Source organism: Quercus suber, unplaced genomic scaffold (assembly GCF_002906115.3).
Source record: "Quercus suber isolate HL8 unplaced genomic scaffold, Cork oak 2.0 scaffold_40, whole genome shotgun sequence".
NCBI classification, from domain to species: Eukaryota; Viridiplantae; Streptophyta; class Magnoliopsida; order Fagales; family Fagaceae; genus Quercus; species Quercus suber.
The window spans coordinates 2,021,421-2,082,112 of record NW_027069505.1 but is presented as its reverse complement, the minus strand read 5'-3'; the positions used below and the strand labels follow the sequence as shown (position 1 = coordinate 2,082,112).

General features: G+C 33.1%; 3 long non-coding RNA genes and 1 pseudogene across 5 annotated transcripts; 3 read left to right on the top strand and 1 right to left on the bottom strand.

The window, feature by feature from the left end:
• Nucleotides 1-3,869: 3,869 nt before the first annotated feature.
• Nucleotides 3,870-9,752, bottom strand: LOC111987229 (RNA exonuclease 4-like; annotated as a pseudogene).
• A 6,460-nt stretch (nt 9,753-16,212) lies between these two features.
• On the top strand, nt 16,213-44,482 carry LOC136066602 (uncharacterized). The gene is made up of 4 exons (XR_010628126.1): nt 16,213-19,298; nt 19,961-20,066; nt 21,175-21,247; nt 44,276-44,482. It is a non-coding gene; the product is annotated as an uncharacterized LOC136066602 (long non-coding RNA).
• On the top strand, nt 28,801-32,153 carry LOC136066609 (uncharacterized). Its single transcript, XR_010628131.1, has 3 exons — nt 28,801-28,985; nt 29,245-30,262; nt 31,013-32,153. It is a non-coding gene; the product is annotated as an uncharacterized LOC136066609 (long non-coding RNA).
• A 2,838-nt stretch (nt 44,483-47,320) lies between the features above and the next one.
• LOC136066601 (uncharacterized) lies at nt 47,321-58,467 on the top strand. 3 transcript variants are annotated; one of them, XR_010628123.1, is made up of 10 exons: nt 47,321-47,907; nt 49,013-49,222; nt 54,527-54,580; nt 54,730-54,925; nt 55,567-55,625; nt 55,770-56,248; nt 56,318-56,534; nt 56,648-56,756; nt 57,772-57,838; nt 58,370-58,467. It is a non-coding gene; the product is annotated as an uncharacterized LOC136066601 (long non-coding RNA). The 3 variants fall into 3 exon arrangements; XR_010628124.1 differs by having other exon boundaries at nt 58,365-58,467; XR_010628125.1 differs by lacking the exons at nt 47,321-47,907; nt 49,013-49,222 and adding an exon at nt 49,251-53,566 and having other exon boundaries at nt 54,527-54,925.
• Nucleotides 58,468-60,692: the final 2,225 nt, after the last annotated feature.

Here is a 60,692-nt window from a genome sequence, read left to right as displayed (position 1 = left end):
GAGGTTTTTCCCATTCGTAACAAATCACGTGTTATTTAATTTCTGCTGCATATTTAGTTTTTGGTGATTTGTTTGTGCTTCCACGTAATTGCATGATTAATTGATTAATTAAAACTTGGATAATTAATTAATTGTATAATCACAAGGAGTACGAGGTTTTTCCCCATTCGTAAACAAATCACCGTGTTATTTAATTTCTGCTGCATATTTATTTTTTGGTAATTTGTTTGTGCTTCCACGTAATTGCATGATTAATTGATTAATTAATAACTTGACTAATTAATTAATTGGTATAATCACAAGGGGTCAGTCAGTTTGTAACCTATCATAGAGTAACGTTCGTGTATCTAAGAATTTGGAAGCCCATTTTGAAGAATGCTAGCACTCTAGCAGAGAAGTTCTCCATGGAAGTGACACAAGATCTATGTCTATCTGTACTCCCTCAAATAGCAGCATAATTAGGTAGGATTTCTTACGATTTGTGTTATCATTGTTACTAGGTTAAAAGTATTCAATGATATATGCAGATAGCTAATTGCTGATTAGTAAGCCTACAAGTTGCATGAGAACTTATTTGGAAATACGTGGTAATTGTGGAAGCATCTTTTAGATAGAAATTATGGGAAAATTTTGCTAATAATAATAGATAATTTTCTTGGCAATTATTGTTTAATGCAAATTGTTGGGATGGGTTTTAGGGCGAAGAAAGTTGTGAGTTATGGACACAAACATGAGTTATGCAAGGTTACATGTATTGATAGAATTGGTTGCATGTTTAAGTTTGGAATAGGCGTGTATCATAGTGTTTACTAATTCAATTTGAGACATTAACATTAACTTGGCATTTGTTTAGAGAAATTAAACAACTACATGGAAGATTACATGTTTTGTGTGTTTGCTTTTGTTTACTGTGTGTCTTAATATGGATACAAGTGGGATAATAAATTTGTGCTATCCTACTAGGCAAGAAGCAAAGGCAACCATGAGATTTCAAAGGATGATTGGAGATGATAATTTAAATGGAAGTTTTAGCTATATGACATGACGATCAATTCCTATTAAGAAGAGTATTTAGTAGTTCGATTGGTTTTATTATAGTCACTATTTTTAATGATTTTTTTTTGGTTAAATAATGCAACAAGTAAACCATATATCAACGATATGTTATCAATGACTAAGTTTGGTTATATATATAGCAAAAAATTGTAAAAGAGTCATGAAGGTTGGTACAAAAGACATATTGAAACAAAGGAAAATTGAAAACCTACATACTGATGCAGGTTGGTACTAAAGACATATAGAAACAAAGGAAAATTGGAAATCTACATACTAATGCTTTTGAAATTACTCATTTGAAATTCAAACCAGTTTCAAAAATATAGTTTATGGTTTAGAGCATTTTCTGTTTTCACTAATTGTGTTTTGTTTCCATGTACCTGTTTTTAAAATACATGTAAATTTGGTCAAATATTAATTTTTATGCCTTACAGGGCTTTGAGGAGTACATAAATTTGATTTTGGAAGATGTTGGAAAAGTCAATATTAAGTAGGGGTGTGCATGGGTTGGGTTGAGTCGGGTTGAAGGAATTTTTTGACCCAACCCACCATGGTGGGTAAAAAAAAAATTTAACCCAACCCAACCCATCACATAAGTCCAACCCAACCCAACCCACATGGGTTGGGTTGGGTCGGGTTGAACCCATGGGTTTGACAAATTTTTATTATTATTATTAAATTTATTAAATATATTATTATTATTATATATTATATATGTATATAAAATATATTATATATAAGCACTAATAGTATATAATATTATTATTAGTATATATTAAATTTACAGCTGATTTTTTAAATATATATTAATATGGGTGGGTCGGGTCGGGTTTGGCGGGCTTGTAATTTTATGACCCACACCCAACCCGACCTGCTATAAAAAAAAATTTTGTGACCCAACCTAACCCACCAAGCCTTAAAAACCGACCCAACCCGGCAGGTCGAGTTGGGTTTGGCGGGTCGGTGGGTTTTCTGCACACCCCTAATATCAAGGGGAGAGCAAAAAACTTTAGGTGGGTTCATTTTCTTATTTTCCTTTACTTTTAATCTTAGAAATGTGCATACTCTAAATGTGGTACATCTATTTTGTTATTTGTTGATTACATATCCAAAAAAAAAAAGTATAGGGTAGATTCTTATTAAGAGATGCAACACAATAGCCACCCCTCTCTCTCTCTCTCTCAGTAGTGGAAATAATTATTTCAGAAATTGTGTAAATTGGCATTATGTTGCATTTTAAATTCCATTGAGGTCTAGCATCTTTGTTTACTGGCAATGTTAGAATTTAGATACATCTTGGACATCAAGAACGATTAATGTAATTTATGAAAAATATTTGATTGAATGAGTATGGAATTAACTATATTCGTGTAATTAATTGTATTGGATTGTACTTATATCAGTTATATATTTTCTAAATATGATCTCATGATATCTCATTGCATGTGATAGATTTTATTACTTTGTAAGTGATAGATTTTATTGGTTTGGTATATAATTTATACCATGATATATATATTTTTTCATATTAAGTTGTTAATAGCTTTCTCATGCATCGCACGGGTTAGTGACTAGTGTGAATCTAAAAACCAAAATTGATAATTAAAAATTAAACCTCAAATAAATCAATGTGAAAATTTATTATGAGCTACACCGTCCACAGTAGCCGGTTCCTCTCTTGCGCTACCTTCATTAGCTCCAACACACCATCCCATAGCGGTGGCGTGCCTGCACTCGCCTTTCCGGTAACCGCCATTCAGATTCTTCTTAGTTCTTCCTTTTTCTTTTTCTTTTTTTAAAGAAGAAATGAGAAGGAGAAGGTTTTTTGAGAAAGAAAAGAAAGGAAAGGGAACTGATTATGGCGCATATTTAGGATTTTCAGTTTGTTGACTAAATATATAATTAGAATAAGACTTTTTTGTCTTTTTTTTTTTTTTTTTTTCAAGCAGGCTCATAATGCGTGCATGAGTCTAGTTTTCAACTTGGTTTTCGACATATTATAATACCACCACTACAAAAAGGTTGATTTTTTTTTTTTAGAAGGGTCCAAACCCTTGAAAAAAGTATGAAAAAATCGTGAAAAATATTATTTCAAGGGTCCTGATGACCCTTGATGACTCTTGAAACAAACACCACTGAAAAAAAAAATTTTGACAGCTTCATGACCCTTAAAACAAGTGTTTTATCATAATACTATATATTTACATATATAATGAGTTCTTGTTAACTTAATTGATAAAGTCTCTTATCGTTGAATAAGAAATCAATATAAGAAAAGATTTGTCATAAATTTGAAGAATTTGCTTCTACTTCTTTTCTTTTTTTCTTTTTTGGAGGAAAATTTGCTTGAAACAAAAACTTTCAAGAACTAATATTGAACTATATTGAATTCAATTATCATAAAAAAGAAATGCATCTAAATTCCAGTTTAGGATTGTTGTAAAAATGTATGGTTTTATTATAAAAATTTTAGTTGTAAAGAACTTTAACTGAAAAACAGTTAAACGTTTCGTGTTTTGAAATTGTTACATTCATATGATAATCAAATTGATTAATAGCTTTTAAACATGAAAGTAACACAACAGAACATTCTAAAACTGTCTGTTATTATATTTTATTTTATAAATATTTAGTTTTCAACTCTAAGTTGTCTTACATACATTTTACAGTTTCTATAAAAAACATAAATATATCTTATAAGAACTTCAGGGTAATTAAAATCTTCAAACATCCAGTTTTTCAAATCCAGCAATAAGATTCTCAAAAAATCTAGCAATAAAAACTTGTAAAATAAATTATTACTAGCTGTGATCTTAGGAAGTAAGAAGTGACTACTGAATTTATTAGGACATCCATCCATCTTATTGACAACTTCTGCAAGGGCAAAACTGCAGCTAAGTTCTGCACCTTCTGCAAATAACCCCAGAAAATTGTTCCAATTACTATTGAGAATTCTGGTGACCACTCCAAGGTACATTTGATGACTAACATAAACCTTTCTATAGAGAGGCCACACAGATTGTATAAATTAAATCACATAAAAATGAGAAAGATTAAGGACATCATCTTGGTTTTCTTTCCCCCGCATTTGCAGATGTTGGAATTCTGCCCTGTACAAGGAGCATTTCAGTGGAAAACAGAAATCTGTCAAGTGTTTACGACACCCTGTTGGGAAAAAAAATGTTAATTTACACAGCAAGTTCTTCATTTTTATTTTTCTTGTGGAAAGTATCAAACAATATTAACACCCTAGTAAGATCCCTCCGAATATGTAGAACTCCTACTATAGCTCCAACACCAATCTATTTCTAAGAATGGGCTACTTTGAAACTATATTACTCTCCAACCTCAATAAAATGTAATTAAAAAAATGATAGCCTTCCTTGCTCCGAGAAGATCAACAAGTCTGATAGATGAAAGTAATCAATTGCTATGGTTGAATTGCTTGGCTTGATTCCAGACACCAACACTTATAGTTTGGTCTTGAAATTTCATAAAGCTCATCTGGGCTCATCTACTCAAGTTCCTTAGCTCTTAAAGAATCAAATTTGCTGGTAACGTTTTGGGATTTGTAGGCATCAGTTGATATCTCACTAGCATCATTCGGATGATCTTGGGCACGCATTCTCTTGTACAATCTCATTGCAGACACACTATCTACATATGGATCATGAAAACTTTGTCTGGATATTGTACCTGAAAAATCAAAACATTGTGACCCTAAATATTAACTAAAACACTCACAAAGTTCTACTTTTTCAAACAAATAATAGTATCAATTCTATGTAAAGTGCATCATGGAGATCCCTAAACCAAATCATGGTTTCCTTATGAAGATTGCTATCATTCACATATAAATCAACTGTGCTCGATGAAGATTAAGTTGAATGAGTCAAGATTGATGTTTACCACAAGAAACATATTTCAAAGAGATAAAGAGACTCTTTCTTCATCCTTTCTTGAAGTCCCTTATAATCTTCCAGATAAGATTATTTTTGTTCTTTCTACTTTGTATGGGGACAAATATGTTTAGAATTTAAAAAAAAAAAAAAAATTCCCAACAACAACATCAGCATTATGATAGCAACATCAAGTGTTCCATGGGGCAAATATGCCAAAATTGTGGTTCCATTATATAACTAATATGAACATGTTTTAAGATATCAAGAAAGCAATACAAGCACAACACTAGTACAAGAAGTACAAAATTAAGTGTTATGACCAAGCTTCTTCAGATAAAAACCATTGAAAACCAAAGAGATTATTTAGAAAACCAAGGAAAACTCAAGATCATTATCAATAAAACAACCAAGAAGAACTTGCCCTAGATATTTATGGGTGAGGTACTTGAGTGAGTGGCAAACCAGATTTGTTTTCGTCAATGGAGGGTACTTTGCCGTATCCCTGCATTAAAAGAAACAAAATGGTAACCATCAAAAACTAACTTTAATCTCCAATAAAAATCTGCTGAGTGAAAGTATAGCGTAATGTGTTCCAACTTTCCAAAACTTGGAAGTTTGATTCAGAAACTTTGATCTTCATGCAAAGCTTTTAAGTCTAAATTGATTATATGCTAGTAAAACTACTTAGCTTCTCCAAAAATTTACAATGATCGAGGCCCAGCACTTCTAATTTTGGCTGAACTAAGAAAAAAGAAGTGGACTATCTGGCCCCTATGATATTGACCAAAAAGGAGTGATACCATTAATTTCAGAGAAACTTTGGGGCAAGCTAGAAATTATGGATGATATTTAAAAGGGAAGGGGGTAGAAGTATAATATTTATATGCTCGTATCAATCTTTAATCTTATATAGAGCTAAGATGTGTTGAAAGCAAATGAAGATTTTTTTTTTAAAGGATAATTTCCTATGTTTTCCATTACAATTGAAGAAAAATCCAGTCTTTGCTGCAAAACTTCAGTTCCATAAAGATAATGCAAATGTTGTTAATATTTTGAAATCCTATGACAAATTGATAATACTGTGATAACAAAAAAGAGACTCATTAAAGGTTATAAGAAAAAAAAAATAGACTCAATCGGAATACACTTTAAAGAAATAAAATGATTTTTTTTTTTAAAACAGACAATTAAATTGTTGGAGTAAAGGATCGTCAACAAGGGTGTTCTAGTTCCGCGGAGGCTGAGAGCACAGGGTGATTTGGGACTACGAGTGAGTGAGTTTCAAATTTTCGAGTGAGAGAGTGGAGTCTGAGAGAGTGGAGTCCGAGAGAGTTTGAAATTTTAGAGCGAGAGACTGGAGAGTGAGTCTGAGAGAGTGAGTGCCGTTTTAAGAAATTAAAAAGTTTGTAAATTTTAAACAGAAAGCGAGTTTTAAAAACTCGAGAGCTATAAAGCGAGTTTTTAAAACTCGCTTTCACGTGCTATGCACGTGGAAACATTTTAAACAGAAAGCGAGTTTTAAAAACTCGAGAGCTATAAAGCAAGTTTTTAACACTCGCTAAAAATTTTAAACAGAAAGCGAGTTTTAAAAACTCGGGAGCCATAAAGCGAGTTTTTGAAACTCGCTATCCACGTGCTATCCACGTGGAAAACTTTGTCCAGTCAGTAATTGAAAAATAAAAAAAACGAGTTTTCAAAACTCGAGATCTAAATAAAATCTCGAGTTTTATAAACTCGAGATGCTAATATTACATATTGTTTCGTAAGTGTATGGCTAACTCAATAACGTAATTCCCGTATTAACTAGTTCATATGGTGTAGCAGATAAGTAGTCCACTAAGTTGCCAGTTGCATATGCTGATCCTGGAGCAGAATATATGATATGACATAATAGTTTCATTCAATTATAACTGCAATCTTGTACATTTCTCAAGATGAAATTTTAAGATGCACTTGCTTCATAAACTAAGTCTGGCATCTAGAAAGAGTTTCTAATACCTCAAAAGGTTATCAGGATAATTCATTCTTAAGCAATCCAAATCATGCTCCAATGCATGCCCCACAAGAAGCCTAGCCTTTCCACCCTGCATCCTTGCCCTCACAATGGATTCTCCATTGTACAGAATTTGCAAAAAAATTTCTTGAAATAACTTTAGTGGCATGGCATCTCTTAGATGCTCTTCAGTTAACCCAGTTATTTCGTATCTGAAAATATTTATGGTGACATCTGAATTATAAGTGGGCCAATTCGTGATAATTCCTCCAAAGAAATCAAGGACGATATAGAGCATACAACTACCTGTAATTAGTAACAGGAATTTGAGGACGCACACGTGTGGAAAATCACATTCACATCTTCATCAATTAGACACACCAAAGCACAAAGGTCCAATGTTCCATCATCTCCACCTCCAACCATTTCACATCTAGGGCAATTGCTCCAGGACCTCTGCCATTATGGCTTACAACAATTAGGTCTGAATATGGCAATTTCATGGTTCCTTGAAACAGTTCAACACAAAGTATATGACCATTTGAGTTTGCATGTCTAGATACAATTGCTGTGATGAGTGTCTTTGATTGATCAATTGATCAAAGGAAAAGAGCATTCAGAAGTACCAGAAGATAATAAACTTTTAAATTTTGTAGGGGTGCTTGAAGTTCACACTCATCAACTTACTATAGGACTAGGTGCAAGTAGTCGGCAACTTCTCTTATGCTCACTGAGAGAAATGGGGCTATCAAAAACTTTCAAGCAAAGATTACAGCCTTGTTCAGAGAAGACCCTTGAACAATCTTCTTTTGGCAACGGACCTAAATGATACAGAACATATGAGATAAGCAACTTATGAGATAAACCCATACAAACATCTAATACTCTGGATCAGAATGCATATGAAATAATATCTCACCGATAACATGCTCCCTCAGTGATTCAAAAGATTTACAGTGCTTCAGACACACCCCGCATCTAGGCTGATGACTGAGTGGTATGAGACCTTCATGTGCTCAACAAGATGCTCCTTTTTGTTATACTGCTTGAAACAAGCAGAACATTTGTGCCTGTAAACAAGTGTGTCAAAAATCCTTCAATCATATGGAGCCAAGTCAATATATTACATAAGCAACAGACAAAATCAATCTCACAGCTATATCCTTCACTTGTTAACATCAATTTGTACAGTTTGTTAAGACATGTTCAAATTTGAGACATTATAACACAAGACATTAGAAGACAGAAGACTGAATAGTATCCACGCGGGGGAGTACTGCAATGCAAGAAAAAAGAATCAAAGGGTCTAGCCTCCAATAAGCCATTTTTCCTCAAAATACGATCAAACAACAGGAACCTCATTTTCCATCTTCAACTGGTGTTAAAGTGCCTCTTCAAAATTTGGGGTAGGTCTCCTACCAACCCGCCTCCCAGAAAGACATACGTCCCCGTGCATTGAGTATGACTTTCTTACAACCATTTTAACAAGTTTGGAAGTGCTAGTTGGATAACCCCTCAAAAACATGTGCACAGAAATACGAAATGTGAAATCTGAAATCAGCCACCATCAAATTGGCAGATAAATGAAAATTTTAAAACAACTAAAAACTCCTGATAGTTGTAAAGCCCTCACAATCTCAGTTTTCCTATTTATATGCAAGAACTATGGAATTTCATGATATTTGAATAAGAGGATGTTTGGTCCAAATAGGGGCTAACTTAATTATAGCAACATATGATATTGTTAGGGGGAGAGTTCCATTGAGATCTGGTTTACTTTAAAACATTACATCATGTAAATTTATTTTTACTTTTTCAAATAAAGCAATGAATAACAATATAAAATAAATAGATTAGATGTAGACTTGTAGTGATTTAATGAGATTCTCTAAGCAAGTTGAAAATATTTCGAGTTCTAAAATACTACTCTACCTCGGTGTGCTAAATACAGCAAGGACAGGCTCTAAGGCAGCAGCAACAATAGGAAAAAGGAAAACAAACCAAGCACAAAAGGGAGGGCCAATAGAATTGTAAAATTCTAAGATTAGCTCACTTCTATGTTCCTCACCTTTGATAAAGATTCTAAAACCTACAATTGACTATAATCTCAAATCTTTAAAATAAAATCTCTTGGACAGTGAAACATCATGAACAATTGGCAGTCTAAACGAAGAGGTAAAGAAAAATAAAAAATAAAAAGCAAACCAACTAGACAGTGGTGAGGCCGGAAGTGGTAGCTTAAGAAATCAGAGAAAGAGAGAGATAGAGAGATATAAAAGAGTGGAGGTGAGGGTGCCAAAAGCATGTACGGTCTGTGTTGCCTCTTTGGTGTCTCTGCCTAGATGCTGGTTTGGGAAGCTTGAGGGGGGCCAAAAGTATGTATGTTCTTTAAAAAGTTCAAATTTTTCAAGTCACCCGTGAAAGAATACCTCTACTATATATTTTTTTTTTTCAAAGATTTTTTTTTGGGGGGGGGGGAGGTCACCCTCGGCCCCAATGTGGCTCTACCACTACTCTCTCGCCACCACTACTGTTTGCAGCAAGTTAGCAACTTTTACAAACATGATTGTAACAAATCCTTGTCCACATATATAATGAAGGTCGAAGAGTGAGACTTTACACAACATCAACAACCAAGATAATCGTAAATACCATTTCCCAGTTTAAAATTTCAAGATCATAGAATCTTAGGTTTTAATACAAGTTACTTTAGAAATGTTTTCTATCTAGGCATGATGGATGGAGTCGCGATTTTTTAAGCATTAGTGACCATAGTACCTATTGATATCCACCTTTGCCATTGAAGGTCTAGCATCTGACACATCTTCACAACACTTGAGAGCCAAATTTAAAAATTTCACCACACAATACCAAGGCTATAAACAATAATCTTGTCTGTTAGTTTATGAGTTAAGAAATACACCGAATCAAGGTAACTCTACAAATTTAATTCAGAGAATATGAGAATAAAGAAATAAACATCATTTAAATCTCCAATTGCATACTATTAAGTTTATATCATCTAGTTTGAGTTACATTTATTTTTTTAAATTGTTGTATAAATTTATAATTTAAACAAATGGTTAATTGAAAAAAAAAAAAACCACCCTAAACTATGGGGATTGCCAATAACTAATAGCCCAATTGACACTTAATGGGATGAAGGCTATGGTTGTGGATTCAAAACCTATTGAGTACGTATAGAACTTACAAATCAATATAGTCTCAATGGGACAACTCATATATTATACTAAAGTTGGTATTTTGTGTGTGCATGGTGCATTAATATAGTTGTTAAGGTTAATGAATATTTTTTTGTGGCTAGCCAATATTGTTGTTCAAATTGTGTACCTATGTTTAATTGTGAATCTTATGTGAATACAATATTCAAATTGTGTACTTTTCCGGCCATCTTGTGTACTTTTACACCACCACATATTATTAGTCAATTGTGTCTAATTGACCAATTGTGTTTGAATGTAATAACCATTATGCCTACACTTATGATAACCATTTTACTTCAAATTGTTGCCAATCAGGTGCATTCATTGCAAATTCCAACAATCTCTTCAAGAGAACAAGAATTTGAATATGACTTTGAAACTTAAAAATTTTAATTGTACCAAAGAAATTGGGAAAATATAATGCATAATAAAAATAGTTAGAAGAATATGACAATTTCATAAAAGCACAATATCAATCAAAAACATAAAAATAATAATATTATATAATTGTAAAAATAAAGTGATGGAAATTATTTTTTGAAAATTTTGTAACATTTGGGGAGAGCAAATTATCTACAATAAAATTTAGAAAATAAATTATAGATATTTTGTATAAGTTTGTTACGAGTTTTTATTATCATAATAATTTCTTATAAGAAAATCAAGAATTTGAATAATTTATTTAATAAAAATTATACACACACACACATACACACATATATATATTGCTTGAAAATATAGTCAACCTTATGCAATTCATTTAAAAGTAATGAGGCTAAAACAAATGAGTAACTGTCATAAATATTAGATTTGTATATTCATAGTCTTAAGTCTTAGAAAGACTTTCATTTAAATTTAGCCGGAAATGTGAACTGAAATGCTATGTTAATGTGGCTCAACAAAAGTATAGCAACAATAAATATTATCCTTAAGATTTTAGATATTACGAATTTGAGATCTATATTTTTTGTAATAAATTTGGATTTAGAATAGGTACTCTCAAACCAAACATATCCTTTCCTTATATGTAAGTGCATAAAAATGGACTGAAGTGAACACAAATGGAATGAAGTGGACTGAATGGACAGAATATGACAGAATGGGAACGAGGTGGACCGAATAGGACCAAAAAAGAACCAATAAATAGATTAGGACCAAAGTGGACATATGGACCGAATAGGGTCATGGTGGACTGAAGAGGACCAATGTCAACTGAAGTAGACAGAATGAACGATATAGGACCAATATGGACCGAATAGAACCAAAGTGGACTAAATATGACCAATGTGAACCGAATAGGACTAAAGAGGATAGAATAGGACCAATTTGGACCGATTGGACCTAATAGGACGAATGTAGACCAAGTAGAACCAAAGTGGACAAGAGAAGAAAAAATGGACCTAATAGGATTGAAGTGGACCAAATAGGACTTTTGAATATTTATCATTTTTATTGCATTTCTAGGGCTCATATTTCTAGTTTATAATCTCCGTGTTGTTTTTTTTGACACATGGGTTGGGCCACACATTTATGGGTATCAGCCTGAATTCGGTTTGGGCCGAGCTCCATTCACCCACAGTCACATTCATTCATAACTCGCTAAATAGTTTTAGCGATTTTTTTTTTCGAAAGGAAAAATAAATAAATAAAGGGAAAGAATCACCTTTCAAGACCTTGGAAGTAGTGATTGGACACATAAAAGAATGTAAAATGATAAAACTAATAAATAAATAAAAACTCTTGATTTCTTTGAGTAAAGACAGATGATTTTTTTTTTAATTAGTAAAGATAGGAAATGTTAATGGCCATTAGACTATATATATATGTGTGTGTGTGTGGAGTAAATTACAAAAATCTTTCTTAAAGTTTTAGGAATGAAACTTCACCCCAAACCTTAACAAAAATGACACTCCTCTCCTTGAGTTTTGTAACAAATCAACACACAAATCATACCATTAGTAACATTATTGAAAAATATTTCAAAATTTGAAAATATTCCTTTGACCAAACTATATCAATGGTTAGTTAAGTTTTCTTTTCAGCCATTTTCCAGTCACTTTTAATGGCTATTTTTAGCAATCATATGCAAATTAATTTGGTTAGGAAGATGGAAAAATAGGAAGATATAAAAGTGAGAAGATACAAAATATTTTAGTTTTCCATCATGTATGTTTGGTAAAGAGGAAGGAAATGTGGAAGGGTAAAAAAATAAATATGAATTTCCTTTGTGTGGCTGGAAAGAATAATGAGAGGATTTAAAAAAATGGTTTAGTTGGATTTAATATATTGCTCGTATTACATTTATTAAAAAAAAAATGCTTTTCAAGCTTAGAAAGACTTTCATTTAAATTTAGCCGGAAATGTGAATGAAATCTAGTTTATGTGGCTAACAAAAGTATAGCAAAATAAATATTATCTTAAGATTTTAGATATTACGATTTAGAATCTATATTTTTTGTAATAAATTTGATTTAGAATAGGTACTCTCAAACCAAACATACTTTCCTTTATGTAGGTGCATAAAAATGACAAAGTGAACACAAATGGAATGAAGTGACATGAATGGACAAATATGACAAATGAGAGAAGGTGGAGAATAGACCAAAAAGAACCAATAATAGATTAGGACCAAAGTGGACATATGGACCGAATAGGGTCATGGTGGACTGAAAGGACCAATGTCAACTGAAGTAGACATGAACGATATAGGACAATATGGACCGAATAGTGGACTAATATGACAATGTGAACCAAATAGGACTAAGAGGATAGAATAGGACCAATTTGGACGATTGGACCTNATGTATGTTTGGTAAAGAGGAAGGAAATGTGGAAGGGTAAAAAAATAAATATGAATTTCCTTTGTGTGGCTGGAAAGAATAATGAGAGGATTTAAAAAAATGGTTTAGTTGGATTTAATATATTGCTCGTATTACATTTATTAAAAAAAAAAAAAAAAAAATAAACATATTTGGTCAAATGGGTTTCAAAGGGTAAAATCGTAAAAGCATTTATTATCCACTTTTTTTGCCTACTTTTCTTTCCAATTCATGGAGATAGAAGTTTGTGGGCCCGAGAAAAATCATTAATCCCATTTTCCATCCCCTCAATTTTCTCCCCTCAACTAAACAAAAGAAAACTCTCATTTTCTTTCCCCCATTTCACTCAAACTAAACATAATATTAAAGAAATCAATTTCATTTGACCAAAAAAAAATCAACAAAATATGATTTTTTTTTTGTTTTATTTTTCAATATGAAAGAAATAATCATGATAGTAATTATTATATTAAAAAAATATGGTAGACATTAATACACATTTATTATAATTATGTTTGTATTAATAAGAATTTATTATTATTAAAAAAATAATAATAATGAAGAGTTTAGCTCGGCTTGTTTACGGCCTTATTTTAAACTCAAAACTAAAAAGTTTAGCCCAAATATAATAAAATTTCATACTTTTCAACCAAAATTAAGAAAAATAAATAAATATTGAGCTAATCTTGAAAAGACAACCTACAAAAGAATCAATTTAAGGCCCAATTAGTCCAAAATGGAACGAAGATGACCAAAATTGACCGAGTGGACCAAATTAGACTGAAGTAGACTTAATTGGACAGAATGTCACCAAAATAGACCTAATTGGACCGAATAAGAATTGATTAATTTTTAGGGAGAACAAATTATGCTCAATAGATTTTAGAGAGAAATTATACATTATCTTACAATTATAAAATAATTAATTATTTTTCACGTATTGCATGAGTTTGCGACTAGTAATTGTAAAAATAACAACCAAAAAACCTACTCACAAAGTTAGATAGTGCCAAAAAGGGCCTTTGTGCACATCTTTTTTTTTTTTTTTAATAGGAAAAAGGGAAGAAATTGTAAAAAAATAAGAGGGGAAGAATTTTGTAAAACCGAGAGATGTGGAATTAAAAAAAGAAAAAGAAAACAAGTCAGTTTTAGTTTTAGTTTCGTAAAAAAGCCGAAATTTATTTATTTAAATGCACACATCCCAACGGCTCTCTCACCCTCTCTCTCCACATATCAAATTTGTAAAAACCCCAATGGCTTTCCCTCATTCTCTCTTTCCACAAATCCTTGAGTATAGGTCTCTCTCTCTCTCTCTCTCTCTCTCTCTCTTTGCCTTGGATTAGTTCGTATGGTTTATTTGTTGGAAAATATGGCTAAATAAACAAGTTTTGATTCAACAGTATAAATCCTAAAAATTAGCAATGACAAAAATAAATTGATGGAGTTAGAAAAATCTCACAAACTATAGAATCACGCAAAAAGTGTTATCCTTAAGAGTTCATTCGTGCCACTTGGAGTAGAACTCAATACGAATGACTCTCTTGGCTGAACAACCCTCCAGGATTAGACTATAGCAATTTCTTCAAGTTGGACGCACAACCAAGCAAGAAGAACCAAGAACAACCCTATCTGTAATTTACTGCATGTTTATTTTATTATTGGTGGATTAATATTATGGATCAATAGAAATCCAATATAATTGTAATAAAGCCAGAAAAAAAAATTCACAATTTTTTTAAAAAATAGGACCAACGTAGAACAAATAGAACCAAAGTGGACCTAAGAAGACAAAATAGACCTAATAGGACCAAATAAGATTTTTGAATAAATATCATTTTTATTGCATTTTTAGATTCATATTTCGAGTTTATGTTTTTTGCATTTTTTAACTCAAAACTAAAAGAATTAGCCCAAATAAAATAAAATTTCATACTTTTTAGTCAAAAAAAATTAAGAATAAAAGAAAGAAATCTATTATATTGATATTTAATGTTTGTAATGTTGTATCACTATAACATGATTATCTTTTTCAGCAAAGCAAATATTTAAAACATGGCTATAATATTTGATTACTATTATTTGATTATTTGTTAATTAGTTTCTTTCTTTTATAAATTAATTATAATACATGGTTTTAGGAGTTTACAACACCTCATTTCTTTCTTTTTCTTTTCACTCAAATTTCAAAAATCTCCCAATTTCCAACGGCTCTTTTCCCAAAAACTTTTCTCTCTCTCTCTCTCCACACCCCTTATAATATAAATTAATTCCTCTCTCCACCTCTTACACACACTCTCAGACTCTCTCTCTCTCTCACCGAGTCATGAAAAGAGAAGAAATTTTAGGGTTAGGGTTAGGGTTAGGATTTCGTGTGGTTTCGATTCTTTTTAGGGCTTCAAAATTTTCACTCAGGTAACCATTTCTCTCTCTCTCTTAATTTTTCGTTCTTTTGTTTATTTTTATAATGCTCTGTTTGGTTGCTGAGAAAATAAGGCGAGAAATAAAATGTGTTATTTACTTTCTTGGTGACTTTAGATAGCAAATTAGCAAATTTTGGGTTTGGTTTTGTTGAATTTTTTCATTTCCAGAGAAACTAAGAGAAAACGTGGGATTTGAAAACTGCATTTTCGTTTATTTTCCTTCGTTTTCTTGGCTAACAAACAGTGGGTTTTTGCTTTAGTGGGTTAGTTTGTGGTTATTATTGTTGGTGTTTGTGAAGTTTTTATGAAATAATTCACGGAAAATTTTGAATCTTGGAATGTAGGTGTTACTTTGAAACCCTAATTTTTGGAAAGTTGGGGTTTTTTTTTAAGTGCTGAAGTGATGGGTGACGAAGAGGGAACGAGCAATGGTGGTGGTACAGAGGGCACAGAAGGGTTTCACTACTTGAAAAGTGAAGCAATGAATAATAATAATAATAATAATAATAATAATAATTGTGTACGATTGTTCAATGAGGATGGTGATTATATTTCACAATCTTGTATATTTCTTCAACTTGTTTTTCTTTGAGCACCTTAATTATGGTTTAGGTTTTAGTGTAAAGGGTATAGGGCTTAGGGTTTCGCATTTAGGGTTTTAGATCCATACACCCATGCATTCATTTGTCATCACTTTGGTTAGACTATATTTTATGTTAACATGACCATGCATTCATATATCATATGTTCTCACTTACCCATATGTTTATGTGTTCTACTTTTCATCCCTTAGTTTGATTGTACATGTTCACATGCTTCTAAAATTTGACAAATAATTACTTGTCAAAAAAAAGATTGTCAAATGTCAATTTGTTAAGTTATCACTTTGTAATCATATAACCTTTATATCCCATTGTTCTCTTTGTGTCTTTTTGTATGAGAAAAAAGCGTAAAATGGAAAAATTGCTAATCAAACTTCTTGTTCTATTCTTTGGAATGAGATTAGTTGTAATTAATCAAGAATGCATTTTACTTTCCTAGCCATTGCCATGCAATCACACACTTAGCTATACTCTTTAATGTTATTTTCTAACATAAATTGCTCACATAGTGATGTATTTGACATGTCATCTGATAGGTAGATTATATGCGGTCACATGATCACATATCGATGCATTCATTTGTCATCACTTAGGATAGATTATATTCTATGCCCACATGTTCATGCACATCACATGCCCATGCATTCATTTATCATATGTTCTCACTTGCCCATGTGTTTATGCATTCTACTCGTCATCCCTTTGGTTGATTGTACATGTTCACTTGTTTCTAAAATTCGTCAAATGTCAAATTCTTTAGTTATCTATTTGTAAGTAAGCATTAAACCTTTATATCCCTTTGTTGTTTCTTTATGTGTTTTTGCTTGAGAAAAATGCTTTGATAGGAAAAAGTGCAAAACGAACTTGTTATGGTATGCTTTGGAATAAGGTTAGTTGTATTTAATTCAGGTATGCACTTTACTGTCCTAGCCAATGCCACACAATCACATGCATTACTATACTCTTTAATGTTATTTTCTAGAATAAATTGCTCAAATGCCCATGCATTGCACGTCATCTCATAGGATAGACTATATGTGGTCACATGTTCACCTATCCATGCATTCATTTGTCATCACTAAGGATCGATTATATTCTATGCTCACATGTTCATGCATCTCGCATGCCCATTCATTCATATATCATATGTTCTTACTTGCCCCTATGTTTATGCATTGTACATGTCAGCGCTTAGGTTGGTTTTATATGTTCTCATGAAAAGGATTTCCTACCAGGAAAATATAATTGTCAAATGATATTCTTCTCACTGTTTATAAACATTTAACCACTGTATCCCTCTGCAGTCTCTTTGTGTCTTTATGCTATGCTTTGGTATTTCAATTGACTTGATTTAGAGTTTCGTTCTTCCCCTGTTAGATGGCTGGGACCGCTGTTGGTAATGTTTTTTCGTCTCTTTTTTATTGAGTGTTAAATTTGATTTTGGTTTGGGTATTGTGGTTGGATTGGTTTTGATTAGGAATTTTGTTTTTTAAGTTGAGGTTTTTTTTTTTTTTTTTTCTTTTCATTTGTAATTGAGATTTTCTACTGCATTCCCCATATAATTTTGACTGCCCGTTTGAAGTTTTCATCAAATTTGATTCTTGGTTGATGTTTTCTGCTTTGAATGATGTTGAATCCGGATGAACTATGTACTTTAATTTTATTTTTCAATCTGTATGCTTTTTTCTTTATGTGTTTTTCCTTGCTGCTACTTATTAATTTATATAAGAAGATGTAGTTTATGCCTTACCGATTTTGGATATAAATATAATTTTTATGCATGGTTTTATGCCTAGCTTCGGGGTGGCTCTTTGCATGAGGAATTGTTACATCAATGGAACCAAATATTTTAGGCCTTAAGGACCCCAAATATCTTTTTATTATTGTTCTCTGGGCATTGTAAAGTTCTATAAATTTCTTGAAGGGATCCTCCTGTGCACTTTTGTGGGGTTGAGTTCCTCTTTTTTTGCAAGAAAACTTTTTAAGTATCACAAATATATATATTTTTTGATAGGTAAGAAAAAATATATTCAAAAACTGCTAGATGCGAAAAAGCACCAGCAAAACAAAAGTACAAAAAAGAAGGAAAAGCAAAGACATAAAAATCTTCAATTACAAAGAAAGAGAGCTAAGGAAAAGAGGAAGAGAGTCACTAGATGTGAGTCCCCAATCACAAAATTATAAATCCTATTAATGATCATATATGTCTTCTGTGTTGCTCTGATTAATATTCTTATCCTCATTCTTAAAACTTAAAACTGACTTAGTATTTTTAGAAAATTTTTCAGTTTAACAGTTGGCAATTAATATGGAGTTGTCTCTTGCATGAGGTGTAACTGGAGTTGTAAGTTTTGTTTATGGAATCTTCTTTCGTATTGTCAATATCGCTGATGTAATTTCTGTTTGTAAAATCTTCTTTGGTAGTGTCAATCTTCTTTGATAGTCTCAGTATATTGAGGGTTTGAGTTCTTGTATATTTCTTCAACTTGTCTTTCTTTGAGCACCTTAAATTTTTACCCAGCTTGACTGTTTTTGTTTGTTTGTTTGTTTTTTTTGTACTTTTATTTTTATAAGTAAGTTATTCCTTACTGAATTATAGTTCATTGATTAATATGAGCATTCTAAAATCTGATCCTCTCTCTCTTTCTCTCTCTTCCTGAATGCTCTAATTTATCCTTTAATAGAAAGTGGTTCAATAACTGAAAAAAAAAAAAAACACTTCCTGGAATTCAAGAAAAGGGTTTGAAGATTTTCTCTTGAAAGTGACTGCCAGATTTGAACAGTAACAAGATTTTTCTCGGCGAAGGGGTTTTCCATGCCGCTGCTGGTACGGAAGCCGAGGCTGATCATTTAGACTGATGGGTTTTTTTGTGGTTTCATATAGTTTAGGCTAATGAGTTTTTTTTGTGCTTTCATAGCCAATTTTTTACTGATTTTGTTGCTAATTGTGATTTTTTATTATTATTCTATATATTTGAACATATTTTGGCACTTACTACATATGACATGATTATCCAACATATGTTTTCATTTGCACTATATATTGTTTTGCATGCGCTAGATCTATTATGTTTGCAACTTGATGCTTTTGTGCCCTTGACTACCAATTGTTCCATTGGTTTCCTTCAAATTACTATTAGGTACTGGGATACAAGGCAGTTAAATCCTGTGCATACTCAACAACTCCCTGACTGCTGTTATTCCTTTACTGTGCGGCATCCCCTGATGGTTGTTGGCACTGTAGATCACAATCTGATAGTTTTCAACTTGCAGAACCCTCAGGTAACATTCTCATCTAATGAAATGAACCAATAATGATTTTCTTGCATCTTTCTTTGACAATCAGATGCTTCATTATTACAAAACAACATTTTGTAAGACTGGCAGTAATGTTTCGCACTTGAAGTTTGACCAAGGTTGAGAACTTTTTTTTGTCTACTTTTGATATGTAGATCTAGGCTTCTAGAATGTGATCATGTAAGGGTATCTGCACGGTATTAGGGGATATCAACTTCTAGCTTTAGCTTATTGGATAATCTTATTCTTGGCCTTTTCTGACTCTCAAAATTCAATTTTCTATTACTTTTACGTGTTCCAATGAATCATTGATTCTTCTCCACACCCTGTTCTCTCAGTGAATAATTGATTGTGTGTGCATGAGTTTGGACTTGATAGAAAACGTGATATGGTGGAGGGTCCTGGCGTCAAATTTGTGTTTCCAACTTCTTATTATTATAAATTTATCAGCTGCTATTTGATTTGCTGTATGTGACATTAACTTTTTGCTATTGTTAGCAAAACCTTTTTTTGTGATTGACTACTTCATTTATTTATTTTTTCTGAATAAATTTAAGACAGTGATGATAGTCATTGTTTGTTACTTTCTTTAGCTTTTACTGCATTCCTTAAACTGCTGGAAAGCAAATTTTGAGCTGAAAACACAGGAAAAACCCAAGTGGTCTGTGGCTAAGAGAGATGCTCACAAGTGCTGGAGCAAGGGAAATGGTTTCTATGCAGTATAGAGACCTTTTTGTATCAACATCGTAAAAGGTTAGAGCATTTTTTTTTTCATAACCACCAGAAGTTGGATGCAGAATTTTAATCTTATGACCATGACTCCTTACATATTATTTGTGGGGATGCTAGCAGCATGACTCACAAGTGCTTCGTCATTTCTTGTTGCTAAGGATTCTCTTGTGAGTCTCAAAGACAAAATATGATCCATTATTTTGGTATGCATGTTTCTTTGTTTGCTTTGTATGGTTCAACAAATGGGTGGCTTTATTATCTAATCCCTGCACAAGTGTGATTCTGGAAATATGTATATTTTGTTGACATAAACATATATACTTGGTATTGGTTTACATCTTTGATAAATATACGAAAGCTTTGTATTTATCAATATATATATATATATATATGAGATTAAATTCTATAAGGATGGGGTTTAAAACTTATGTTTTACATCATCCAATAAGTGATTGCCATGTTAGCATTTTACTTAAAATTCAATACATTCTATCCCACCTAATAACATCTCAATAAATTTCGAATTTGGTTGAATTTATATATGGGTATTAAAATTGATTGTGTGTGATTATGTTTATTTTTAAATATGTGATAAGATGATGTGGCATATTGGGATTAGAGAGGTAAAACATTTAATCTATATATATATATATATATTTGGAAGCTTTGTGAACTGGGTTTGTCCAGTTTTTTCTTCTTTGTCTTTTATGTGTGCCCCTTCTAGGAATGGAATAGGTTTCTTTGCTGTTTCTCATTTCAATTAGTTTACTGTCTCTTTATACCAGAAACTAAACTACACGAGTATTTTGTGGTTTGCATCTTGGTGATATGAGTTGAGTAACTTCTTTGTTGTTTCAATAAGCACAAGTAGAACTCCAACCTTCAGTATAAAAGAAGTTGAATTTTACAATGGCCTTTTAATGCCCCTTCATGGGATTTACAGATATCCTTGTTTTGTACTTTTATTGTTATTAGAAAGTATATATGTACATAATAATGAGCAAATGGTTGAGATACTGTGAAATTTGAAAGGAAATTGTGTTTAGAGTCATTGAGAGTGCTCATCGACCTATCTTCCCTTTATTTTGCTTTCAATTTTCAAGTCTAATCATGGCTTAAGGGCCAACAGACTGACTTCAGGAGAATCACTTCGCCTCTAAAGTACCAGACAAGATGTGTTGCTGCCTTTCCAGATCAGCAAGGTTTCTTAGTATGCAATTGCTTGTAGTTATATTGAGTTTAAATTGTCTATTTATGATTATCATTATTACTACTTTTTTTAATGGTTCAGTTTTCTACTCCCTAATCTTGATAATTCTGTATTGTTGGATATTCTCTACTTTCCCAATATGGACTGTGTAATGTATTTGTTGAAAAATGAAAACTTCGTTCTTAGTGTGCTGTTGTATATAGATGCGCAAATAGTTGATAGAGCATATTTTTTGAGTGGTGTTTGAATTTAGACATTGATAGGTTAGGGAACTGAGGCTGATTGTTTGTGGTTCAACTAGGGTCTTATCTAGGGTAGGAGCTTGAGAAATTTCTAAGATTGCCTATGTAGTCTTGTAATCTATTGAATACAGAATCTTTTTTTCCTCATATGCAGTCTCTGACCTGATCCTCTCTCTATTTCTCTCTCTTCCTGGATGCTCTAAGTTATCCTTTAATAGAAAGTGGTTCTCCAACAACTAGGGAAAAAAAAAACTTTTCTTGGAGATTCAAGAAAAGGGTTTGAAGATTTTCTTAGGAAATTGACTGCCAGATTAGAATTTTAAGAAAAGGCTATGTGGAACAACAAGAAGATGGGGTTTTTCAAGCTGCCTCTGGCACGGAATTTGAGGCTGATGATGTTGCCCCTGAGATTTTTTTTTTTTTTTTTCTCTGTAATCGATCTAGGTATAACCCAAGGCAAGCCAAAAGTTATAAAGACAAAGCTCCATAACCGATAGGTTATCTCACAATGAAGTAGTAAGTGATCAACCGTCTCTCCACAATGTCGGCACATTATACACCAGTCCACAAAAACCAATTTCCTCAATCTCAAGTTATCACCTGTTAAGATCTTATTCCAAGCTACACACCAAACAAAAAAGGAAACTCGCCTAGGGGCCTTTACTTTCCATATAGCTTTCCAAGGAAAGACAATTGAAGGAGAGTCCCTTAATTTATTATAATATGATCGAGCATATTTTTTGAGTGGTGTTTGAATTTAGACATTGATAGGTTAGGGAACTGAGGCTGATTGTTTGTGGTTCAACTAGGGTCTTATCTAGGGTAGGAGCTTGAGAGATTTCTAAGATTGCCTATGTAGTCTCGTAATCTATTGAATACAGAATCTTTTTTTCCTCATATGCAGTCTCTGACCTGATCCTCTCTCTCTTTCTCTCTCTTCCTGGATGCTCTAAGTTATCCTTCTCCAACAACTAGAAAAAAAAAACTTTTCTTGGAAATTCAAGAAAAGGGTTTGAAGATTTTCTCAGGAAATTGACTGCCAGATTAGAATTTTAAGAAAAGGCTATGTGGAACAACAAGAAGCTGGGGTTTTCCATGCCGCCTCTGGCACAGAATTCGAGGCTGTTGATGTTGCCCTGAAATTTTTTTTTTTTTTTTTTTTTGCGTTTCATATGGTTTAGACTAATGGGTTTTTTTTCTGGATTTGGATTTGTTTGAATTGAATTGCAAGTTCCTGTTGCTTTTTGGAATTTCCTGGTTCTTGAATATTATTGATTTAGTTCTTGTTACAGAAGCTTATCTTAAAAATATTGTGAGAGAAGAGAAGTAGTAATCAAGGAAAGATTTCTCAAAATATTTTAAGAATAGCCAAAGAAAATGTATCTGAATTGTGCTGATCATATAGATTATATAGATCGATGCCTTTCTTCCATGAAAATTTGATAGTTTTCATGTTTGAAGATTACCCATCTGGAATTTTTGTTATTTTCCATTCTGTATTGATTATATATGTTATTAAATGTTTGTTTCTCCAACTACAATTGATAGACAAGGATCCAAGAAAGGCAATTTCCCTGTTCTGGTCTGCCATAAATGCTGGGGACTGGGTTGATAGTGCCTTGAAAGACATGGCAATTGTGATGAAATAACTGGATTGATCTGATGAGGCAATTGAGGCTATCAAATCTTTTTGTCATCTCTGCCCTTATGATTCTCAGGAATCTCTTGGCAATGTGTTAGTTGAACTCTACAAGGTAAAACTAAAACCAGTTTTATCCAATAAATAGCTTCTTATATTTTACTTGCCATTCTTTGTCATTTTCCTTTTAGCTAGTTACATGTATTGGGGCAACAACAAGAAAGCAGGAGTGTCAGGTTGGCGTGCATGACTGAGCAAGTGTAAATGGTGAGTATTAATGCTCTTAAAATTGAATGAGTACCATACTACTTCTAGGTGAAATTATTGAGAATGAAAGTTGGGTGAGTGTAATAAGGAAAAAAAAATATTGTGCTTAAAGAAAGTGGTTGATAGTGTTGGCACTAACAAGAAAGAAAGAAAAGAGTACTGATGAAACGTTTCGTTGCAGCTTGGCTTTTTCTTTAATCCAAGTTTGTGGTTTCTACTTGGGGTTTGTATGCAGAAACTGTGAGAAGCAGCTCATTTTCTCATAGGTTCTTTTGGGTTTATTTGGTTTCTTTTGCTTTTGGTTTTACTTGTGTGGTGGGGGTTACTCCTCAAAGTCCAGACTTTGAAGTAGTTCACTTCTCATGCGTATATCCTTAAAGGTTGTGTCACTGTTCCACTGAACTCTTTGATTCTTGACACAAATAGATTGGAACTCTAGCTAGTGTAAGATTCGGATAACCTTTCTTTACAGCTCTGTCTCTCTCTCTCTCTCTCTCTCGGCCTTGCTTCTTTTTTGTTTTTTTTGATTGGGTTTTGCTGATACCAACTAATAAAAAAAAGAAACAAACTAAGAAAAAGAAAAAGAAAAAAAAGGAAAAGACTCAAACTTGGCATGAGTTAAGCTTAATTAGGCATTATTGCATGTAATTGGTTACTAGTACTCTATACATACAGCTTTGTGGATTTGATATATGGCTCTTGGGTTTTGCTGGGGTTTACATGTTGAGTGGCTTTTGGTGCCTTGTCTTTGTGTTACCGTCTTGATATTAGGCATATTTCTTCATTGTGGGGTTTTAGAGTCTTACCGTTATTGATAACAAAAACATGATCTTCGGCTTCAATATTTTACTAGATTTTCTGTGATATATTCTGGTGGATTCCTCAGATTTTCAGTTAAATATTTTAGGTGATTTTGTTGTTGGTAGTTAATGCTTAGTTTTTCATTACAATAATCAACTATCTTTTTAAATTTTATTTTTCTCTGATCTCTTACTCTCTTATAAATTTATTCCCATTCTGTGCAAAAATAAAGATAGATACTATATGTCTACTGTTTTGATGGTTTCTTCAACTGATACTGAGATGCTGTTTTTTTGTTGCAGGTTTTTTGTTTTTCAAACTTCAATGGTTAAATAATTCATACAAAAAAGTTGATTTTTTATATTGTTGTGTTTGGAACTTGAAGCTTTAAAGGTCACAAAAGGGTCTAGTGGTATGAAGTCTTAAAAAAATGGAAAACAAATGAAACAAAGTGATCAGCAAGTGAATGGAAAAAAATATAAATGTATAGAGAGAGTGAGGTGGAGTCAGATTTGTGCTTGTAAGTGTTACTGATATGAGAAATATTTTTGTGTTAATAGCCTGTTGGTTATGTCTCCTTGGCTAACTGGGTGCGCTTGGGCTCCCTGGGCTTTGCCGCCAACCAAGGAAACAGCCTCTTATTTGGCTCTCTTGGCATTGAAGAGAACCTTTTGTTAAAAAATTGTACAAACCCCATCTTGTGTTTTGCTTTATCTCTTTCTCTCTCTTACTCAGACTCGCTTCTTTCTTTTGTCTTGGTTGTTGTCTATGATTCTTCACTCTCATAGTCATACTCATGCCCCCACAACATTGTATCCTCACCCCTCTTTGAGATCCTTCTTTGGAGACCAGGAAACTTAATTGGGTTGGGTTGCATTCACAAATCTGGTCCCCACACCCTGGGAGTATTCCTTTCTATTTCTGGGGCTTTTTCTCGATTCGGGTCATTTTTATTTATGTTCACTTATTAGGATGTGTGGTGGTGACTCTAATGTAATCTGATTTAGGCATTTAGTACTACAAATTGAGTTAGTTTTGAAGGTATAAGAGGGGCTGAAGCAAGTTGATTGTTTTTTTTTTTTTCGAAAATTAAGTTTGTGAAACTTGGATCAAAGCCAGATTCCTTTCAGACTGATGGGAAAGATGTCAGGTGAGAGATCATTTGGTGCTCTATTACTTTTCTTATGAAACATGATTTAGGAATTGCTGATGCTGCTATCTTATGTTTGATGCATTTCAGTTTGTCTTTCTTGCATAAGCTTGTTATTGATGATTTTTGGCTCTTTCAATTGTCTCTCTATTCATTAAAATTTCTCTTTATGATCTCTTTTGTATTAGATTTACCATTATTCTTTGGTAGATTTGCCACTTAGTGCGTGTACTGTTGCAGTTTGATGGAAAAGTTTGAGTTTTGAGTAATATTCTCAGATACATATACTATGTAGACGGTAGATATACTCTGCCTAGGTAAATAGTTGTTTGAGGTTTAATTCTTGCTCCCATTGGGGACTGCTAAGAACTTCGTCGCCTAATTGAAATTAGGGCTTATTTAAATGTTGTTGGGTTTGAAAGTTCCTGTTAGTTCATTGTCATTCTTTTTGAGCTTTCCATTTCATGGCCCACATTTGTATTATTTTTCTGTACTTTTGATGATATATTTCTCTTTGGCATTTTGATGTTTCGAATAATGGTGCTCTATTTTCTTAGTTCCAACTTCTAACTACATTAGGATATTAGAAAATTTGCTGTTTTTGTAAATTTCTAAATTTCTATAGTTGTGCTAAATTTTCTTCGGAAGATCTTGACTTCATGGTTCGGATTGTTTGCTGCAGGTATTGTAGTATTTTTTTCCCAGTACCTCAGTTTGCATTATTGACAATTGAATGTGATGGGATTTTCTTTAAAAAATATTTTATTAATCGAGTGAATAAGTAGTTTTTGAGTAATACAGATTTTTTTTTTTTTTTTTTTTGAGTTACAATTTCATCAAATATATATACATATATATGAAACTTTGGGATTATCAATCTACCAAAAATTTCCGGAGTATGGATCTGATCCTCAAAATAATTATTAGCAAATTTGTGTCACATATACATATATTAGGAACAGCAATCCAACTTGGTGAGTATTAAATAATTCTGGTTGTAGTGGTGAGCAATTATTTTGCCTTCCTGATTCGTTGTTGTCATTTGAATAAAAGCTGTGTAAACCTTGACATTGTTTTGGGGTATGATTCCAATTTAAGATATAATATGGTAATTTTGAATCAAATACAGTGCCACATTTATAGCATTACCTGCACTGTTAACTAACAGAGAGAAAAAAAAAAAAAATTATAATAGTTAACTTCGGACTTTGTTTTAACTTCTCCTTCCAATTATTTTCTGATGGTGATTTTTATATTTTATTTGAGTTCATAACAGTAGGAACTTGACATATGCACATTTACTTGGTTGTGAGGCTTAGATTCCATTTCATTGAAACAGTGAAATGTTGGGAAATATTTTCTAATATAATTATGATACATGATGGTGGGGTCGTGGTAGCTGAGCTTTCTAAAGTGGTTGCTGGCGCTCCACAGCTTATTACCATTGGTACAGATAAAACATTAACTATATGGGACACAATCTCATTTAAGGTATTGTATTGTATCAATTCTTTGATGTTTTTAAGTTCTTTGAAATGCAATTTTTTTTTATTGGAATTGCTTTGTAGCTTTGGAATGTTAACTTTTCCTATGATTTATATTTTGGGCGTTGTTTGCTTTTATTTTCTAGGTTTCCAGTTCTGTAATAGGCAGGAGATTTTACAATCAAAATTTCCCTATGGATTGCTTTGTTCTAAAATATCTCTTAGTATCCTAGTTAGTTAATTTGAAAAAATTGTTTGTGAAGTTGGAGAACTACTTCCAGGCTACTTGCTGCATATTATCAGAATTTTTTTTGGATAACCTTAGTGTGAAACAGATGGAAGAGGTTAATAAAACTCATCAATATTGTCATCTCAGTTGGCACATTGTTCTGGTCATTTGTTTGGATCCTTTAGCGGTGATAACCTTATGTTGAGCCTTGTACTTTATCATGTAACCTTAGTTATTTTTTTGGATAACGTTATTGTGAAACAGATGGAAGAGGATAATAAAACTCATCAGTTTTGTCATCCCAGTTGACACATTATTATGGCTATTTTTGTGGGTCCTTTAGAGGTGATAACCTTATGTTTAGCCATGTATTTTATATGTAACTTTTAAAATGCTAGTTTCTGTTATCCCCTCTTTCTTAGAAACATTTATTATACATCATTGTACTCCTACTTTATAAATTTTTGTGAATGTTAACATGCCATTCTTGGGGGATCAATTCTTGATGCTCATTTGTTGCACATAATCTGGAGGTGCATTTCTTGACTGTTGAATATTGTTTTGATGAATAGTCTTTACACAACTTTCTACACCTTAGTTAAATCCAACCAAACGGCACCTGACGTGTAAATAAAACATTGTAGACTCACATAAAATTTATTTTGTGAACTAAATACAGAAAGTATGCAAGATATGAGGTAATAATATAGTAAGTGCCTTTTTATCTTTAATTTTTTATTAAGTTTTTGATGGGCTGGACATTATTTCAAATTTTGTATGCAAAGAACAGAGGGAATGTCAAAGGAGGGAGGACTGTCCCTTTTTTTATTGAGTGGTATTGGTTGGGCTGCTTCATATTTTGATTCTTTGTTGGTGCAATTGGAGGTCTGGACCAGGGAGCGAGACGCTGCAAGGTTGAGGGCTAGCTTAAACATACTGATGGCTGAAATGCAGCGTTTGAATAAACTAGAGCAGAGAGGAAAGAAGCTGAAGATTCTTTAAAAAATAAATGGAAGAAGATTGAAGAGTTTGATGCCTGCAGATCTGAACTTGAAACCATATATACTTAAGGCTAACGTGGTAAGATATCTCGACTTTACTGTTTGGAGACATTGTTAGGACATAATTTGTTGTTCCATAGAAATTGGACTGTCTTATTTATTTTGTATAGCATTAAGAAATTCAATAAAGCTAGACACAACAAAAACTCACAAATTAGCCAACTACCTCACACATGGCCCACCACAATCTAAATTATACATTTTTTTAAGGGTACCTCTCTGCATGGATTTTAGGCTTTGGATATAGATGCTTGAAAATTCCATGGATATTTTTGAATAAACTCTCTTGTTAACCCAAAGAAAGTAAATGAGCATTAGAAATTCCCAAATCAGAACTTTTGAGTAAAATTCCATTTCAAAATTCCTCATTCAGGCACAACATTAGTTTACCAACTAAAAACAAACAGGGAACATTTTTTTAGTTTGTTTCTGTCTACAGCCTGGAGGAATAGCTATCTGGGCTTTTATATTCATTTTTCCATTGATGTTTTGTATCTTATCAATCAATTCTTTTATGTCTTGCGGCAGTATATTTATATTGTAAAAACAAAATGTGGATTCATTTTTGTATTTTTGGCTGTTGATTCTTTTGGTTAAGCAACATAATTCCAATAGTTTAAAACTTTTTTATCTTTCATAAATGATTTTCTGGTAATTTCGTTAGTCTTGTAGGATATCGCTACACTCTGGAATCAGCAGTCATTAGCTGCGAGGGAGTATGCGTCAAGCACTATAATTCCAACTTGCTTAGTTGTTGTGGACATTTCCAATGCTGCAAAATATCTTATTGATAAAGAAGTTCTGCGTTCTATCAAAGTCGTGATAATAGCCTCTACATACTTCCATCAACCCCACAGGTTTTTGAAGCTATAACGGAACTATTTGATGTTAATTTTTATGGAGGAGGTAATCTATATATTATTCTCATTAACATTCAAGTTAGATGGTGATAATGTTCTCATGGCCTAATGGGATTCGCAAAATTGATTACTAGTAACTAATTATGATGTCATATATTTATGGGATTCAAATTTTCTTGATGCTTTTGAGCCCTTGAAATTTTCTGTAAAAGCATGAATCCATGAGCTGTTGAACTTATCTTTTTAATTGCATCAGGCACTCTTGGGGTCCATGGGGGCTAATGGATCTACTGGACCTGAAGCTGTCGCTGCTGTAGAAAAGAATGCGGCCTTATTGACTGCAAGAGCTGGCTCCAGGGATCTATCTGCAATTCCATCAATATGTTGTGTTTCACCTTCCCTTGAATGTGCTGCTGGTGAGTTTTGGTCATTAATATAGACATGCTAGAGTCATGGCTTATATAACAGGCCTAGTTACCTTCTTGGGTGTTTTAGATATGTTTTTAAATATTTTAGTAGTTTTTTTTTTAAAAAAAACTTAAAATAAATAAAAATACATGTTTATACACAACATAAGTATAAAATACTAGGAAGCAAGATTATGGGAATGGGTACAGGAAAGGGAACGATATGGCAAAATAGAAATTTTTGAAAATTTAGCCACAACCTAGGAAGCACGGGTATGAGTACAACGTGGGTAAAACATCCCAAATGAAATGTCCGTGCTTCCTAGATAAAATACCTATATATTGATACATACACATTCATATCTTTATTATGTCGTGTCCTAATTTTTCATGAATTGCTGTCTCATATATATATATATATATGAGAGAGAGAGAGAGAGAGAGAGAGAGAGATCATAAAATTACACTTGTCCCCAAAACCTCTCAAAATTAAGTTTTAAACCCCATTTTTTTTAAATTCCATTTTTGACCCCACAAATTTTCCAAACTACATTTTTTACCACAACTTTTCCAAATAACAAAAATTATAATTTGATCCTGAGGTTTCCAAAAATAACCAAAACCCCCTAATGTTCAAAATTTGCACAAAAGTACACGAGGTTATAAGAATCACCATTCCAATACTAAATTTCAAAATAAAAAGAATTTTCTTCAAGCACAATAAAATTGTCAAAGGTCATTCTTCTTGAACTTGATAAGTATTTAACCTTTATATCCCTTTGTTGTTTCTTTGTCTTTTTGCATGAGAAAAATGAGTTGAAATGAAAAAGTGCTAATCGAACTGATTATGCTATGGTTTGGAATGAGGTTAGTTGTATTTAATTCAAGAATGCTATTTACTTTCGAAGCCAATGTCATGCAATCACATGTATAGTTATACTCTTTAATGTTATTTTCTACCATAAATTGCTAACATGCCCATGCATTTCACATGTCATCACCTAGGTTAGACTATATGTGCTCACATATTTATGTGATCATTTGTCATCACTTAAGAAATATTATTGCCATGCTCACACGTTCATGCACCTCACATTCCCATGCATTCATATATCCTTACTTAGCCTCAGCCCATGACATGTTGAACACGAACACGGCCTGTTCATTAAACGGGTCAGCCGTGTTGATCTGAATATGACCTGAGCCCATTTAGCCTTAACACATGACTGTTTACAAATGGGTTAGTTGTGTCAAGTTCGTGGGTTGTGTCAGATTTTGCCACCCCTATTTAGGTTTTTAGGATATAGGGTCTAGAGTGTAGGTTGTAGAGTTTAGGGTCGAGATTTTTAGATCCATATATCCATTCATTCATTTGCCCCACTTAGGATAGATTATATTCTATGCTTGCGTGTTCATGCACCTCACATGCCCATACATTCATATATTATATGTTCTCACTTGCCCATATTTTGATGCATTCTACTTGTCATCCAATAGGTTGATTGTTCATGTTCACATGTTTCTAAAATTTGTCAAATGTCCAACTCTTAAGTTATCCATTTGTAAGCATATAACCTTCATGCCCCATTGTTGTCTCTTTGTGTCTTTTTGTTCTAGAAAAATGCGTCGAAAGGAAAAATGCCAATAGAACTTGTTATTCTATGCTTTGGAATGAGGTTAGTTGTATTTAAATCAAGAATGCAATTTACTTTCCTAGCCATTGCCATGCAATCACATGCTAGCTGTACTCTTTAATGTTATTTTATAACAGAAATTGCTCACATGCCTATGCATTTCATATGTCATCTCATAGGGTCGACTTTACGTGGTCACATGCTGACATATCCATGCATTCATTTGTCATCACTTAGGATAGATTATATTCTATTCTCGCATGTTCTTGCACCTCAAATGCCCTTGCATTCGTATATCATATGTTCTCACTTGCCCTTATGTTTCTGCGTTCTACATGTCAGCCCTTAGGTTGATTGTACATGTTCACATAAATGCATTTCACATGTCATCTCATAGGGCAGACTTTATGTGGTCACATGCTCACATATCTATGCATTCATTTGTCATCACTTAGGCTAGATTATATTCAATGCTCACATGTTCATGCACCTCGCATGCCCTTGCATTCATATATCACATGTTCTCACTTGCCCTTATGTTTATGCATTCTACATGTCCGCCCTTAGGTTGATTGTAAATGTTCACATAAAAGTGATTTTCTATGTGGGCAATAAAATTGTTAAATGAAATTCTTCTCACACTTTATATGCATTTAACCATTGTATCCCTTTGTTGTCTCTTTGTGTCTTTTTGCATGAGAAAAATGCGTTGAAGGGAAAAAAGTGCAAACTGAACTTGTTATGCTATGCTTTGGAATAAGGCTGGTTGTATTTAATTCCAGAATGCAATTTACTTTCCTAGTCAATGCCACGCAATCACGTGCATAGCTATACTTTTTAATTTTATTTTCTAGCATAAATTGCTAACGTGCCCATGCATTTCCCATTTTATCTCCTTGGGTAGACTATATGTGCTCACGTGCTCATATTCATGCATTTATTTGTCAGCACTTTGGATAGATTATATTCTATGTTCCCGTGTTCATGCACCTCACATGCTCATGCATTGATATATCATATGTTCTCACTTAGGAACGATTATATTCTATGCTCACAATACTTAGATGTCCATGTTTTTAGGGTTTAGGGTAATAGGTTTTAGGGTTTAGGGTATAGGGTTCATGGTTCAGGATTTAAGGTTTTTGTCACTTTGGATAGATTATATTCTATGTTCCCGTGTTCATGCACCTCACATGCTCATGCATTGATATATCATATGTTCTCACTTAGGAACGATTATATTCTATGCTCACAATACTTAGATGTCCATGTTTTTAGGGTTTAGGGTAATAGGTTTTAGGGTTTAGGGTATAGGGTTCATGGTTCAGGATTTAAGGTTTTTGGGTTTAGGGTTTAAGGTTTTAGGGTTTAGGGTTTTAATGGTTAAGGTTTTAGTGTATAGGGTATAAGATTTAGTGTTTTAGATCCATACACCCATGCATTCATTTGTCATCACTTTGGATAGACTCTATTTTATGTTCACATGACCGTGCATTCATATCTCATATGTTGTCACTTACCCATATGTTTATGCATTCTACTTGTCATCTCTTAGGTTGATCGTACATGTTCACATGCTTCTAAAATTTGTTAAATAATTACTTGTAAAAAAAAACATTGTCAAATGTCAAATTCTTAAGTTATCACTTTGTAAGCGTATAACCTTTATATCCTATTGTTGTCTCTTTGTGTCTTTTTGTATGAGAAAAAAGCGTAAAATGGAAAAATTGCTAGTCAAACTTGTTATTCTATTCCTTGGAATGAGATTAGGTGTAATTAATCAAGAATGCATTTTACTTTACTAGCCATTGCCATGCAGTCACATTCTTAGCTATACTCTTTAATGTTGTTTTCTAACATAAATTGCTCACATACTGATGCATTTCACATGTCATCTGATGGGGTAGATTATATGCTGTCACATGCTCACATATCCATGCATTCATTTGTCATCACATAGGATGGATTATATTTTATGCTCACATGTTCATGCACCTCACATGCCCATGCATTCATTTATGATATGTTCTCACTTGCCCATATGTTTATGCATTCTACTTGTCATCCCTTTGGTTGAGTGTAAATGTTCACATGTTTCTAAAATTTGTCAAATGTCGAATTATTAAGTTATCTATTTGTAAGCATTAAACCGTTATAAGTATGCTCAGACCTGTGGATCACTTATTGATCCATTGTAAGTATGCTCAGACCTTGTGGAGTGAAGTCCTTCGTTTGTTTGGGGTTCAGTGGGTGATGCCAAAGAGTGTTGTTTCTCTTCTCTTTGCGTGGTGGAATTGGTTGGGGAGTCACACTTCTAATGTGTGGAATATGGTTCCAGCGTGTCTTATGTGGTTAATTTGGAAGGAGCGTAATGCCCGTACTTTTGAAGAAACTGAAAGACTTGTAGATTGTGTGAAGTCTTTGCTACTTAGGACTTTGTTTGAGTGGTCTCGTATTTGGGGGTTTACGCAATGTCACTCTTTGTCTGATTTTCTTAATTCTGTTAGCCTCTCTTTTTGATTGATTTGTATTCTTTTCAGTGCAATGAGTTTACTATCGTAAATTCATTGTACTTTTATTATCAATAAAGTCTGTTATTACCTATCAAAAAAAATTATATCCCTTTGTTGTTTCTTTATGTGTTTTTGCTTGAGAAAAATGCGTTGATTGGAAAAAGTGCAAAACGAACTTGTTATGGTATGCTTTGGAATAAGGTTAGTTGTATTTAATTCAAGTATGCACTTTACTTTCCTAGCCAATGCTACACAATCACATGCATTACTATACTCTTTAATGTTATTTTCTAGGATAAATTGCTCAAATGCCCGTGCATTGCACATGTCATCTCATAGGATAGACTATATGTAGTCACATGCTCACATATCCATGCATTCATTTGTCATGACTTAAGATAGATTATATTCTATGCTCACATGTTCATGCATTTCACACGCCCATTCATTCGTATATCATATGTTCTTACTTGCCCCTATGTTTATGCATTCTACATGTCAGCCCTTAGGTTGATTTTACATGTTCACATAAAATGGATTTCCTCCCAGGAAAATATAATTGTCAAGTCACATTCTTCTCACAGTTTATAAACATTTAACCATTGTGTCCCTCTGCGGTCTCTGTGTCTTTTTGCATGAGAAAAATGCATTGATGGGAATGAGTGCAGACTGAACTTGTTATGCTATGCTTTTGTATTTCAATTGACTTGATTTAGAGTTTCATTCTTCCCTTGTGAGACGGCTGGAACCTCTGTGGGTAATGTTTTTTCGTCTCTTTTTTATTGAGCATTAAATGTGATTTTGGTTTGGGTATTGTGGGTGGATTGGTTTTGATTAGATTTTTTTTTTTTTTTTTTTTTTTTTTTTTTTTTTTTTTTTTTTTTTTTTTTTTTTTTTTTTTTTTTTTTAAGTTGAGGTTGTTTTTCTTTTCATTTGTGATTGAGATTTTCTACTGCACTCCCCATAGAATTTTGACTACCCATTTGATGTTTTCATCGAATTTGATTCTTGATTGACGTTTTCTGCTTTGAATGATGTTGGATTAATCCGGATGAACTGTGTACTTTAATTTTATTTTTCAATCTGTATGCTTTCTTCTTTATGTGTTTTTACTTGCTGCTCGTTATTAATTTATATAAGAGGATGTAGTTTATGCCTTACCGGTTACGGATATCAATATAATTTTTATGCATGGTTTTATGCCTAGCTTTGGGATGGCTCTTCACATGAGGAATTGTTACATCTATGGAACCAAATGAGGGTAATTTTGTTGGAACAAATGGAGTTTAACTACTCTATTTTTATTATTATTATTATTATTTTTTGGTTGGTTAAGAGGAATTCTGATGATTAGTTTTGTTGGTGATAAAAAAGGATATTTGGATGACCAATTTGAAGTTTGAGCAATTCAGGAATTTCAAGATGACAACAATGTGTACACTTTGTGGGCTAAGGTTGCAGGATGAAACTGGTGTGGCATTGGGTTTCATTCATCAGGTTACCTTCTTTGAGTTTAGACTATTTGGTGGAGTTATGAATTTTGGTTATCCTTCGTTGCATATTGGAAGACAGTTTCTACGATATTTTTAAAATTTTCTGTTTGTCAAGGTTTCGTCCACTTCCGATGAGCTGTCACTGCTGATTCACGATGCAATGATCCCCTAATATGATTTTTTATTTTTATAAATTAAAACTGGAGAGATGTAAACTGACTTTGAACGTATAACTCCATTCCTATTTAAGAATAATAGTAGCATAAGTATAGTGATGATCTGTTTTCATTGTTTCAAATTATAATTTGTTTAAGCTTGAACATATTTTGGCACTTACTAGTTATGACATAATTATCCAACATATGGTTTCTTTTGCACTATATATCGTTTTGCATGCTCTTGATCTATTATGTTTGCAACTTGATGCTTTTGTGCCCTTGACTGCTAATTGTTCTATTGGTTTCCTTCAAATTACTATTAGGTCCTGGGATAGAAGGCTGTTAAATCCTGTGCATACTCAACAACTCCCTGACCACTGTTATTCTTTTACAGTGTGGCATCCGCTGATGGTTGTTGGTACTGCAGATCAGAATCTGATAGTTTTCAACTTGCAGAACCCTCAGGTAACATTCTCATCTAATGAAATGAACCAATAATGATTTTATTGCATCTTTCTTTGGCAATCAGATGCTTCATTATTACAAAACAACATTTTTGTAAGTCTGGAAGTAGTGTTTTGCACTTGAAGTTTGATCAAGGTTGAGAACTTTTTTTGTCTATTTTTGATATGTAGATCTAGGCTTCTAGAATATGATCATGTAAGAGTATCTGCATGGTATTAGGGGATATCAACTTCTAGCTTTAGCTTATTGGATAATCTTATTTTTGGTCTTTTCTGACCCTTAAAATTCAATGTGTTTGGACTTGATAGAAAACATGATAGGGTGGAGGGTCCTGGCTTCAAATTTGTATTTCCAACTTCTTATTATTATAAATTTATCAGCTGCTAATCGATTGACTGTATGTGACATTAACTTTCTGCTATTGTTAGCAAAACCTTTTTTTCCGATTCACTCTTCATTTATTTATTTTTTCCGAATAAATTAAAGACAGTGATGATAGTCATTATTCAATACTTTCTTTAGCTTTTACTGCATTCCTTAAACGGCTGTGAAAGCAAATTTTGGGCTGAAAACACAGGAAAAACCCAAGTGGTCTGTGGCCAAGAGAGATGCTCACAAGTGCTGGAGCAAGATAAATGGTTTCTATGCAGTATAGAGACCTTTTTGTATCAACATCCTAAATGGTTAGAGCATTTTTTTTTTCATAACCACCAGAATTTGGATGGTGAATTTTAATCTTATAACCATGACTCCTTACATATAATTTGTGGGGATTCTAGTAGCAGGACTCACAAGTGCTTCCTCATTTCCTGTTGCTAAGGATTCTCTTGTGAGTCTCACAAACAAAATATGATACATTATTTTGGTTGGCATGTTTCTTTGTTTGCTTTGTATGGTTCAACAAATGGGTGGCTTTATTGTCTAATCACTGCACAAGTGTGATTCTGGAAATATGTATATTTTGTTGACATAAACGTATATACCTGGTATTTTGATAAATATATGGAAGCTTTGTGTTTATCAAAATATATATATATATATATATATTTCTGGGGAAGCTTTGTGAACTGGGTATGACCGGTTTTTATTTTTATTTTTTTCTTCTTCTTCCTTTATGTGTGCCCCATTTAGGAATGGAATAGGTTTCTTTGTTGTTTCTCATTTCAATTAGTTTACTGTCTCTTTATACCAGAAACTAAACTACACAAGTATTTTGTGGTTTGCATCATGGTGATATGAGTTGAGTAACTACTTTGTTGTTTCAATAAGCACAAGTAGAACTCCAAGCTTCAGTATAAAAGTAGTTGAATTTTACAATGGCCTTTTAATGCCTTTTCATGGGATTTACAAATATCCTTGTTTTGTACTTGTATTGTTATTAGAAAGTTTATATGTACATAATAATGAGCAAATGGTTGAGATACCATGAAATTTGAAATGAAATTGTGTTTGAGTCATTGAGAGTGCTCATTGTCTTATCTTCCTTTTATTTTGCTTTCAATTTTCAAGTCAAATCATGGTGCAAGCTTCAGTAACTTCTTTGTTGTTCCTTTGAAATTGGACAGTCTTATTTATTTTGTATAGCATTAAGAAATTCAATAAAGCTAGACACAATGAAAACTCAAAAATTAGCCTACTACCTCACACTTGGCCCACCTCAATTTAAATTATAAATTTTTTTAAGGGTACCTCTTTGCATGGATTTTAGGCTTTGGATATTGATGCTTTAAAGTTCCATGGATATTTTTGAATAAACTCTCTTGTTAACCCAAAGAAAGTAAATGAACATTAGAAATTCCCAAATTAGAACTTTGAGTAAAATTCCATTTCAAAATTCCTCATTCGGGCACAACATTAGTTTATCAACCAAAAACAAGCAGGGAACATTTTTTTAGTCTGTTTTCCATATACAGCTAGGAGGAATAGCTATCTGGGCTTTTATATTCATTTTTCCAGTGATGTTTAGTGTCTTATTCATCAGTTTATTTTTGTCTTGTGGCAATATGTTTATATTGTAAAAACACAATATGGATTCATTTTTGCATTTTTGGCTGTTGATTCTTTTAGTTAAGCAACATAATTCCAATTATTTAAAACTTTTTTATTTTTCATAAATGATTTTTTGGTAACTTCATTAATCTTGTAGGATATCACTACATTTTGGAATCAGTAGCCGTTAGCTGCAAGGGAGTATGCATCAAACACTATAATTCCAACTTGCTTAGTTGTCGTGGACATTTCCAATGGTGCTAAGATATTATTGATAACGAAGTTCTCCTTTTTATCAAAGTCCTGATAATGGCCTCTACATGCTTCCATCAACCCCACAGGTTTTTGAAGCTATAAAGGAACTATTTGATGTTAATTTTTAAGGAGGAGGTAATCTGTATATTATTCTCATTGACATTCAAGTCAGATGGTGATAATGTTCTCATGGCTTAATGGGATTCCCAAAATTGATTACTAGTAACTAATTATAATGTCATATATTTATGGGATTCAAATTTTCTTTATGCTTTTGAACCCGTGAAATTTTCTGTAAAAGCATGAATCCATGAGCTGTTGAACTTATCTTTTTAATTGCATCAGGCACTCTTGGGGTCCATGGGGGCTAATGGATCTACTAGATCTGAAGCTGTTGCTGCTGTAGAAAAGAATGCGGCTTTATTGACTGCAAGTGCTGGCTCCAGGGATCTATCTGCAATTACATCAGTACGCCGTGTTTCACCTGCCCTTCCATATGCTGTGGGTGGGTTTTGGTCATTAATATAGAAATGCTAGAGTCATGGCTTATATACCAGGCCTAGTTACCTTCTTGGGTGTTTTAGATGTTTTTAAATATTTTAATAGTTTTTTTTTTTTTGTTTTGAAAACTTAAAATAAACAAAAATATATGTTTATACACAACATAGGTATAAAATACTAGGAAGCATGATTATTGGAACGGGCACATGTATGAGGGAGGGAGGGAGAGAGAGTTCACAAAATTACACTCGACCCCAAAACCTCTCAAAATTAAGTTTTAACCCCAAATTTTTTTCAAATTACATTTTTGACCCACAAATTTTTCAAATTACATTTTGACCACAACTTTTCCAAATAACAAAATTATAATTTTATCCTAAGGTTTACAAAAATAACCAAAACCCCCCTAAAGTTCAAAATTTGCACAAAAGTACATGAGGTTATAAGAATCACCATTCCAATACTAAATTTCAAAATAAAAAGAATTTTCTTCAAGCACAATAAAATTGTCAAATGTCATTCTTATTGAACTTGATAAGTATTTAACCTTTATATCCCTTTGTTGTTTCTTTGTCTTTTTGCATGAGAAAAATGAGTTGAAATGAAAAAGTGCTAATCGAACTGATTATGCTATGGTTTGGAATGAGGTTAGTTGTATATAATTCAAGAATGCAATTTACTTTCGAAGCCAATGTCATGCAATCACATGCATAGCTATACTCTTTAATGTTATTTTCTACCATAAATTGCTAACATGCCCATGCATTTCACATGTCATCTCCTAGATTAGATTATATGTGCTCACATGCTCACATATTTATGCGTTCATTTGTCATCACTTATGAAATATTATTGCCATGCTCACATATTCGTGCACCTCACATGCCCATGCGTACATATATCCTTACTTAGCCTTAGCCCATGACATGTTTCAGCCCATGACATGTTGAACACGAACACGGCTCGTTCATTAAATGGGTTAGCCGTGTTGACCCGAATATGATCCGAATTCATTTAGCCTTAACCCATGACCTGTTTACAATCGGGTTAGTTGTGTCAAGTTCACGGGTTGTGTCAGATTTTGCCACCCCTATTTAGGTTTTTAGGGTATAGGATCTAGAGTGATCCATATATGCATTCATTCATTTGTCCCCAATTTGGATAGATTATATTCTATGCTCACATGTTCATGCACCTTACATGCCCATGCATTCATATATCATGTGGTGTCACTTGCCCATATGTTTAAGCATTCTACTTGTCATCCCTTAGGTTGATTGTACATGTTCACATGTTTCTAAAATTTGTCAAATGTCAAATTCTTATGTTTTCCATTTGTAAGCATATAAGCTTCATGCCCCATTGTTGTCTCTTTGTGTCTTTTTGCATGAGAAAAATGCGTAGAAAGGAAAAATGCCAATTGAACTTGTTATTCTATGCTTTGGAATGAGGTTAGTTGTATTTAAATCAGGAATGCAATTTACTTTCCTAGCCATTGCCATGCAATCACATGCTAGCTATACTCTTTAATGTTATTTTATAACAGAAATTGCTCACATTCCTATGCATTTCACATGTCATATCATAGGGCAGACTTTATGTGGTCACATACTTACATATCCATGCATTCATTTGTCATCACTTTGGATAGATTATATTCTATGCTCGCATGTTCTTGCACCTCAAATGCGCTTGCATTCAATTATCATATGTTCTCACTTTCCCTTATGGTTCTGCGTTCTACATGTCAGCCCTTAGGTTGATTGTACATGTTCACATAATTGCATTTCACATGTCATCTTATAGGGCAAACTTTATGTGGTCACATGCTCACATATCTATGCATTCATTTGTCATCACTTAGGCTAGATTATATTCTATGCTAACATGTTCATGCACCTCACATGCCATTGCATTCATATATCTTATGTTCTCAGATGCCCTTACGTTTATGCATTCTACATGTCAGCCCTTAGGTTGTTTGTAAATGTTAACATAAAAATGATTTTCTATATGGACAATAAAATTGTTAAATGTCATTATTCTCACCCTTTATAAGCATGTAACCATTGTATCCATTTGTTGTCTCTTTGTGTCTTTTTGCATGTAAAAAATGCGTTGAAGGGAAAAAGTGCAAATTGGACTTGTTATGTTATGCTTTGGAATAAGGTTGGTTGTATTTAATTCAAGAATGCAATTTACTTTCCTAGCCAATGCCATGCAATCACATGCATAGCTATACTTTTTAATTTTACCCAGCTTGACTCTTCTTTTTTGTTTGTTTGTTTGTTTTTGTACTTTTATTTTTATAAGTAAGTTATGCCTTACTGAATTATAGTTTATTGTTTCTCAAAAAATTTTTTTTTTTTTTTTTTTGTGCTTTCATATGGTTTATACTAATGAGTTTTTCTTGTGCTTTCATAGCCAATTTTTTTTCTGATTTTGTTGCTAATTGTGATTTTTTTATTATTCTATATATTTGAACATATTTTGGCGGCACTTACAAGTTATGACATAATTATCCAACATATGGTTTCTTTTGCACTATATATCGTTTTGCATGCTCTAGATCTATTATGTTTGCTACTTGATGCTTTCGTGCCCTTGACTGCTAATTGTTCTATTGGTTTCCTTCAAATTACTCTTTGGTACTGGGATACAAGGCAGTTAAATCCTGTGCATGCTAAACAACCCCCTGACCGCTGTTATTCTTTTACAGTGCGGCATCCCTTGATGGTTGTTGGCACTGCAGATCACAATCGGATAGTTTTTAACTTGTAGAACCCTTAGTTAATATTCTCATCTAATGAAATGAACCAATAATGATATTCTTGCATCTTTCTTTGACAATCAGATGCTTCATTATTACAAAACAACAGTTTGTAAGTCTGGCAGTAAGGTTTCGCACTTAAAGTTTGATCAAGTTCGAGAACCTTTTTTTGTCTACTTTTGATATGTAGATCTAGGCTTCTAGAATGTGATCATGTAAGGGTATCTGCATGGTATTAGGGGATGTCAACTTCTAGCTTTAGCTTATTGGACAATCTTATTTTTTGCCTTTTCTGACTCTTAAAATTCAATTTTCTATTGCTTTTACGTGTTCCAATGAATCATTGATTCTTCTCCACACCCCATTCCCCCAGTGAATAATTGATTTTGTGTGCATGTGTTTGGACTTGATAGAAAACATGATTTGGTGGAGGGTCCTGGCTTCAAATTTGTATTTCCAACTTGTTATTATTATAAATTTATCAGCTGCTAATTGATTCACTGTATGTGAGATTAACTTTTTGCTATTGTTAGCAAAACCTTTTTTTTCAGATTGACTACTTCATTTATTTATTTTTTCGGAATAAATTTAAGACAGTGATGATAGTCATTATTCAATGCTTTCTTTAGCTTTTACTGCATTCCTTAAACTGCTGTGAAATCAAATTTTGAGCTGAAAACACAGGAAAAACCCAAGTGGTCTTTGGCTAAGAGAGATGCTCACAGGTGCTGGAGCAAGAGAAATGGTTTCCATGCAGTATAAGACCTTTTGGGTACCGGGTTGATAGTGCCTTGAAAGACATGGCAATTGTGATGAAATAACTGGATTGATTTGATGAAGCAATTGAGGCTATCAAATCTTTTCGTCATCTTTGCTCTAATGATTCTCAATAATCACTTGGCAATGTGTAAGTTGAACTCTACAAGGTAAATCTAAAACCAGTTTTATCCAATAAATAGTTTCATATATTTTACTTGCTATTCTTTGTCATTTTCCTTTTAGCTAGTTACATATATTGGGGCAACAACAAGAAGAAAGCAGGAGTGTCAGGTTGGCGTGCATGGCTGAGCAAGTGTAAATGGTGAGTGCTAATGCTCTTAAAATTGAACAAGTACAGAACTACTTTCAAGGTGAAATTATTGAGAAAAGAAAGTTGGGTGAGTGTAAAAAGGGAAAAAAAAATTGTGCTTAAAGAAAGTGGTAGATAGTGTTGGCACTAACAAGAAAGAAAGAAAAGAGTACTGATGAAACATTTTGTTGCAGCTTGGCTTTTACTTTAATCCAAGTCTGTGGTTTCTACTTGGGGTTTGTATGCAGAAACTGTGAGAAGCAGCTCATTTTCTGAAAGGTTCTTTTGGGTTTATTTGGTTTCTTTTGCTTTTGGTTTTACTTGTGTGGTGGGGGTTACTCCTCAATGTCCAGACTTTAAAGTAGTTCACTTCTCATGCATATAGCCTCAAAGGTTGTGTCACTGTTCCACTGAACTCTTTTTGATTCTTGACTTCCTTCCTTTATGTGTGCCCCTTTTAGGAATGGAATAGGTTTCTTTCCTGTTTCTCAATTCAATTAGTTTACTGTCTCTTTATACCAGAAACTAAACTACGCGAGTATTTTGTGGTTTTCATCATGGTGATATGAGTTGAGTAACTTCTTTTTTGTTTCAAGAAGGCACAAGTAGAACTCCAAGCTTCACAATAAAAGTAGTTGAATTTTACAATGGCCTTTTAATGCCTCTTCATGGGATATACAAATATCCTTGTTTTGTACTTGTATTGTTATTAGAAAGTATATATGTACATAATAATGAGCAAATGGTTGGGATACCGTGGTATTTGAAATGAAATTGTGTTTTGAGTCATTGAGAGTGCTCATCGTCTTATCTTCCCTTTATTTTGCTTTCAATTTTCAAGTCTAATCATGGTCCAAATGCCAACAGACTGAATTCAAGAGAATCACTTCACCTCTAAAGTACCAGAGAAGATGTGTTGCTGCCTTTCCAGATCAGCAAGGTTTCTTAGTATGCAATTGCTTGTAATTACATTGAGTTTAAATTGTCTATTTATGATTATCACTATTACTGTCTCATTTTAATGGTTGACAAAACATTTGAGTCTTCTACTCCCTAATTTTGATAATTCTGTATTGTTGGGATATTCTCTAGGTTCCCAATGTGGACATTGTAATCTATTTGTTGAAAAATGAAAACTTTGTTCTTAGTGTGCTCTATATAGATGCACAAATAGTTGATAGATCATATTTTTTGAGTGGTGTTTGAATTTAGACATTGATAGATTAGGGAACTGAGGCTGATTGTTTGTGGTTCAACTAGGGTCTTATCTAGGGTAGGAGCTTGATAAATTTCTAAGATTGCCTATGTGGTCTCGTAATCTATTGAATACACAATCTTTTCTTCCTCATATGCAGTCTTTGACCTGGTACCTTTCTAAGAAAATCTGATTCTCTCTCTCTCTCTGTCTCTCTCTCTCTCTTCCTGAATGCTCTAAGTTATCCTTAAATAGAAAGTGGTTCTCCAACAACTAGAAAAAAAAAAAAGCACTTTTCTTGAAAATTCAAGAAAAGGGTTTGAAGATTTTCTCAGTAAGTTGACTGCCAGATTTGAATTTTAAGAAAAGGCTACGTGGAACAACAACAAGATGGGGTTTTCCATGCCGCCTTTGGCATGGAAGTCGAGGCTGATGATGTCGCCCCTGAGATTTTTTTTTGTGCTTTCATATGGTTTAGACTAATTGGTTTTTTCTGGATTTGGATTTGTTTGAATTGAATTGCAAGTTCCTGTTGCTTTTTGGAATTTCCTGGTTCTTGAATGTTATTGATTTGGTTCTTGTTATGGAAGCTTATCCTAAAAATATTGTGAGAAAAGAGAAGTAGTAATCAAGGAAAGATTTCTCAAAAAATTTTAGGAGTAGCCCAAAAAAATGCATCTGAACTGTGCTGATCATATAGATTTTAGAGATCGATTTCTTTCTTCCATCAAAATTTCATAGTTTTCATGTTTGAAGATTATCCATCTAGAATTTTTGTTATTTTCCATTCTGTATTGATTATATATATATTATTAAATATTTGTTTCTTCAACTACAGTTGATAGACAAGGATCCAAGAAAGGCAACTTTCCTGTTCTGGTCTCCCATAAATGCTGGGTACCGGGTTGACAGTGCCTTGAAAGACATGGCAATTGTGATGAAATAACTGGAGTGAGTTGATGGAGCAATTGAGGCTATCAAATCTTTTCATCATCTCTGCCCGTATGATTCTCAGGAATCTCTTGGAAATGTGTTAGTTGTACTCTTCAAGGTAAATCTAAAACCAGTTTTATCCAATAAATAGTTTCATATATTTTACTTGCTATTCTTTGTCATTTTCCTTTTAGCTAGTTACATATATTGGGGCAACAACAACAAGAAAGCAGGAGTGTCAGGTTGGCGTGCATGACTGAGCAAGTGTAAATGCTGAGTGCTAATGCTCTTAAAATTGAACAAGTACCATACTACTTTCTAGGTGAAATTATTGTGAAAGGAAAGTAGGGTGAGTGTAAAAAGGAAAAAAAAAATATGTGCTTAAAGAAAGTGGTAGATAGTGTTGGCACTAACAAGAAAGAAGGAAAAGAGTACTGATGAAACATTTCGTTGCAGCTTGGCTTTTACTTTAATCCAAGTCTATGGTTTCTACTTGGGGTTTGTATGCAGAAACTGTGAGAAGCAGCTCGTTTTCTGATAGGTTCTTTTGGGTTTATTTGGTTTCTTTTGCTTTTGGTTTTAGTTGTGTGGTGGGGGTTACTCATCAATGTCCAGACTTTAAAGTAGTTCACTTCTCATGCATATAGCCTCAAAGGTTGTGTCACTGTTTCACTGAACTCTTTTTGATTATTGACCCAAATAGATTGGAATTCTAGCTAGTGTAAGATTTGGGTAACCTTTCTTTTCAACTCTGTCTCTCTCTCTCTCTCTCTTTCTTGGCCTTGCTTTTTTTTTTTTTTTNTTGACCTGGTACCTTTCTAAGAAAATCTGATTCTCTCTCTCTCTCTGTCTCTCTCTCTCTCTTCCTGAATGCTCTAAGTTATCCTTAAATAGAAAGTGGTTCTCCAACAACTAGAAAAAAAAAAAAGCACTTTTCTTGAAAATTCAAGAAAAGGGTTTGAAGATTTTCTCAGTAAGTTGACTGCCAGATTTGAATTTTAAGAAAAGGCTACGTGGAACAACAACAAGATGGGGTTTTCCATGCCGCCTTTGGCATGGAAGTCGAGGCTGATGATGTCGCCCCTGAGATTTTTTTTTGTGCTTTCATATGGTTTAGACTAATTGGTTTTTTCTGGATTTGGATTTGTTTGAATTGAATTGCAAGTTCCTGTTGCTTTTTGGAATTTCCTGGTTCTTGAATGTTATTGATTTGGTTCTTGTTATGGAAGCTTATCCTAAAAATATTGTGAGAAAAGAGAAGTAGTAATCAAGGAAAGATTTCTCAAAAAATTTTAGGAGTAGCCCAAAAAAATGCATCTGAACTGTGCTGATCATATAGATTTTAGAGATCGATTTCTTTCTTCCATCAAAATTTCATAGTTTTCATGTTTGAAGATTATCCATCTAGAATTTTTGTTATTTTCCATTCTGTATTGATTATATATATATTATTAAATATTTGTTTCTTCAACTACAGTTGATAGACAAGGATCCAAGAAAGGCAACTTTCCTGTTCTGGTCTCCCATAAATGCTGGGTACCGGGTTGACAGTGCCTTGAAAGACATGGCAATTGTGATGAAATAACTGGAGTGAGTTGATGGAGCAATTGAGGCTATCAAATCTTTTCATCATCTCTGCCCGTATGATTCTCAGGAATCTCTTGGAAATGTGTTAGTTGTACTCTTCAAGGTAAATCTAAAACCAGTTTTATCCAATAAATAGTTTCATATATTTTACTTGCTATTCTTTGTCATTTTCCTTTTAGCTAGTTACATATATTGGGGCAACAACAACAAGAAAGCAGGAGTGTCAGGTTGGCGTGCATGACTGAGCAAGTGTAAATGCTGAGTGCTAATGCTCTTAAAATTGAACAAGTACCATACTACTTTCTAGGTGAAATTATTGTGAAAGGAAAGTAGGGTGAGTGTAAAAAGGAAAAAAAAAATATGTGCTTAAAGAAAGTGGTAGATAGTGTTGGCACTAACAAGAAAGAAGGAAAAGAGTACTGATGAAACATTTCGTTGCAGCTTGGCTTTTACTTTAATCCAAGTCTATGGTTTCTACTTGGGGTTTGTATGCAGAAACTGTGAGAAGCAGCTCGTTTTCTGATAGGTTCTTTTGGTTTTATTTGGTTTCTTTTGCTTTTGGTTTTAGTTGTGTGGTGGGGGTTACTCATCAATGTCCAGACTTTAAAGTAGTTCACTTCTCATGCATATAGCCTCAAAGGTTGTGTCACTGTTTCACTGAACTCTTTTTGATTATTGACCCAAATAGATTGGAATTCTAGCTAGTGTAAGATTTGGGTAACCTTTCTTTTCAACTCTGTCTCTCTCTCTCTCTCTCTTTCTTGGCCTTGCTTTTTTTTTTTTTTTGATTGGTTTTTGCTGATACCAACTAATAAAAGGAAACAAACTAAGAAAAAGAAAAAGAAAAAAAAAGGAAAAGACTCAAACTTGGCATGAGTTAAGCTTAATTAGGCATTATTGCATGTAATTGGTTACTAGTACTCTATACATACAGCTTTGTGGATTTGATATATGGCTCTTGGTTTTGCTGGGTTTACATGGAGAGTGGCTCTTTGGGGCCTTGTCTTTGTGTTTCCACTTGATATTAGGCATATTTCTTCATTGTGGGGTTTAGAGTCTTACCATTATTGACAATCAAAACATGATCTTCAGCTTCAATATTTTACTAGATTTTCTGTGGTGTATTCCTCAGATTCCTCAGATTTTTCAGTTAAATTTTTAGGTGTGGTGTTGGTAGTTAATGCTTAGTTTTCTTTACAATAATCAACTTTCTTTTAAATTTTTTTTTTCCCCGATCTATCACTCTCTTACACAAATTTATTCCCATTCTGTGCAAAAATAAAGAGAGATACTTGTAAAAAAAAAAAAAAAGAGTTACAATTTCGTCAAATCTATATATATATATATATTAGGAACTGCAAATTTGATCCTTAAAATAATTGTTAGCAAATTTGTGTCACATTTACATGTATTAGGAACAGCAATCCAACTTGGTGAGTATTAAATAATGCTGGTTGTAGCGGCGAGCAATTATTTTGCCTTCCTGATTCATTGTTGTCATTTGAATAAAAGCTATGCGTAAACCTTGACATTGTTTTGGGGTATGATTCCAATCTAAGGTATAATACGGTAATTTTGAACCAAATACAGTGCCACGTTTATAGCATTACCTGCACTGTTTACCAACAGGGAGAAAAAAAAAAAATTATAATTGTTAACTTTGGACTTTGTTTTAACTTCTCTTTCCAATTATTTTCTGATGGTGATTTTTATATTTTATTTGAGTTCATAACAGTAGGAACTTGACACATGCACATTTACTTGGTTGTGAGGCTTAGATTCCATTTCATTGAAACAGCAAAATGTTGGGAAATATTTTCTAATGCAATTATGATACATGATGGTGGGGTCGTGGCGGCTGAGCTTTCTAAAGTGGTTGCTGGTGCTCCATAGCTTATTACCATTGGTGCAGATAAGACATTAACTATATTGGACACAATCTCATTTAAGGTATTGTATTGTATCAATTCCTTGATGCTTTTAAGTTCTTTGAAATGCAATTTTTTTTTTTATTGGAATTGCTTTGTAGCTTTGGAATGTTAGCTTTCCCTATGATTTATATTTTGGGCGTTGTTCGCTTTTGTTTTCTAGGTTTCCAGTTCTGTAATAGGCAGGAGATTTTACAATCAAAATTTCCCTATGGATTGCTTTGTTCTAAAATATCTCTTTAGTATCCTTGTTAGTTAATTTGAAAAAATTGTTTGTGAAGTTGGAGAACTACTTCCTGGCTACTTGCTGCATATTATCAGAATTCTTTTTGGATAACCTTGGTGTATAACAGATGGAAGAGGTTAATAAAACTCATCAATATTGTCGTCTCAGTTGGCACATTGTTATGGTCATTTGTGTGGATCGTTTAGAGGTGATAACCTTATGTTGAGCCTTGTACTTTATCTTGTAACCTTAGGTATTTTTTTTGGATAACATTATTGTGAAACAGATGGAAGAGCATAATAAAACTCATCAGTATTGTCATCCAAGTTGACACATTATTATGGATATTTTGTGGATCCTTTAGAGGTGATAACCTTATGTTTAGCCATGTATTTTATATGTAACTTTGAAAATGCTAGTTTCTGTTATCCCCTCTTTCTTAGAAACATTTATTGTACATCGTCGTACTCCTACTTTATAAATTTTTGTGAATGTTAACATGCCATTCGTGGGGGACCAATTCTTGAGGCTCATTTGTTGTACATAACCTTAAGCTGCATTTCTTGACTGTTGAATATTGTTTTGATGAATTGTCTTTACACAACTTTCTACACATTAGTTAAATCCAATCAAACGGCACTTGACATGTAAATAAAACATAGTAGACTCGCATTAAATTTATTTTGTGAACTAAATACAGAAAGTATGCAAGATATGAGGTAATAATATAGCGAGTGCCTTTTTATCTTTAATTTTTTATTAAGTTTTTGATGGATTGGATATTATTTCAAATTTTGTATGCAAAGAATGGAGGGAATGTGAAAGGAGGGAGGACTGTCCTTTTTATTTATTGAGTGGTATTGGTTGGGCTGCATCATATTTTGCTTCTTTGTTGGTGCAGTTGGAGGTCTAGGCCAAGGAGCGAGGAGCCACAGGGTTGAGGGCTAGCTTGAACACACTGATGGCTGAAATACAGTGTTTGAATAAACTATGTGCAGAGAGGAAAGAAGCAGAAAATTCTTTAAAAAAGAAATGGAAGAAGATTGAAGAGTTTGATGCCTGCAGGTCTGAACTTGAAACCATTTATACTGCTCTTCTTAAGGCTAACGTGGTAAGATATCTCAACTTTACTGTTTGGAGGCATGGTCAGGACATAATTTGTTGTTCCATAGAAATTGGACGGTCTTATTAATTTTGTATAGTATTAAGAAATTCAAAAAAGCTAGACACAACAAAAACTCATAAATTAGCCAACTACCTCACACATGGCCCACCACAATTTAAGTTATACATTTTTTTAAGGGTACCTCTCTGCATGGATTTTAGGCTTTGGAAATAGATGCTTGAAAATCCCATGGATATTTTTGAACAAACTCTCTTGTTAACCCAAAGAAAGTAAATGAACATTAGAAATTCCGAAATTAGACCTTTGAGTAAAATTCCATTTCAAATTCCTCATTCAGGCACAACATTAGTTTACCAACCAAAAACAAACAGGGAACATTTTTTTAGTTTGTTTTCCATTTACAGCCAGGAGGAATAGCTATCTGAGCTTTTATATTAATTTTTCCATTGATGTTTTGTATCTTATCAATCAATTCTTTTATGTGTTGCGGCAGTATATTTATATTGTAAACACAAAATGTGGATTCATTTTTGCATTTTTGGCTGTTGATTCTTTTGGTTAAGCAACATAATTCCAATAGTTTAAAACTTTTTTGTTTTTCATAAATGATTTTCTGGTAATTTCATTAATCTTGTATGATATCGCTACATTTTGGAATCAGCAGCCATTAGCTGCGAGGGAGTATGCATCAAGCACTATAATTAATTCCAACTTGCTTAGTTGTTGTGGACATTTGCAATGGTGCAAAATATCTTATTGATAAAGAAGTTCTGCTTTCTATCAAAGTCCTGATAAGAGCCTCTAAATGCTTCCGTCAACCCCACAGGTTTTTGAAGCTATAACGGATCTATTTGATGTTAATTTTTTTGGAGGGGGTAATCTGTATATTATTGTCATTGACATTCAAGTTAGATGGTGATAATGTTCTAATGGCCTATTGGGATTCCCAAAATTGATTACTAGTTACCTTATTGGGTGTTTTAGATATGTTTTTAAATATTTTAGTAGTTTTTTTTTTTTGGAAAACTTAAAATAAACAAAAATACATGTTTATACACGACATAAGTATAAAATACTAGGATGCACAATTATGGGAACGGGTATAGGTATGGGTACGATACGGCGACATAGCAATCTTTGAAAATTTAGCCTTTACCTAGGAAACACAGGTATGAGTACAACATGGCTAAAACATCCCAAATGAAATGTCCATGCTTCCTAGATAATATATCTATATATTGATACACACACAAATACACATTCATATCTTTATTATGTCGTGTCCTAATTTTTCATGACCCCAAAATTACATGAGAGGGAGAGTTCACAAAATTACAGTTGAGCCCAAAACCTCCCTAAATTAAGTTTTAAACCCCTATAAGAATCACCATTCCAATTCTAAATTTCAAAATAAAAAGGATTTCCTTCAAGCATAATAAAATTGTCAAATGTCATTCTTCTCACACTTTATATGTATTTAACCTTTATATCCCTTTGTTGTTTCTTTGTGTCTTTTTGCATGAGAAAAATGAGTTGAAATGAAAAAGTGCTAACCGGACTGATTATGCTATGGTTTGGAATGAGGCTAGTTGTATTTACTTCCAGAATGCAATTTACTTTCGAAGCCAATGTCATGCAATCGCATGCATAGCTATACTCTTTAATGTTATTTTCTACCATAAATTGCTAGCATGCCCATGCATTTCACATGTCATCTCCTAGGTTAGACTATATGTGCTCACATGCTCACATATCCATGCAATTGTTTGTCATCACTTAGGAAATATTATACGTCATGCTCACATGTTCATGCGACCTCCCATGCACCTCACATGCCCTTGCATTCATTTATCCTTACTTAGCCTCGGCCCATGACATGTTGGACACGAACACGGCCTATTCATTAAATGTGTCAGCCGTGTTGATCCGAATATGACCCAAACCCATTTAGCCTCAACACATGACCTTTTTACAGACGGGTTTGTTATGTCGAGTTCGCAGGTTGTGTCAGATTTTGCCGCCCCTATTTAGGTTTTTAGGGTATAGGGTCTAGAATGTAGGGTGTGGAGTTTAGTGTTGAGATTTTTAGATCCATATATCCATTCATTCATTTGTCCCCACTTAGGATAGATTATATTCTATGCTCACATGTTCAAGAACCTCACATGCCCATGCATTCTTATATTATACGTTTTCACTTGCCCATATGTTTATGCATTCTACTTGTCATCCCTTAGGTTGATTGTACATGTTCACATGTTTCTAAAATTTGTCAAATGTCAAATTCTTAATTTATCCATTTGTAAGCATATAACCTTCATGCCCCATTGTTGTCTTTTTGTGTCTTTTTGTATGAGAAAAATGCGTAGAACTTGTTATTCTGTGCTTTGGAATGAGGTTAGTTGTATTTAAATCAAGAATGCAATTTACTTTCCTAGCCATTGCCATGCAATCACATGCTAGCTATACTCTTTAATGTTATTTTATAACAGAAATTGCTCACATGCCTATGCATTTCACATGTCATCTCATAGGGCAGACTTTACGTGGTCACATGCTTACATATCCATGCATTCATTTGTCATCACTTAGGATAGATTATACTCTATGCTCGCATGTTCTTGCACCTTAAATGCCCTTGCATTCATATATCATATGTTCTCACTTGCGCTTATGTTTTTGCATTCTACATGTCAGCCCTTAGGTTGATTGTACATGTTCGCATAAATGCATTGCACATGTCATCCCATAGGGCATACTTTATGTGGTCACATGCTCACATATCAATGCATTCATTTGTCATCACTTAGGCTAGATTATATTCTATGCTTACATGTTCATGCACCTCACATGCCCTTGCATTCATATATCGTATGTTCTCACTTGCCCTTATGTTTATGCATTCTACATGTTAGCCCTTAGGTTGATTGTAAATGTTCACACAAAAGTGATTTTCTATGAGGACAATAAAATTGTTAAATGACATTTTTCTCCCACTTTATAAGCATTTAACCAATGTATCCCTTTGTTGTCTCTGTGTCTTTTTGCATGAGAAAAATGCGTTGAAGGGAAAAAGTGGAAATTGAACTTGTTATGCTATGCTTTGGAATAATGTTGGTTGTATTTAATTCCAGAATGCAATCTACTTTCCTAGCCAATGCCACGCAATCATGTGCATAACTATACTTTTTAATTTTAATTTCTAGTATAAATTGCTAACATGCCCATGCATTTCCCATGTCTTTTCCTGGGGTAGACTATACGTGCTCATGTGCTCATATTCATGCATTCATTTGTCATCACTTTGGATAGATTATATTCTATGTTCCCGTGTTCATGCACCTCACATGCTCATGCATTGATATATCATATGTTCTCACTTAGGAACGATTATATTCTATGCTCACAAGCTCAGATGTCCATTCTTTAGGGTTTGGGGTATTCAGTTTTAGGGTTCAGGGTATAGGGTATAGGGTTCATGGTTTAGGATTTAAGGTTTTTGGGTTTAGGGTTTTATGGTTTAGGTTTTAGTGTATAGGGTATAGGATTTAGGGTTTAGCATTTAGGGTTTTAGATCCATACACCAATGCATTCATTTGTCGTCACTTTGGATAGACTATATTTTATGTTCACATGACTGTGCATTCATGTATCATATGTTCTCACTTACCCATATGTTTATGCGTTCTACTTGTCATCTCTTAGGTTGATTGTACATGTTCACGTGCTTCTAAAATTTGTCAAATAATTACTTGTCAAAAAAAAAACATTGTCAAATGTCAAATTCTTGAGTTATCACTTTGTAAGCATATAACCTTTATATCCCATTGTTGTCTCTGTGTCTTTTTGTATGAGAAAAAAGTGGAAAATGGAAAAATTGCTAATCAAACTTGTTCTATTCTTTGGAATGAGATTAATTGTAATTAACCAAGAATGCATTTTACTTTTCTAGCCATTGCCATGCAATCACATGCTTAGCTATACTCTTTAATGTTATTTTCAAACATAAATTGCTCACATATTGTTGCATTTCACGTCATCTGATGAGGTAGGTTATATGTGGTCACATGCTCACATTTCCATGCATTCATTTGTCATCACTGAGGATAGATTATATTTTATGCTCACATGTTCATGCACCTCACATGCCCATATGTTTATGGATTCTACTTGTCATCCTTTTGTCAAATGTCAAATAATTAAGTTATCTATTTGTAAGCATTAAACCTTTATATCCCTTTGTTGTTTCTTTATGTGTTTTTGCTTGAGAAAAATGCATTGATGGGAAAAAGTGCGAAACGAACTTGTTATGGTATGCTTTGGAATAAGGTTAGTTGTATTTAATTCAAGTATGCACTTTACTTTCCTAGCCAATGCCACACAATCACATGCATAACTATACTCTTTAATGTTATTTTGTAGGAAAAATTACTCAAATGCCTGTGCATTGCACATGTCATCTCATAGGGTAGACTATATGTGGTCACATGCTCACATATCCATGCATTCATTTGTCATCACTAAGGATCGATTATATTCTATGCTCACATGTTCATGCATTTCACACGCCTAATCATTCATATATCATATGTCCTTACTTACCCCTATTTTTATACATTCTACATGTCAACGCTTAGGTTGATTTTTCATGTTCACATAAAATGGATTTCCTACCAGGACACTATATAATTTTCAAATGACATTCTTCTCACAGTTTATAAACACTTAATCATTGTATCCCTCTGCAGTCTCTTTGTGTCTTTTTGCATGAGAAAAATGCATTGAGGGGAAGTAGTGCAGACCAAACTTGTTATGCTATGCATTGGTATTTCAATTGACTTGATTTAGAGTTTCGTTCTTCCCTTGTGATATGGCTGGAACCTCTGTCGTAATGTTTTTTGGTCTCTTATTTATTGAGCGTTAAATGTGATTTTGGTTTGGGTATTGGGGGTGGATTGGTTTTGATTAGGAATTTTATTTTTTAAGTTGAGGTTGTTCTTCTTTTCATTTGTGATTGAGATTTTCTACTGCAGTCCCCATAGAATTTTGACTACCCATTTGAAGTTTTCATCTAATTTGATTCTTGGTTGACGTTTTCTGCTTTGAATGATGTTGGATTAATCCGGATGAACTACATAGTATATACTTTAATTTTATTTTTCAATCTGTATGCTCTCTTCTTTATGTGTTTTTACTTGCTGCTACTTATTAATTTATATAAGAAGATGTAGTTTATGCCTTGCCGGTTACGGATATCAATATAATTTTTATGCATGGTTTTATGCCTAGCTTCGGGATGGCTCTTCGCATGAGGAATTGTTACATCAATGGAACCAAATGAGGGTAATTTTGTTGGAACAAATAGAGTTTAACTACTGTATTTTTTTTTTTATTATTATTTTTTTGGTTGGTTAAGAGGAATTCTGATGATTAGTTTTATTGGTGATAAAAAAAGATATTTGGATAACCAATTTGAAGTTTGAGAAATTCAGGAATTTCAAGACGGCAACAATGTGTACACTTTGTGGGCTAAGGTTGCAGGATGAAACTGGTGTGGCATTGGGCTTCGTTCATGAGTTAACCTTCTTTGAGTTTAGACTATTTGGCGGAGTTATGAATTTTGGTTATCCTTCGCTGCATAATGGAAGACAGTATATATGATACTTTCAAAATTTTCAGTTTGTCAAGGTATAATCCACTTCTGATGAGCTGTCACTGCTCATTCACGAAGTAATGATCCCCTAATATGATTTTTTTTTTTTTTAAATTACAACTGGAGAGATGTTAACTGGCTTTGAACTTATTACTCCATTCCTATCCAAGAATAATAGTAGCATAAGTATAGTGATGATCTGTTTTCATTGTTTCAAATTGTAATTCGTTTACGCTTGAACATTATTTTCATGGACTAAGGCTTCACAATGCTGAAATTGTCTATTTGAAAGAAGCAGACGAGAAGAATTTATTATGCCATAAGAAGCCTTAGTATTTGGTTTTTGATTTAGATCATATGATGTAAATTCTATTGAGCTTACAAATATGACATCAGAAGAAGAATATCTAAAGAAACAAACATATTCTTTTAAAGGTATATTTGTTATCTTTATATTTTATATATATTTTTTTACTTTGGTAGTGTGCTTAGCATTTTGTATAATCATCTGCTTGGAAGTTATTTAGGGGTGCGTTTATACTTCCTTTGTATGGGGGTATTCATTACCCTGTTAGATTTTCTTTTATTCTCCCATTCTCTCTCACACAATCTTAACTTGCCTTGCATTATTTGGTTCTATAATAACATTTTGCTCATAATGTCTTTGCTTGTTTAGATCCTAAAAAATCTTGTCCGTCTGGCCAAGACAACCAAAGAGCAGGCAAAAGGATTAAGGTTCTTGAGAAAGATTTTTACTTGCTATTATTTGAAAGTTTTCATGGCCTACTTGTTTTACCTTGGCCAATCTCGTTACACTGTCTTTACTAATTTTGACACGAACTCCTTCGCTTTTTATGTGTGTGTGTGGGTGGGTGGTAGGTGGAAGAGCATGCCATCTTAGGTCACCAGTTTTCTAGAAAAAGTGTGCTTTGGCGAAGAAGCATGGTATTGGAAAAGGTTTGACTTTGATGACTTTGGCAAAGAAACATGTTGTTGGGAAAGGTTTGATGATAGTTTGGTGGGCAACCTATCCTGTTGGGGGTGATATATCTACTGGTAACGGTTATACTGAGAGGGAAGTGGTTGTATTTCCAATCTCAACATCTATAGCACCTAAAAACCACTACATCGAGCGAAAAGATCATGACAAGCTCCTTTAGCTTTAAGTAATTTACTTTTAATTTTATGAAATTTTTTGTCCATTTACCTTTCTATATGGGCTTCGTGGATTGATGATCTGATAAATTGATCCTAATGGTTACTTACAAGAGTTTTTTGACAATTAGTTATGTATTTAGACACAAGCAGGTTAAGAACAATCACATGATAGGAGGAAACAGTCCACCAGAAGAAGAGAGGTATGTAATAAGTTGTTATTGAAATTATGTTGTTTAAGTAGTAACATATAACTTCTTGTTATATGCCAGGTGGAACCCAACTAGGATGATCATCTCAAACAACCAGATATAGTAAAATGTGAACTTGCTTTGGAAGGAGCAATATCTCGAGAATACCTTAATCATGTATTTATGCTTTTGGATGATAAAGAGTTGGAGCTGCAAGAGTTAGAAGGAGGACCAAATCCATTGAGGTGTTCAGATCGTTTTGCTGCTAACGGTGTACATGGTTGGTCTCTTCACAAAGGTTGGTTTTGGAGGAAGAATCCGACAAAGTTCTATATCATGTTGAATGCATGTATTATTTTTGTATTTGTGTATTTGAAGTTGTTGATATCTGTAACTTCATTTGATTTGCAGATTTTCTAACTGAGTTTCCTCCAAATTTTGTTATGAACTTAAGATGAAGCAGCCATTCTGTACTCAACTTTGGTATTCTTCTCCAGAGATTGTCAAAAAATTGTTTAAGGTGCATAATTAGCAAAACTTATTCTCAAACTGAATTTTTTAAATTAGCTTTCTACTAAGATATATCATATGCAAAAGATGCTGCATACTGTCTTTCTATTGCAATGGCTATTATAATGCACATGCTTGAAGTCTTATTCATGAATAATTTTTTACCTAGCAAATGCAAGATATACATAATCTGCTATCCCTAATGTTTTTAAGACTCAGATGTGGTTATTGACTGTTTTGTAGACACTAGTTTCCCTGCTTTATGCCGAAAAAATTCAGTGACTCCCTACCTCTTATTTGATCTGCTGTTTAGCATGTCATTTGGAATAGAAAAATTATTTGATCTATTGTTTATATATGTATATATATAAGCTTTTGTTAATTATTATTCTAATTTAGAAAGCTGTCATGTTTATGACTCGGAATTAAGATCGTATAATGTTTAATTAGTTCTAACTGATGGGGGTTGGCTCTATCCTATCGTATAATTTTTATTTATCACATCCTTCTCTAGACTCTGTTCATCAGGTGTTGCAAGACTAAGACATGCTCATTTATTGTTCTGGTTGAAATCAAATTAATGAAATAAGTAATAATGATAAAACTTTTTTCTTGATTCCTGCATTTCCCCCGTTGGATTTAATAGTGGTTGTATGTGGTGGCTTTTTGTTGGGATTATTTTCTTTTGTTGATTTTTATATTTTATCTGAGTTCATAACAGTAGGAACTTGACACATGCACATTTACTTGGTTGAGGGTTAGATTCCGTTTAATTGAAACAGTAAAATGTAGGGATATATTTTCTAATACAAATATGATACATGATGGTGGGGTTGTGGCGGTTGAGCCTTCTGAAGTGGTTGCAAGTGCTCCAGAGCTTATTACCATTGGTACAGATAAGACATTAACTATAAAGGACACAATCTTATTAGTGATCATATATGTCTTATGTATTGCTCTTTTTAATATTGTTATCCTCTTACTTAAAACCAACTGACTTATTTTTTTTTGAGAAACTTTTGTAGTTTGATTGTAGTTGGCAAGTAATATGGAGTTGTCTCTTGCATGGGTTACCAATGTTCAGCTGCCGTTGTAAGTTTGATTTATGGAATCTTCTTTCATATTGTCAATATAGTTGTTTTATGTTCTGTTTGTACAATCTTCTTTGGTAGTGTCAATCTTCTTTGTTAGTCTCAATATATTGAGGGTTCGAGTTCTTGTATATTTCTTCAACTTGTTTTTCTTTGAGCACCTTAAATTTTCACCCAGCTTGACTCTTCTTTTTTGTTTTTGTACTTTTATTTTTGTAAGTTATGCCTTACTGAATTATAGCTTTTTTTTTAATAAGTGCCTTACTGAATTATAGTTATGATGATAGACAATCTTTCTTTGGTTTGTTGATAGAATGAAATAAACATAGCATTAAAGATCTAATTGTTGGGAAATTTACTAACCTAGCCTGCAAGTTTGTTCTAATTGTTTGTTTGTGCTGTCACTTTAATGTTCATTTTAACTTCCATGCAGGTAGGTCTGTTTGCTTATAGTATTATGAATGTGACATACTCTTTATTTTTCTAGCTTTTCTCATTTGGTTTACATTATTTCTAATTTATTGAAGTGTAGATGTCAATGTTGATGCTGAAATCTGCTGTAGTACTTGTGAATGTGATCTTAAAGACTGGAGCTTCAAATATTTTAGTTTACAACACATAAATAAATCGTTGTGGGTTAGTATTATGAATATGCATACTCTTTACTTTTCAAGTTGTTCTTATTTGGTTTACATTATTTCTAATTTATTGAAGTGTTGATGTTGAAATCTACTGTGGTACTCATGAATGTGATCATAAAGACTGGAGCTTCAAATATTTTAGTTTACATTGCAGAAATAATCCTTATGGGTTAGAATTTTGAAATTCAATGGTCTAGTAGATGTACTTGCATTGCTGGCCAGTGCTCATCTTGACCACTACAGCTACCGTCTTAATGTGACCATGATAAAAGTACTTTGTCCATTATAACTCCTAGAAAACAAAAGAAGTGGGAATTTTCGTTTACTAGAGTAAGAAATATGTTTGGAGCCCTAGGATAATTGTATGGTTATACCAAACTTGTTTTAACCGAATCCTGAGCTTTATGAAACCTTAAATATTATCTATACTTCAAGGAGCCAGAGATTGACATGTTCTTCTTTCGAAACTATTGCAATAGACGTACGTTTTAAGTTCACTTTTGGACCTTTGGTGTTTCATTTTGCTATTAGTCGAAGATGTTTAATAGGATGCTTTATACTTCCTTTCTTCCATTTCATATGTATTTTTCACTTTCGAAGCCTGCACACTTGAATCATTGATGAATTATGTTAGTGCTTGGTAGGGATTTTTTTTTTTTTTTTTTTAAAAAAAAAAAAAAAAAAAAAAAAAAAAAAGAGGAAACGCTGAATGATACAAAACGTGGACGCCGAATCCAAACTAGGTCAATGTGAGCATTGCCAAGCACTTCCTACTTTGGGCTTTATAATTAGAAGTTGACAGTGTAGCTAGAAAGTTGTAGTAAGAATATAGAGGTGGAAGAGGAGGAGGAGATCATGAGACAAACCAATTTGGCAACAAATGTTGCTTAGAAATGGGTTATCCTTTTCCAAATAAGTGTTATGAAGTGTTGGTTGAATTAACTGTTTGAAATGTTAAAATTTGTTTTTTAAAATGTTAAAAACCTGTTAAACACACCAACTTGCACATATATATCCTTCCAAGTGAGTCTTAACTTGAGGAAGTATACATTGTTTGGATGAATGATTCCTTATCTCACAAGCTGGTGGAACCCATTAACTATGGGTTCCACAGCTGTGAGGGGGAGAAACATACTCTAAAACACGGTGTATTTTCTCCTTGACTTGACATACCTAATTTCATTAAGTTTGGCATTAAATGGGTTTTGTATTTACAATTTTGTCCTGGCTGTTCTGAATTTTCTCGTTAAAAAAGGTTTATTGCATTGTCAGAGTTATATGATGCTTTTTGGTGGCATGCCTCAATTGTGCTATGCTAGCCAAACAAGTAAATTTGATTAATGTTTGTACTTGTACTTCTAATCAAACAATAAATTAGAATTTATGTCTCTCTCCATTAAATTAGTTTTTTTTTTTTTTTAAGCCAGAATTAAGATTTTAGAACAAAAATCTACCCAAATGAAGCTTCTCAAAAATGGTATCCAAAATTGTCTAAAATAGTTGCTTAACAAATATCTTAAAAGCAACTGTTAACTAGACATTTTAATGTGTACTTCGCACAAACGTTTTTAACTTAAAACTTATCTAAAACCTCAATTGTCATTTTAGCCATGGTTTTAAAATTCATACCGGCCGGTTGAACTGGGAATCGGGAACAATCCGGTCTGGTTATGCCTACAAACCAAAAATTACATAAAAAGAAGAAATAATTAGAAACCGACCATTTAATTGGATAAACCGGAAACAGTATGGTTGGACCAGTTTTGAAACTATTCAGTTAAATGTAAAAAATAAAGTATTTTCTCAACCAAAAAAAAAATAAAATAAAAAATCAAATATAAACAAACAAAAAAACCACATAGGTTTACAAAGAGGTAGAAGTAAAGATTAGAGGGTGATCTTGATAATTTTTTAAGGCGGATTAGCTTTACCTAACTGTTTTCAACATTAGTGATTCTTGAAATATTCAGGGGAGAAAGAGTGTCTAATGAGAGATGGATAAAGAAGAACTGAAGAAGCAAATTCGAAATTTAGTGTCTGTTTGACTAGCTTATTTTACTATTCAGCTTATATGTGTGTGTATGCTTAAGTTAAATTTAGTGTTTGTTTGGCTAACTTTTTTCTTTTTTTTTTTTTTTCTCAAAAAAAAAGTTAACATTTTTTTTCTTTTATTTTTTGGTCTGTCTTTCTCTTTAATTTTTTTTTTTTTTTTTT